The sequence below is a fragment of the Drosophila serrata genome, unplaced genomic scaffold (genome assembly GCF_035046125.1).
Source record: "Drosophila serrata isolate PLE 108 unplaced genomic scaffold, ASM3504612v1 contig_82, whole genome shotgun sequence".
NCBI classification, from domain to species: Eukaryota; Metazoa; Arthropoda; class Insecta; order Diptera; family Drosophilidae; genus Drosophila; species Drosophila serrata.
In genome coordinates, this window is record NW_028256980.1 from 518284 (window position 1) to 582403 (window position 64120).

At 40.4% G+C, this 64120-nt stretch overlaps 1 protein-coding gene, 1 long non-coding RNA gene and 1 pseudogene across 3 annotated transcripts; 2 read left to right on the forward strand and 1 right to left on the reverse strand.

Moving 5' to 3' along the window:
- The window catches only part of LOC147644861 (uncharacterized), a 3044-nt pseudogene extending 1997 nt beyond the window's left edge, over positions 1 to 1047 (forward strand).
- A 2604-nt stretch (positions 1048 to 3651) lies between these two features.
- Atf6 (bZIP_ATF6 domain-containing protein ATf6) lies at positions 3652 to 45401 on the reverse strand. Of its 2 annotated transcripts, XM_020944606.2 has the most exons (3): positions 45245 to 45401; positions 19200 to 20347; positions 3652 to 5182 (listed from the first exon to the last, which is right to left on the reverse strand). In XM_020944606.2, exons 1-3 carry the CDS (start codon positions 45267 to 45269, stop codon positions 3839 to 3841), a joined length of 2517 nt encoding a protein of 838 aa, XP_020800265.2. In that variant the 5' UTR covers positions 45270 to 45401; the 3' UTR covers positions 3652 to 3838. The 2 variants fall into 2 exon arrangements, with proteins under 2 accessions (XP_020800265.2, XP_086695944.1); XM_086839818.1 differs by lacking the exon at positions 19200 to 20347 and having other exon boundaries at positions 45245 to 45389.
- Positions 7565 to 13272, forward strand: LOC147644862 (uncharacterized). Its single transcript, XR_015273224.1, has 3 exons — positions 7565 to 7613; positions 7673 to 7736; positions 7964 to 13272. It is a non-coding gene; the product is annotated as an uncharacterized LOC147644862 (long non-coding RNA).
- Positions 45402 to 64120: the final 18719 nt, after the last annotated feature.

Here is a 64120-nt window from a genome sequence, read left to right on the forward strand (position 1 = left end):
GCTGCCTGGGGAGTGATCGGAGAAAATCGCGGGCCAGAGCGTGATCGGGATGCTGCAGCGCATGCCCTCGCCCGGCAAAATCAGGAAGAACGACTTCGACAGCAGGTGTAAAACACTGCGGATCACGCTGAATGGAGAGCGATCGGAGAAAATCGCGAGCAGGAGCGTGTTCGGGATGCTGCAGCGTATGCCCTTGCCAGCAAAATCCGGAAGAACGACGGCGACAGCAGGTGCAAAACACTGCGGATCACTATGCCTGGAGAGCGATCGGAGAAAATCGCGAGCAGAAGCGTATTCGGGATGCAGCAGCGCATGCCCTTGCCAGGCAAAATCTGAAAATCGCCAGGCCGAATCATCGAGGCAGTCACAGCGAAATATTGCTACTAGGGCACAACTTTCCACGGACGAAAGAGAGGATCAAAGGACACGCCAACGCCAGAGGAACCGATCCACTGCGAGGGAACAATATCAAAGAGAAATCGAGGACGGACCAACTGAATGCAGTGTATGCTGTGGAGGAATATGGTTTCCATCTCAAATAAGTGCCTTGAATAAAATGTTTACTTCTGCTCCGTTTCCCACTTTGAATGTAGACAACGCATTTTATCTTAGTAGGAAATTTCCGAGTCAGTCCGGAAAATATCAGTTTTGCAGCACATGTCGTCAGAGTGTTTCGAAGGGTCCGCTACCATCCCCTTGTCTCTTTAATGGGTTTGACTTTCCAGACATCCCTGAGTGTCTTAAAAATTTAACATGCCTTGAGGAGCGCCTAATTTCTCCGCGAATTCCTTTAAAAGAAAGTTTGAATATTCACACAATTTCATGACTGAAACTATTCGACCCGCTCGGGTCCTTGAAGCTGTCCGTTACTTAGTTAACACTGAACTCTACAGAAAGCATAATATATCCTTTAATAGAGGTTGGCTTACTCAAATGGGAGATCGAGAAGAAATCCCATTTATCGCAGATGAAGCTGACCGATAGGAAGTGGAACAGCTTTTACGCCAATTGCCCAGTAGAGAATCAAATCGACCAGAAGAAGGTTAAAACCCAGGTGGTCATGAAACCCTTTTAGAAAATAATATTGACCCTGCATTTCAACACACAGCTTTGGCCCCTGGAGAAGGCCGCCTCCCAACAAATTTAACCCTTGATGAAGATGCAGAACTGCCTTTCCCAACAATCTCTTGCGGTTCAATATATAAAGCAAAAACCACCTATGCAAAAAAAGCAAGGTCACCGATTCGCTGCCTACATTTTTTATAACTTTTTCCGCTGCTGATTCGAAATGGAATGAACTTTTGGTTATTCTTTCCCCGTCAATTGCATAATATAATTATTACCGAGGACGAAGCGGCAGATCGATTAATTAGATCTGACCCCGTAACATGCTCCCGATATTTTGACTTTAAGTTTCGACAATTAATAAAATTGTTCAAAAGCTTCGAATTTTTGGCGAGTATACCCTTGTGCATTATTTTTGGAGGATTGAGTTCCAGCACAGAGAATCGCCCCACTCTCATGGCATGTACTGGTTTTCTGGCGCTTCAAAGCTGGAAGGACCAGAAAATTCCGATCAAGTTGATCCTGAATTACAAGAGGCAATTCGTAATCAGCGCCATAAGCATTGTTCTTCATGCTTAAGAGAACTCCGTGGCCAGGAAATCTGCAAATTTCAAATGCCATACCCTCCAAAGCCTGAAACAATGGTTATATTTCCATTGGAAGACAACGAAGCCAATGTTGAACATTATAAAGAAATGCTTAAAAAAATTAAAATCCTTTTAAAATCCTGTTTCGATGAAGAAGCAATCCTTTTTTATAGTTTTGAAAATTTCCTTACCCATTTAGAAATAAGTTTTGAAGAATATAGGTTCGCCATCCGATCAAGCTTAAAAAAACCTCAGGTATTTCTCCGCCGCAAATTTTCCGATAGAGCAGCTTCCTGGGAATTCAACTGAAATTTTTTAGCAAAATTTACTTCATCGGTACGTGCAAAGGCGTGCTGACTTGGAATCGATATACCTTGCAGAATTTGCAGCTTGGTATAAAGTTCCCAAGATAAACACACGATCGGACCCATCCAACGAAGATTATGATGAAGCGATCGACGTTGAACTGGATGATGAAAATCCCATGGCTGTCCAAAGCTACCAACAGCTTGATGGGACTGGAAGTGTGAGAAGGCGTAAGCATTCCCTAATTCTTAGGTGGGTTCGATTCAGATTGAACTCTTCCCCATCGGACTATTTTAGAGAGCACGTAATGCTCTTCTTCCCATGGAGAAGTGAAGAGACAGAACTTATTTCGAATGACAATGAAATGACATTCAGAAATAATTATGCAATCATTAAGCGCAACAAAGAGAGAAGATAATGGGCCTCTTCCTAAAGAACCTGCCTCTCAATATTTAGATGAAGAATTCAGGGCCTGTGCAGTACCAAACGTCGGAAAAAACGTAAATATACTCCAAGATGACAATGCTTTACATAACCCAGAAGATGGCGAACTTCAGCTTATAAGACTTCCCCCGTTGGTATCTAATGACAACCTTTGCTCACTTTCCAGGTCGTTTAACTTCAAGCAACGCCAGTACTATGCCCATGTAATGCATAATATAGCAGTAAGAAAAACTTTTTATGAATATGTTGGCGGAAGAGCTGGAGTAAGCAAAAGCCGACTGATTTCAACAACATATCAGTCTATAACTTGGCGAGCTAATAAGCTACTGGGAGCAACCGATTCTGCAAAGGTCTTACTTTGTGCTCCTACTGGAAAGGCAGCTTTTGAAATTGGAGGACTTACTCTTCATTCCGTTTTTTCACTTCCAGTAAACCAAACATCAATTAATCCAATTAATTATTATAGAAGAAATCTCGATGGTCCGATCCAAAACGCTAGGATATTTGGATCAAAGGCTTCGACAGAATTTTAAAGGGAAATCGATATTTACCAGTTAAATGGTATTGGGAAAAACGGAATACTTGTATATGCCAAACAAAGTATTTTAACAGATGTGCAATTTCTTTTTGAAACAAAGAAATCGCCAAGCCCCAGAGCAACCTTTCAATCGATTGCATTTAAATATCTGAGCACGTCATTCTTAATTGTTTATAGAAGTCCCGGATATCCTATTACAAAATTTAGAAATGAAATTAAAGCTGACGTTGAAAAAGTACGCAGATAGATAATAATAAAGTTGTACTATTAGGAGATTTTAATATCTGCAGATCTTCAACGAGCGATGTTCTTGAGGAAAATTGGGATGGTTATAATCTTTTCTCCATTAATAATTCCGAAACAACAAAACATCGTACTCAAATTGATTGGATATTTTCTGACACTCAGATTCCAGAAGCGTTTGCCCTAGTATATCATACCCCTTATACCCAGTAGTATTTTTGTTAAATATAGAATGTAAGACAGTAAATAGAAATTAAATATAGCATGTAAGACAGTATTTAAGCTAAATAAGGATCTATTTTAAAAATTTTCAATGTATTTTATATATTTTTTGTTTGTATGTATTTTTTAACTTTAGTTCCCCTTCGTGGATTGAGACCTTGTCGTGGTGTAGGGGCTTAGTAAGTGAATTTTATACAAAGAATATTACTGAAACTAACTGCAATCCTTAAATAAAACATAAATAAATTATTTACTGCAAGCGTATTCGGCAAGCCGAAGTTAGCTTCCTTTCTTGTTTTATTTTACACTTAAGTTAAAATCTAGACATATATCATAAAAAGGTTTAATAATATCAATCGTTAGTACAGTTAACCATAAAGGAAATAACATGGAAATAGGAAAATTATTAGTTTATTGAAGAAAATAATTTTAATTAAGAGTGCAGAGATCCGCGTTGCCGTGTGTTCCATCTGGGGACCGGTATCCTTTTGCTTTTACTAATCACAGTTTGATTAAACTGAACCAAGCGTGTTTTTTCTTGTGATACATCTGCAGCAGCTTGGTTTTTTGGACCAATCATATAAAAAGAACGCACTTTCGGCTTATCGTTTATCATTATAGTGTCTTGTTCAGATATTGGATTAAATTCCACATCTTGATCCTTTTTTGTAATTGATTTCCACCTTGTATTGTTTGGCCGGAGCCCAACTGGGATCATAAAAGATTTCAGATCGAGCTCTTTAGTGTTAAAAACTTCACAGTCTACCTGCACAAACATAAAGTCGCCGTTATGTTCTTGTTTCCCTTTAGGAAATACCAGAGACATCTTTGGGCGAGCACTATTATTTTGTTTTGATGGTGGAAGGAATATATGATCCATGTTAAAGGATATTGCATAAAATGTATCATCTTTTCTTGTTAGGCCATTTATTAAGTTAATTTGTTCGCTTTTATTAAATACAATTTTGTTTAATTTTTTATCTATTTTTCTTTGTTTGCCCTGAATATCAGAAGAAAAATCATTAAGGTCCATAAACATTTTACGCTTTCCCTTATGCCTATTGTGTATTCCTGTTTTAAGATCAAGATACTCATTAGGTAATTTAAAGCCATCTGGGTTATCTTTCCCATTTGTAAATCGTGAAATCATACTAGCATTTCCATTAGCCAATTTATTTAAATTTTGGGCAAGTCTTAAATACTCCTCCTGAAGATTGAAGTTAGAAGTGTTACAGCAGCCAATGCATTTCGATGGATAAGCAAGTGGTGGAGGTTCATTGTAAACGTTATTTCGCAACTTGCTAGGATCTTCCTCTAAATAGTCTTCTTTGTTGGTACGCCTAGGAGAATTTAAAAAGTAAAGAGGAGGTACCTCCGTTTGATTTGATTTATGTAAATTTGACATGTGTGTTTCATTATATTCAGCATTTGATTCTCCCCAAAGTAACCGGCGACCAGTCAGGCTAGAATCTTTAAGGGCAGTTTCGAGGACATTTGTGCCTTCTTGAATATGTGACTTTTTGAAGTATGACTGAAAGTTTCCAGCGTTTAGAGTTACCATGAAAGCCATGGCAAATAACAGTGCAACGTTTTTTTTCACAGTTGCAGTACTGAGTTTTTGATTAGAGCATTTCGGTTTTGGGGCTATTCGTGTATTATGTTTTTCGGTCTTAGAGGTAGAAAACAACGACTGTAGCACAATTTCAGTAGAATTTCCGGTATTATGCTTGCTTTTTTCTTTAAGAGCAATAAGCTGATTACGAAGGTTTTTGTTATCCTGTGTAAATATAAGAAAAAAATAGTTATAGTTTTATTTTCTTTTATGTGTAAGTAAACAATTTATATTTTAAAACAAAGTAATATAGAAATTATAATCCCAATGTGCTCCCTCAGGAAAAACATTTATAGGTTCGTCTATGAAAATTGAATTAAGAACTAACATAATTCGGCTCCTGCCATTGCTTAAAAAAAAAATATTAGTCGCTTACTAAGGAATGTGACGAATAGAAACTGCAAACTTTTTTTTCTTAAAACTTTTTCGTATTTCACACCTTTTCCGCGGCGGAGGATATTTTGTATAACTTCGCCAAACTTCCCAGCCTGACCTCAACGGGCGGTTTCACCAACAAGGTAGAGGGCATGAATGCCACCAAACGGCAACACTACGAAAATGGTAAGATTACTGAGGCGCGGTGAAAGACTGTGCATGCGCGGTGGGAGGCTGTGCATGCGCGGCTCATGGAATCATTACTTACATGGATGGAGAAAAACCCTGAAGTGCCCATGCTCACATTTGATGGTACTGTGTGGCTAAATGGGGTCAGAATCCTGAAGTGGATGGATGACCCGACGAGAAAGTGGCTGACGCAAATGGTCTGCCAGCTGGAAGTGCTGTGAGAGGGGGTCAAGATATAGTATTGAACAGGGAGCTAATCCCATCCAATTCAAAGGCAAAGGTACTCCGAGCGCTGAAACTGAAGCTTCCAAACCAATCTGGACATTATGAGCCCATTACACAAAGACAGGGACCAATATGTAATCCTCCAGATAAACAAGGAGGCAGAAGACATCCTATATCCCAGATACGAGAAGTTGGCGTGAAGCATGGGTAGCGTACATCTGCGCCTCCCGGGGATAAGGATGCTCATATCCTGAAAGCAGGCGGGGTGGAGAAATACCTAATGGAAACCATCGTTAACGCCGCCCAGGAAATAAAGCTGGACGAGTCTTAAAAGGAGGAAGGCAGTAACCTGACGTTAGTACCCAGTCGGACTTTGCTTTATGTGGTGAGCGTTTCAGGACAGAAAACTATGTCGTGCAGGGATGGCCTTATACATGGTCCCCAGTTCAGCAAAGCGGCAAGCGCGGCATTCGGGTACCTGAATCGAACGCTTCTCGGTTCAACGTTAAGTTCGGTGTTGAGGTATTTCCCTTTCGGGATATTGTGATGATGCTAGAAAGTAAGAAAAAGCGCCTACTGGTAGCATCCTGCTACATGGCACACGACAGGCCAGGAATACCAAACCTCAGGAGTCTGGTAGTACCCAACCCGAAGGGTCATCAACTGCCCGTGGGTGCAGACGCCAACGCGGACCACAGAGTGTGGGGGAGCCACGATATAAACGACAGAGGTGAGTCACTTTTAGACTTTATACTTTCAACCAAACCAAGCAAACGTGAGGAAGGACACAACTTCGTAGGTCCCAACTCGTCAAACGTGCTGAATATATGGACTGATGTGCACGTATAAACATAAATATATCAACATATAAATGTAAAAATATATACAAGACATTCATGTCACCATGCAGGCCAAGTTCAAGTGCAAATGTAATATTATCACCCAGTCAGACTGTGATTGCCCAAACTGCATGGTCAGCGTTCCCATGCTGCACAAGTCTAGCACATGCAAGTGCATACTCATATTTCTCTTTCTCCCTAATAGCATAAGAATATGCATATAAGTGATATTCACAAGCGAACCGCTCCTCTGCCGACGGTAGCGTCAACTTCACGGGCTTATGCTGAAAATGAAATGGGTATACCTATGCAAATATTGCAAGAAATTTTCTTGCTCCAATAAATTTTTGTTTTGCACGCAAACTTTTGCATAGCTATTTCGACTGACGCAACCAAGATAGCGGTAAAAAAAAATGTATACAGACGACAGGCAACAATATTGCTGCAAAAAAATATTACAAGTTCTTTGTTTGCAGAAAAATGTTTTCACTCGTGTTTATACGTGCAAATTTGATGGCAGCAATCAACTTGCTGCAAATTGTTTGCATCGCGTGTTCCTAGCTTTAGACCAAAAGCTAAAAAACTGTTTAAGGGAATTTTCAATTAATAAAGAATGCTCGAGCTAAGTAGACCAATTTTGTGTTATGTTCTAAAAAGGACCATGGCTTAACTCTTTAAAAGTCCACGAATTACAATGTGTTCTATCCGCCATCGGTAAGCTAAAACAGAACCGTCGTACTTGTACGGAATGTAACTCCTAAAGAAACTTCTGTTTCAATATAGAGATAGCCCCAGAAGCGACTTAAAGTTGCTATCGAAGAAACCTACCATACAGAGTAGAGGTGGAGAAACATCGATGCGAACATCGATGACATCGATGTTTTCGAAACATCCGAAATATCGATGCTTGGCGGTGCAACATCGATGTTTTTCCATCTCTAAGGCACATAGAGGAAGACAGTCGAATTGTAAGTACATATCTCATTCAATCTCATTATAAATTATTAACAGAATATTGTTATTTTAGTTATACTTGTTGGTGGTGTTGGCGTGAGTGTGGTGGTACTTAAACATGAAGAGGGTTTTGAAAAGTAAGTACTAAATATGCGAATTTTTTTTACGAATGTTTGTATGTACATATGCATTTCTTCAGAAAAGCATTGTAGATGAATTTCTGCAAAAAAACCTTTTTATAAGCATTTCTGCCGAAAGGCACATGCAAATAACTGCTAATTTTTTTTTTATTTAAAACACCGATGTTTCATCATCATCGATGTTTTCGCCGAAAAACATCGATGTTTCTCCACCTCTATTACAGAGTCAGCTAAAATGCGACAACGGACAGTGGACTCAGGGCAGCGAGAAAGCCCTGACAAGACTAATGCAGCTCACTTCCCAGGACGCACAAAAGTCACCGGATGTCAAAACAAAAACATTAATGGGACCTGACGACTGGAAAACGGCTCCAAGATGGAAGGAGGAGTTAGAGCGGGCATACACTGTACATACCCTGAGATGAGGCTGTCGTATAAACTACAAAGCCAATGCAGCCTATTCATCAGTCCATCAGGAAGGCGGCAGAGATTCCACAGAGATTGTCCACGTGAGGCGGTCAACATGTTCATAGACAGTCAAGCGGCTATTAGACCAATGCAATCGTTAGCGGTCAGTTCCAAACAAGTTGTGGAAAACAGGGAGGCACTAGATGGGTTCCCATCCATCAAGGCATCGAGGGCAATGAGACCGCTGCCGTGCTTGCAAAGGAAGGCATCGGACGGACGAGCGGCAGAACGGAAAACGTTCCCGTCTCCCTTAGAACACATCAAAGTGAGTTAGCGAAATGCAGATGGAGAATAAATTCAAAAACCTGCAGAACATCTAAGATCATGTGCAAGGAGCGAAATGAAAACTCAGCCACTACGTGTTGCGTCTACCACGGCATGACTGTAGAATGCTAGTGGGAATTCTCACAGGACACTGCTTAGCTGCTGCACTTGCAGTCAAGCTAGGCATCACCGACAATAATAACTGTAGAAAATGCAATGAATCCGAGAAAACTGAAACTGCGCAAAAAAAAACCTTCCATACGAAGTACATCCCGACAACTAAGGGCCACATTGGCTTTTGCGTGGCCCCACGAGAGCCTTCCCAATAGAACACGTCATTCCAAACTTGTTTATGATTTTTTTTACACCATTAACGTTAACTTGGGACGTTTTGCCAAATATCTGTACCACACACCAGTATCAGAATCAGAGAGCGTATTTGTTTGCATCGCGGGCCACAGAATAGATCACCAAACTTAAGTCAGAACAAGAAAGGAAGCTAATATAATTATTTAATGAAAATCGGGAGACTATATCATATAGCTGCGTTAAATGTAGAGTAAATGTAGAGTAAAATGCCAAACTGTGAATTGTTCGGAGCAGACCGCTAGCGCCTAATCATGCGCGCATGGGTGTATGGCTGCATCTGCTGCGCTCTTAGCTTTTCTCTTTTCTTATCTACTTCTCTATCTCTTCTTCTTCTGTCGCCTTATCTTTTAAGCTTAGCTACATTGTAAGCGTTTTTATATATGTTAAAGTCATTCGATCGGTAGTTGCAGCTCCGACCAGAGAAGTGAAAACGAAAATATACACAGCATTTAATCGACCTATTCGTGCGTTCGTAGTTATTGCTCAAGGGCCGCAAGTTGGTTGTCTTCCCCATAAACATTTTGGTGACCCCGACGTGATTCTTTGGCTCGGAGCCTGCAACCCGCTGTTCGTTGTTTAATATCGTTTAAACAAATCACTTTGCTTCGCTGTCGCTTACTGGCATTCGGTCATAAGCACACAAGCAAACTCACACACATACCTTGTACATAACAAGCTGAGTGCATATAGCCGGCCGCTGATTTTCGGTTACATCGCGCTGTTAAACAAAATCTGTGTTGTGCCAAGCGTCGTAAATAGCGCCTATTGAACATATATATACCTATGCATATATAGCATAGACGCGCGTGTGCCAAAACTCCGCTGTTACAAGGCAGACAATATACAACAATAACATTGGTGCAAAACTAAACGGGTTCCTATATTCCGAAGCGGTCAGACATTTTCCCTTTATTGATTCTTTTAGCGTGAGAAAATAAAGATGTCTAACACGGAAAACTCGGTTCAGCATCAAAATGAGCCGCCAAGTGACGTGGACTTCTACCGAGTCAAGGCCCAATCTCTTTTGCGGCAATTAAGCTCGATGAATTATTATATAAACCCGGAGACTGTAGATCAGCTTAATGAAGCTGTTTTACTGGCGCGACTGGAGTGGATTAATTAATTAAATCTGGCCTTTGATTCCGCACAGACTTCGCTGGAAAAATTGGACTTTTCGGAGATAGCAAGCGACCATCGGATCGAATTCTCCACGGCGTTCATGGATGTGAAAGCGAAGATAAACCGAAGCGGCGCTTCGCAATTCGCAATTACCGGCTGCAACCGCTGCAAATTCAACATCCATCGACATTATTAATCATCCGGATCTTTCTTTCCGATCTAGGAACCCTCGGTTGCCAATTTTGGAGAGAGCTCGGTTCCATGGATCCTATTCTGATTGGCCGGATTTTATTGCGACGTTCAGCACGGTCATCGGAAATGATGAAGAGCTAAGTGATATTGAAAAATTACAATATCTAAGGTCAAGTTTAGGCGGCGTGGCTCTAGAGACCATACGTTCGATTGAGCCCTCGAATGCCATTTATAGAAAGGATTTGGATTTACTTACAAATCGATTCGATAATAAAGTTATACATTTTCAGGCACACGTACAGGCAATATTTGGGTTAAAAGGTGTCGAGAAGGGATCAGCCAAGGGTCTTCGGGAGTTAAGCGATTGCATGAATTCGCATCTGCGAGCAATCCGTACCCTGGCCACTACGCAACAAATCTTGGACGGATTGCTGATTCACATCGTCGCACGCTCGATCAGAGGACGCGGAAAAAATGGGAAGAGGAGTTGTCCATCAGCGATCTATCTACGTGGGATTCTATGGAGTCGTTCTTGTAAAGGAGGTGTAGGATTATGGAAAATTCGGATCAAGCCTTGGTAACGCAAACACCAAGCCAGCAGGTGGGAAAAGCCCTGCATAGGTATAGCTTCATTGCTTCAGTTGATAGCTCAAATCTTCCGCTATGTTCGTTTTGTGATTCAAGGGATCATTATTTGCCAAAATGCTCTCGATTTTTAAATTTGAGTCCGCATGTTCGATTTAGACAAGCAAAGAAGTTGCACCTGTGCCTCAACTGTTTGCGCAAGGGGCATAGTTTGCAGCAATGCAAGTCAACGCACTGCAAATATTGTCAATTAAAGCACCACTCATTGTTGCATTTTAATCAGGACCCATCTGTACCATCCACCACCTCATCTCTATCATCCGAACTCTCAGCCATCAACATAATTTTCATCAGCATTAGCATCATCACATTCATCAGCGCATTCGCTGGAGAATTTATGCCTTGCCGAGCAATCTTAGACTCGGCGTCCCAGCTAAATTTCATTACTTCTTGCCTAGCAAACCAGGTAAATTGGAATCATCGAAAGTCCCATACACTAGTCTCTGGGATTGGTGAAACTTCTCTGAATTGTGATAGGACAGTCGACATTGTTGCGCAATCCCGGGATGCAAGCTATCGTGCTTCATTCTCCGCGGTTGTAACGAACAGTATCACTGATTATCAGCCTCATTTCAACATGAATGCCACATCATTCCGCATAATATTTCGCTTCCTGATCCTTATTTTAATCGATCGGGACGAATAGATCTTCTAATTGGTGCTGGACTCTTCTTTGAAATAATGGCTACGGGACAAATTCATTTGGGTAGCGCGTTGCCAACCCTTCAGAACACAAAAACTTGGTTGGATCGTGTCTGGAGGGCTGCCGAATGCGTCAACTCCTCAGTCTGTATTAGCTGCCGTCGTCAAGGATCCTACTAATAATTCTGATGAGGGCTGCGGTAGCAAATCCAGCTGCCTTCTTGACTACATATTCGCATGCAGGATCACAAGCGCTGCTGACCGCATTTCGGAAAAGTTGTTAGCCAATTGGAGGCCACAAAATCGCCAAGCTAGCCGTTCTGCCCCACGTTGCCGATGAATTTGAAACAGTACCTCTTCCAGGAGGAGGAGTATGTTCTGAGCAGACCGCTAGCGTATGGCTGCACGTGCTGCGCTCTTAGCTTTTCTCTTTCGTTATCTATTTCTCTATCTCTTCTTCTTCTGTCGCTTTATCTTTATGCTAAGCTACATTGTAAGCGTTTTTATATATGTTAAAGTCATTCGATCGGTAGTTGCAGCTCCGACCAGAGAAGTGAAAACGAAAATATACACAGCATATAATCGACCTATTCGTTCGTATTTATTGCTCAAGGGTGGCAAATTGGTTGTCTTAACCATAAACAGTGAATGTAACATTTTAATTCTAAAACTGTAAATATAATAAACAAAAATAAAAATTCAGGAAACAATTTCGATTCCAAAAATATGTATGAAGCTTCGATTTTTTTACAATCCGATTTTTGTTTTTCAATTGTTACATTTAAGTTGTTAATTGAAGTAAATCATCTAGACTACTAGCAAACTTTTATAGAATTTTTTGCGACTGGGTATTGAACGTACGTCTTAAAGTTTTACAGTCCGACCGCTTACACATCGCGCGACGCAGACAACTAAAATTGCGTCGGCGATGTGTGCATATCGCGTGTGAGAGGGACAAAAACTTGCAACCCCTTTTAGGATATTTATTTTTTTGCTCGCTGGATATTTGTCTTTGCCGTTGCGAGGCGATCATGACTCGTGGCTCAGGGGTTAGAGAAATACCTCAGCACAAATTTCTACGTTGAACGGAGCTGCGTTCGCCATTGGTAAACAGACATAGAACGGCATTACTCGTTCAGAAGGCTCTTCACGCTTTCACCTTTCGTCTCATTGCAGCTCTGATTACCTGACTGTGGTGATGGTGGAAAGCAAAAAGAAGCGCCTTCTGGCAGTTTGACATGACAGGCCAGAAGGACCAGCAACTGCTCTTAGGGGTAGGTGCTAATGCGCTCCATAGCGTGAGGGAGCCCAGAAATAAACGACAGAGGTGAGTCTCTCTTAAACTTTATTCTAACATTTAGAAAGGTCCCACTTCATCAAACGTGCTATATATAACACTGGTAGCAGGATAAGGTTCTATTGTACCAGAATGGAGGGTCCTCGAGAGACCATCCTTCTCAGGCCACAAGTCCAATACGACTTCCTTAACAAACTGTCTTCAGAAAACCCTAGAAAACTAACTGCGGAAAGTTCATGAAGACAATCACAAGACTCACGACCTCCCCGGGTGAGATCTGCGGAAGACATTGAAAAGTCCCTAGAGACACTCTTCAAAGAATTACTAGACACGTACCACGTATCATGCCCGATTTGGAAAACTAGGAAGAGAAAAGTTACCAATGAATTGAATTTCGGAAGTTTCTATCGAATACACCATATAGACAACAACAGACAGTGGACTGAGGGCATCGAAGAGACCCTGGCAGCACTTATACAAACTCACTTCGCCGGGTTGCACAGAGGCCACCGATGCCAGCAAGCCAGGACCTAGCAACTAGAGAAGAGCAACTGACACCAGATATTATATTCTCAAGTAGAACACACTGGGACTGGATGGAATATTTCCAGCTATGCTCTAGGTGACCAAAGAAGTGATCTCCCCATGGCTCCAAGCAATATTAAAAGCTCGCTTAAGAACGGGCTACATTACTATCCAATAGTTAGGAAGATATATGTGAGTAAGCGTATAAGGTAGGAATCACTATCAACGGATAAGATGGACCCCATTCTCTTTTCCAAGAGATATAACGTGCCACTATGGATACCCCTAAAAGTTACCAGAACCACAACGACGACTCCAGCTACCGACGCTGTCTTCTAACAGATAGCACCAGGACGAAGGTTCGCGTAGTGTTCCAATATCAGTCTGATCTGACTTCTTCTGGCTTTTTCAAATATGTGTTTAAAGTTTAGATTCAAATATGTATTGGTAACATATTCGGAGCCAGCATCTTTTGGCAAGTGTCATCATCTTGGGTTTCATTTACGTCGACGATGTGCTCGTAGCAGGTACTCTAAGACCCCCGGCTGGAGAGATGGAGAGATGCGAGAAGAGAACTGGAAGATTTTAGTACGGCGAAAACTTTTGGGATCCGTTGGTAAGCTATATTCGATAGTTTTAAGTGGGTGACCTCCAATCAGCCTACACAAAACGAGAGGTTTTCTCTTTGATAGCCCAACTTCTCGATCCACCTCCTTTCGTAATTCGTGCAAATATTTTTCTTTCCGCAAATTTGACGACGGGAGTTGGGCTGGGATCAGCCGCTCGCCATTAATCTCCTAACCGAGTGGCAAGTGTTTCTAAAGGGTATCCAACCCTGAAGGACATTCGGATTCAGTCAAATTGCAGTACCATGCGTTTTAGGATAGCAAGTTCTGGAAGTCTCCGCAACACAATGTGAACTATTCCACTCAACGACTTTTTCCTTTTTTCACACTTTTATTAAATTCACTGCGAGTATCTGGTTGTCCTTCTTACTCTGCTGGTTGCGTCCGACTAAGAGACCTCAATTATTACAGACTTCACATTCTGCTAATTTGGTGTATTCGCACTGCGCCTGCGTCACACGCTACAAATTACATTATCTAGAAGTGTCTTGTTATTGTATTGCCAAATTCAATTCGAAACGCATATACTTTGGTAAAACTCATACGTTATAGTAGGATTATTTTTAACATATAAATGAATGGATCATTGATGTTTATTTTGATTAGTTCTAACAGCCAATATATATCTCAAAATTTAAAAATTTAAGGGCTATAAAGTTCAAGTAACTATAAAAATCATTAAAGCTAAAGAAATCGCAAAAGCTTAACAAATAAAATAATTTGAATTATGAATTTAACTTATATATTAATAGACATTTTGGTTTCGATTTGATTAAGATAAACAATAAAGAAAGGGTTTTAATTTGAAAAGGTTTACAAAACGTTCGTTATTTATTTCGTTTATTTATATTGTTGAATTGAGAAACTTGAGGTGTTTCCCGACGCATTTTGAGATCTTTAATATAACATCGAAAATAACGCCTGCCGTAAAAGCCGCAAATTAAATAAAGAAATTTTTACCAATATAAAGTATTTACAAGAAAGGAAGCTAAGTTCGGCATTTTCCTGTACATTTAACGATCGTTTCTATTTGGACGTTGATGCACTAAGGTCAGTACATTCAAAAGGCCCGTATGACACCAGGCACGTGCCTGTTTGGGTTAGGTGTTAGTAGGCGCGATGGAAAATATAGGACAGAATACGAGGAAAATTTACTACCGGCGTGCTGCCAGATTGTTAGCAACAAGTCAGCACTTTCCACATCACCATGTATAAGGTTAAAAATAAAGGTTATCCCTAGCATCGTTCTACGATTGGCTAAGGACGGCAAGTTTATTAATAGGAGTCTACTACAGTAGGAAGGTTATCTTTGGTTTGCATCCCAATTTAAACCGCATAGAGCGAAAAGTAAAAAGTTCTTTTGAACCGACTCAATGCGTTTACTATGGACGTCGTACTGAGGGCTCCAAACGCAGCATCCATATTCTAAGATAGGACGAACTAAAGAAGTATATAAGGATTTATAGGGGTCATTGAATTCCTTCGACCACCGTTTAATAAATCCAAGCACACCCCTGGCTCTATTCACCATAGACGAAATATGATCAATAAAGTCAAGTTTTGAGTCCAAGCGGACGCCAAATCATCAACAGAATTAAGTCTTTCCAAAGAGCAGCAGTTCAGCGTGTAAGTAGCAAGCTTAGGAACGACACGAGAGAATGTCATTAGCTTGCATTGCGAGCCATTTAAGTTTAAAAAGTTTACACGGCACCAAGTTTGAAAATTATTGTGATCTGTTTGTAAATCGGACTGGCAGGCAACGTCATTGTATTGCACTCCAAGCTCTGCAGTTGGTCAAGACTTTGGGCAGGTCATTTATAAATAATGTAAACAATAAGGGTCCCAAATGGCTTCCTTGCGGGACGCCAGATGTAACCCTTAGAACATTAGATAAATTATTCTTAAAGAGGACCTTTTGCGTCCTGCCATTCAGATAACTTGAGATCCAATTAAGAAGATCACTTGGAAAGTCCATTAAATCGAGTTTTCTAACGAGGAGAGAATGGTTAACAGAGTCAAATGCTTTACTGAAATCAGTATAGATTACATCTGTCTGACAATTAGTATGGAAGCCCTTTATAATATAGGAAGAGAGCTCCAAAAGATTCGTTGTTGTTGATCTTCGCTTAATAAAACCATGTTGACATGGAGAAATAACTGAACTACAATATAATGGCCAACAACTTAGAGATTCCTCTATAATTGCTGGCATCCAATTTACTACCTTTTTTGTGGAGAGGAATAATACACGATTCCTTCCAAATAATGGGAAAGTGGGGGGTTTCTAAGGACGAGGTAAACAATTTCAGAAGGGGATAGGGCGTCGGCATAATACCTGAGCACACAGCCAGGAATTCCGTCGGGACCTGGCGAATAAACTTGACCCGATGAAGATCTAAAAGGAGAGAGCTTTCGTTTAGGCTAGGACAGAAAATTAAGTTTGATTTGGGTATGTCGTAGGAATAGGTCTGGTGTAGATTCGAAGAGCTAGAATAGGTTGTTTGAAAAAACTGCGAAAATAGATCGGCTATTGCCTGATCATTATTTGCATTAGTATTTTCAAATGAAAGCGAGGAAGGGTCTGTTTTACGCTTACGTTTAGTGTTAACGAAATTATAAAACTGTTATGGGTCCTGTGAGAACTGGGCCCTACAACGAGTTAAATAGTTTTTATAACACTGCGCGTTCATCACGCTAAAGTTTGACCGAGCTGATAAATAAGATGAAAGGGCAGATTGAGAACCGGTGATTTTAAATTTAGCATACAGTCTAGATTTTTTATTTTTAAGTCGGCTCAACTCTTTAGTAAACCACGGCGGTTTATTCGAGCTTGGCGGATAATATAACGGAACACGTTCAGTAAAAAATGAATTCATGGCACTGTAAAAAATATCCAAGGCAACAGCCATGTCAGTGCACATGTATAGATCAGACCAATTGAACTCGTTTATAAAATTATTCAGCCGTTCAAAGTCCGTTTTGCGAAAACATAGGACTTTATTGGCGGGACGGTCAGAAATATTCTGTACGTCACACCCAATATCAAGAGTCACATCGAAAGTTGGATGATAAGGATCTTCGGGCTGCAGAGGCGCCACCCTTGCTAAACTGACTCTCGCAGGATCAGAGACGAAGCAAAGATCGAGCAAGCGCTGTAAGGAATTTCGAACATGGTTGACTTGAGACAGCGAAATGTCAAACAAGCCAGCGATAAAGTCATCTTGTGTAGGTGTATGGAGAGTATTGGTTGAATATATTTGAGCACCAAATAGCACCAGGGATATTAAAATCTCCTAGAACTACCAACTGGTCTCTAACCAAAAGTCTTTTTCTTTTTCTTCGCCTCAAACTCCTTAACAACGATGTACTCTATCTTAATTTTTTCGGCTCTGGTTTTGCCTTGTATAAAGGCGAGAACATCTTCCGATGTTTGGTCAGGGAAGAACCGCGAGACAAAAATATGTCTCGTTGGTAGAACAGCTATAAGGGCTTTTGGCAAGGCAGATTTGTTATCTGCCGTGCCATTGTCGGCCGGTATTCCGGGCCTAACACCCTGGGCAGATATATTTGTGTGCACGGGACTTTGAGGGGTCAATATTTGTGACCCCCCAGGGGATAAAAGAGAAATCACAGGCGGTACGGGCACTCCCGCTGCATATTCGGATACCGAATCTTTTCTAGCGCTCGATCTCAGCACTCTTGGAATTAATGCTGAGGTCGAGGGCTGTGCCGAGGGAGGCTGCTGCTGAGAGCCCGTTGCAGGTAGTTGGGGTCCGTCTACATGCTGCCCACCAGTAGCAGTTTTTTTGCGCCTAGGAGACTCATTTAGTAGCGTAAGGCTATTAAATTGGGTGTCCAGCGGCAAGAACATATCAAGAGTTTTACGAAAACTCGTTAAAATGCCCTTAAAACCGCTTTTGGTTTGCCGCATGAAAGACATCATCTTTCTACATCGCGACAGGCCTCACAACAGAAACGCAGGCCGATGTTTTTTTTTACATCGTCCACCGTCCGAGCTGCTACTCCAATACACTTGGCGTGCATGACGTTGTCGCACAGCCAGCAGCCGATTGTAAGGTCACCTAAAGCAATTGCCTTTTTGCAGGTTTTGACGAAACAGACAATATTTCCGGACATTATATGGACTTACCACTGTACTTGTACTTTGAAAAAATAACAACAGAGCTATTAAGAAAGAAGTGAAGAGTCTCAGCGAGAGCGAGAGAGCGGGAGAGCGAATGAGATTAGATGAAGAAGTGAAGAAGTGCAGCGGCACAGCTAAAGCGAGAGAGTGAGAGAGCGTGGGAGATAGATAGATAAAACGTTTAGCTGTTGCGACGGCGCAAACAAAAGCTTGACGAAAAAGGCACAAAAAGGAATGCAAAATATGCAAAAGCTAACACTAGCAGCACAACTAAATTGGAAAATAAAGTCAATTATGTACACAAATTAGAATAGCTGCATGCACACGCGAAGTGAACGGGAAGTTATAAACACAAATTAGAAAATTCAAGTTAACCCCGGTGGTTAGAATCAATCTTTTTTACAAAACGATAGCGCAAGAAAAAAACACGTCCGTTCACTTGGAAAGATGAAATATGAAATATGATAGCTATATGACATATCCGATTTTCATAAAGTTGAATTCCAAATTCTGAAATATTAAAAAAACGCAATTTCTCTGAGTACATGAAAATATAAAAAACATCAAAGCTTTAATTTGTATTTTTTTTGTAATATTTTATTGATTGTTCCCATTAAAAGCCATATGATATGGTAGTCCGATTTTTATAAAATTAAAAACGAAATTGTAGAAATCGAAAACTAGGCTTTTCTTCAGATAGCTTTGTAGAAGAAACGGATAGACGAACAAAGCTAGATGGACTCGACTTCACGCTGCTAAAAAATATATACACTTTATAGGGTCAAAAATATTCCTTAACTGCGCTGCAAACTTTTAACTAAAATAAATAAAAATGCAAGGGAAAAACAACGACGAGTTTTTGGGCTATATTTGTAGTTTTTGCGCTTTCAAACTCAATTGTACCTTGTTATCTTTGTTTCGTAGTAAGGGCTTAAATTTTTACTGGCAATTTGAAGAAGCTTAGAATGAAGCAGAGCTAAAATTTCGATGCCGTATGAGTACGTCAATATAAGAACACAATAAAAAATGGTTAAACTGGGAGTTTCCTTATAAGCAAAACTCTGACTTAGTGATAATCTAAGAAATGTTCCACTTTATTTTTAGCATCATAAGTATTAATTCTTATGATCTTATAATTATTTAATTAATAGAATAACGTCTATACTTACATCCTTTAGAAAGTAATTTTCTTGTTCAAGTTTATTTATTCTTGTTTCCAGTGCGACTACATATTCCTTTCTTTTTTTTCGGGATAAGTAAGCAGACTCACGGTTTTTAATTAATCGCTGCTGTTTTTTGTACATCTTTTCGTCAGCTGTAAGACTTTTTAAGAAGTCAAACTTGGGGCTACCATTTGTGTGTTTTAACATTTGACTCACAGAGTGTTCTGCCTTTTCTTGTTCTTTCTTTTTTAAGTTTGATTTAGGCTCAATTTTTAACCCCTCTATTTTAGTTTTCTGTGTAACGTTTTTTGGAATATTAACATTTATCTTAGAAAAAGCCTTAGCTCCACTTGGATGTATTTTTTGCATTAGCGATCTATAGTCCCGCGAAGACAAAACTATAGTCTTTGGCTTTAGTGGTGCACCAATATTTTTCGTTTGATCTGCCGATAGATTTGTGATTTCTGTACTAATGTATGTTTTATTATTCATTAAATTAAAACTGGGAGCAATTGGATTATTTTGTGTATTGTTAGAACTTAAAGAATTAAGTTCCGCCGAGGATTGTGGTTTTAAATATTCTATATCTGATAAATTTGAAAAATTACTGCCCAATTTTATATTAAATTGTTCATCTTGGGGTTTAATAAATTGTTTAACTTTAACTGACTCAACAATGACTTGGTCAAGCGGCCTATTTAATGAGGCATCAGATATATCACTCTGAACCCCACTTGTTGAGCTCCCACTAGAACTGCTGCAGCTTCCTGTAGGAGACGGTGTATTACGATCATGTGTATTTAATGTTTTGCCGTCACATCCCAATTGACTGATGTTAACGTAATTTAAGTAGCTGTTTAGATCGTCAACATTTTCATTTTCATCGACAAGGGACACGTACTTTGAACTTTCTTGGATTTGTTTAAAATAGGGAAGTTCAGACATTGATGATATTGAGTCCAAACAATAAGTTAGGTCATTAATTTGATCAATATGATATATTCCCGAAATGTCGTGCTCATTTTGAACATCCCGTAATAATTCATTTAAGTCCGGTGATGTGTCGATATGTGCTTCAGATGAATTCAATATATCGTCAAAAACATTATTTTTATACTCATTTTGTGTGGTTGTTACTAAGGGCGACAGATCGTCTGAAAATATAAATAAAATATATAATATATTGAAGCTGTTCTGGTAAGTGTTCCATAGGTAAGTAAAATTATATATATTTTTATTATGTTTATATGGCAGGTTATTCAATTTTGGGAATGTTTCGGATTCCGTCAAATTGCAGTACCATGCGTTTAAGGATGAGTCACAGGACGTTGGCTTTTTAATTTCCCCGAATGGAGAATGCAAGTTCTTCAAGTCTCCGCAACACAATGTGAACTGCCCCACTCAACGACCTTTTCCTTTTTTCACACTTTTATTAAATTCACTCCGAGTATCTGGTTGTCCTTCTTACTCTGCTGGTTGCGTCCGACTAAGAGACCTCAATTATTACAGACTTCACATTCTGCTAATTTGTGTATTCGCACTGCGCCTGCGTCACACGCTACAAATTACATTATCTAGAAGTGTCTTGTTATTGTTTTGCCAAATTCAATTCGAAACGCATATACTTTGGTAAAACTCATACGTTATAGTAGGACTATTTTTAACATATAAATGAATGGATCATTGATATTTATTTTGATGAGTTCTAACAGCCAATATATATCTCAAAATTTAAAAATTTAAGGGCTATAAAGTTCAAGTAACTATAAAAATCATTAAAGCTAAAGAAATCGCAAAAGCTTAACAAATAAAATAATTTGAATTATGAATTTAACTTATATATTAATAGACATTTTGGTTTCGAATTGATTAAGATAAACAATAAAGAAAGTGTTTTAATTTGAAAAGGTTTACAAAACGTTTCATATTTGTTTTTGGTTGGGTTGCGAAAATTTAGGTGTTTATCGACATTTTGAGATCTATAATAAAAAATTAAAAAAAATATTTTTACTATGTTTATATGGCAGGTTATTCAATTTTGAGAATGTATGCTTGTCTTTAAGATTAAACCAGTTAATTTTAATATAATTTTTTTCATAGTAGCAAGTTTTGGCATTTTGGAAATTGGGAAAAATTTACTTTGAAAATATTAAATATGTCGAATTATGTTCGTCTTCAATTAAAGCGAAGTGGGTTTCGAAGTTTACTCCAGTTTACTGCAGTACGCAGTTAACTGATCTGTCGTCCTCATCGCTTCTATGTCAATGCCTTCGAAACACATTCGGCGACAGCGACACAACGCTGTCGACTCGCTTCCCAAAACTACGCTACACAAACTCAGTACAATTATAAGCTGATGCAATATTACCATTCTTGTGAAATTAGTATTTCTGACGAAATACCCGAAAATGTGTATTCGTACACAACTACGCAGTTTCAATGCGCTGACACGGCCATCCTGACCCTAACACGACCTCGTGTAGAAAATAACAGCATTAGAATTTCTCTTTCCTTCTTTTATTTATTAGACTGAACATTAAATAGTTTCATAATAATATCCAATTTTGCAATCTTAATTCACAACAAATTATCATATTAACAATTTCACAAAACAGTATTGGCTTTCATAACCATCATTTTCATCAATTCAATTCAATTTATTCATTCTTCTTCATTATTCACTCTTATTGCCACAAAATCAAATGTCCCACACGCCATGATCAAAACAAACAATATGTATTGCACTTGTGATTGCATTCTATTTTATGGTTTCAGCACTCTGCCGTTTCCGTTGGCCAGCAGTTCAACTTCGTCACCCTTCTTGGTGTACTTCACTTTTTTCTTCCATACTCTTAATCTTCTCAGTACTTGCATTTTCACTCTCTTCACCTTCTGCAACGGCTATATTACCTTCAACAATATTATCATAATCATCACACACATTTACCTCTTCGGGCACTTGCCCCTATGGTAATTTTCTTAAATCCTCATGTGCATATTTATAATTTCTTTTATTGTTTAAGGACTTTAAAAAGTATCTGTCACCTTCAAGAACTTTTACTGTTTCAATAGGCCCCTTGAATTTCGGACTTAGCTTGGTCTGGTGTCTTTCTTCGCTTTTAAGTAACACAAAATGTCCTACTTTGTGATTTGTTACTTTTGCCTTCTATCAAATCGTTCTTTATCATAAGCTGCATTGGCTAACACATTCTTTGCAGCTTGCGCTCTTACGTTTGGCAAATCAATAACATTTTCTATGTCACTAGGTGGAAGTAATCCTAATGGGCGTGCTACCTTTCCCAGTAACATTTCTAAAGGACTTGCTTTCGTAGTGCGGTTTGTTGTACAATTGATTGCCAATTGCACCTCTCCTAACACATCCTGCCAAGACTGTGTTCCAGTTTAAACCGCCGTTAACATATTCATTAACGTGCTTATGGTTCACTCCACCTGACCATTAGCTCGACTTGCACCAGTGGCTATCAAATGCAAGTTTATTTTTTGATCTGAACAAAATTGACTGAACTTTGCGCCTGTAAAAAAACCTTCCCTGGTCAGCTAATATTCGGTTTGGTACTCCAAACAATGAAGCAGTAGTTTGGACGGCTTTTATGCAACTCTCACTGTCAAATTTAAGACTATGACTTAGATAGACATATTTGGTAAACGCGTCTACCTGAACAATAACACACTCCTTCTGGTCACTCTTGCCACTTAATTTTTCTGTTATATCGATGTGAATAGTGTGCCAAGGAATAGTGGCTTTTGGTATTGGGTGCAACACAGTCTGTATTTTTCCTAAAGTGAATTTTGATATTTTGCAAGTGATGCAGTTGTCGACAAATTTTTTTTACGTATTTTGACATATTGTCAAACCAGTAGAAATCGTAAGTTTAATGTAATGTCTTCTCAAAACCTAAATGCATTATTGACTCATGAACTTGATTTATGACAGACCATCTGAAACCTCGTGGCACCACTGGTGAACAACGCATTTGCCCATTTTTCTGTATTTTTCGATGAAGAACTTCTGCCCTTAGTTCATAGGTTTTCGCAATATCTCCAGGCAGAGAAGTTTTTAAAATGTTTAACTATTTCGATTATGTCCGAATCTCGACGTTGTTCAGCAATAACCCAGTGGCTTGAAATTTCAGCTAAATTTACTCTTTTCTCTTCGACCGTTTTTGCGGTTAAAGTAGGCTTTGGTGAAAGAGGATTTCTCGACAAAAAGTCAACATGTGCCATTCTATTCCCTTTTCTATACTGAAAATCAAATGTGAATGACTGCAAATAAGCCCACCAACGCTGTGCTCTGGGAGTTAAATCGTTTATTTCTCGACGCCTTTAGCGAGTTGCAGTCAGTATAAACGACGAAGTTCCTGCCCAACAAATAATGTCGAAAATATTTAATGGAGTTCACAACCGCTAAGGTTCCCAACTCGTTCGAGTGATATCTTGATTCTGCCGGTGAAGTTGTTTTCAACCGGGATATCAGCCCAAACAACGATGGAAGGCGTGACTGCTACCACCGGCGGGCACGGAGGGGAGAAATCCTCTCTCCATGTCGCCAGCAGTCACACCTCTGATTTGACGGGAGCAGGTCAAGTCAGTTGTAACGCTACTGCCAAAATAACTACACACAGCAGGCTAAGCAGCACGGGTGCCGTTGTGTATACAGACTCGGACCTGGAGAGCGTGCAGCTTTCGAAAGAGGAGGAAGAAAGCCTTCTTCACTCGCCAGAACCAGGCACCAGCTCCCCGCGTTCAAGCGAGTGGAATAATGCTAAGGCGCAGTACAAGCTGCCCTTCGAATCCAGAGCCGGCTCCTGACAAAAGCTGCCCTATCCGAAGAGGAGAAGGTAAAGCTTAACTGAGCCGACCAAAGGATCGAGGTGAGCAGCACTCTGCTAAGCTTCCCAACATGGCATCAACGACCGGTTTCGCCAACAATGTGGAGGAGATGCTTGCCACCAAGCGGGAACGCTCTGCCGAGAGTCCCATAAAAGACACTCCGGCGAGCAAGCGGCAACGCGTGCCCAAGGAAGCAGGCCCCCCCTTGAGGGCGAAAACCCAAAGAGAAAGGAAAATCGCGAAGGCCAGTGAGGTGAGCAAACGACATTTGATCGTGGCACTTATTGACAGGAGCGATGAGAAAGGCAAGATGACCGAGGCGCGGTACAAGACGGTGCATGCGCGGCTTGTTGAGTCATTAGTTACATGGAGGAAGACCCTGTAGCGGACATGCCCACATTCGAAGGTGCCGGTGGCTAAATGGAGTCAAAATCCTAAAGTGTATGGATGACCCTACGAGAAAGTGGCTGACGCAAACGGTCGGCCGGATCGAAGCGTTGTGGGACGGGGCCAAGGTGGAGGTGGTGGACAGGGAACTAATCTCATCTATCCCAAAAGCGAAGTTACTTCCCCAGGCGCTATCCAAGGGGACCGAGCGCTGAAGCTGCTGCAGCGTCAGAATCCCAATCTCCATAAGAGCAAGGTAGCGTCGGCGGAGCTCCTAAATGCCATGGAGCAAGGGTCCGCCGATGTAGCTCTAGTCCAAGAGCCATGAATTGCCTCAAGCAATACCATTGCAGGACTAAAGTCCTTAAATCCTAAAATCCTTTAGTCCTACACACCATTGTTAAGCAGATACAGAACCGCCGTAACGGTACGGAAGGGTCTTCAAGCTAACCTTATGTCTCATTACAGCTCGGACGACATGACTGTTGTGTTACTAGAAAGCAAGAAGAAGCGCCTAATGGTAGCTTCGTGCTACATGGCACACGATAGACCAGCTCCACGGGAAGAACTCAGGAGTCTGGAAGAACATGGCTCAAAAGACCAGCAACTGATCGTAGGTGCAGACGCCAATGCGCACCACAGCGTATGGGGAAGCCCCGACATAAACGACAGAATTGAGTCACTATTAGACTTTTTTCTCTCTAGCAATTTAGATATAGCAAACGTGGGGGAGGAACACACCTTTGTAGACCCCACCTCGTCCAACGTGCTCGATATAACACTCGTAGCAGGACAAAGTACAATGGTATCAGACTGGAAGGTCCTGGAGAGACCAACCTTTTAGGATCACAGGTACATACAGTTCCAATGCGGATTCGAGCACTCTCCAAAACCAACAGTCTTTAGAAACACGGAACACCGCAACACTAACTGGATAAAGTTTCAAGATATAATTTCTCTTAAACTCGTGACTAGTCCGGGCACAGTAAAATCCGATGAAGATATGGGTGCATATCACGCATCATGCCCGATTTCAAGAAGCAAGAAAAGGACCAGATCACCCTGGTGGAACAAGGGCCTCTCGCTTTAATGCGATAACCTCAGAGAATTCTTCAAACTCGCCAAGCAGGCGAAGGATGATACAATAAACGAGGAATACAAAATCCTGATCTGAATCTACAAGAAAAAAATACGCAGGGCACAAAGGAGCTCTTGGAGAATCTTCTGCTCCAACAAAAAAACGGCCTAAGAAACGGCTAGACTACGGAAGTTGCTTTCAAAGCGACCCACCATTCAGATACAGCTCAAACGCGACGACGGACAGTGGACTGAGGGCAGCGTAGAGGCCCTAACATCACTAACGCACGCGCACTTCCCAGGTTGCACAAAGATCACCGATGCTAACAAGCACCCAAATGAATTCATATCCTCTAGAAGAATTCACTGGGCTATAGACTCCTGCGCGGGGATAAAAGCGCCAGGACTAGATGGAATATTTCCAGCCATACTGCAGGCGACCAAAGAAGTCATCACTCCATGGCTATACGCAATATACACAGCTTGTCTTAGTACGGGCTATATCTTAATCCAATGGAGGACCTCGAGGATTGTCTTCCTGCCTAAAGCAGGAAAGAGCAGTCACGTCAGTCCTAAGGACTACAGGCCGATAAGTCTCACCTCCTTTCTACTCAAGACGCTAGAAAAGCTGCGGGACGTATACATCAGAAACGATGTGGGCAGATCACTGTCAACCAGCCAGCACGCATACACAAAAGGGAAATCAGTGGAGACGGCGCTGTATTCGCTAGTAGCCACCACTGAAGGAGCGCTGCACAACAAGGAGTATGCGCTCGGAGTCTTCGTAGACAAGGACAAGGTAGGACTCAGTATCAATGCGGATAAGACGGATGCAAGGTACCGCCATGGATCCCCCAGAAATAAATACAACCAGGCTGACCCTGAAAACACCAGTCAAATACCTGGGCACTGTACTGGACAGAAAGCTGGCATTGAAGCCCAATGCACTAGAGAGGGTAAAAAGGCCACCATTGCGCTATATGCATCCAAGATGATGCTGCGCAGATCATGGGGCCTCATACGCGCTCTGATGCACTGTGTCTACATATTGGTGGTGCGTCCGACTTAGCTATACGGGGTCTTAGTATGGTGGCAAGCCATGGAAAAGAGGACTTACAAAAAGCTTATGGAGAGAACCCAGCGGCAGGCACTGCTTATATATATCTGGGGCGCAGAGGTCAACCAAAAGCTGAAGAGACTATAATTGGAATTGATCCAACTGACCGCGGGGAAGGCTGCACAACGCCTTGTAGCGCTAGGAAGCATGTTGACAAAGGATACGAATACGGTTCAATTGGTCGAACCATGAGCAGTGTATCTGACTACATGACGCCTAGAACTTGCCCGGATGTGAAAACATGAACATTTATGGGACCTGAAGACTGGCAAACGGTTCAGGACCCTGCTCGATACCTCAATATTTACACTGACGGCTCAAGATGGAAGGAGGAGTTGGAGCGTTTATATACTGTACATACCCCGAGATGAGGCTGTCGTATAAGCTACCAAGCCATTGCAGCATATTTCAGGCGGAAGTCCTCGCCATCAGGAAGGCGGCAGAGCTTGTGCAGGAAATAGCCCGCACATGTGAGGCGGTAAACCTGTTCGTAGACAGTCAGGGGGCGATTAGATTCATGCAATCGTCAGCGGTCAGTTCCAAAAATGTGCTGGCAAGCAGGGACGTACTATAGCACGACAACGTCAGTGCGGATCTACTGTATTTCCAGCCACCAGGGCATAGAGGGAAACGAAATCGCAGACGAACTTGCAAAGGAAAGAGTCGGACTGGCTGAAACTTTGAAGCATCTCATCTGTAAATGCTCAGCCCTAACGCAGGCAAGACTAAAGCACCTAGGTGCCCCAGTACTGGTATCACTTGTAGATGCCTCCAAGAGGTCGACAGGTGAACTACTTGCCTTCGCAAAAACTACCGCGACCCTAAAGGACTTCAACACCGCGTAAGATTCTCCAGGACCATGTGAAAAACAACATCCGGATAAAGAAGGGCCATACTGGCCTATAATTGGCCCCCTCAGGAGGGCCGTCCGGTGCAACCTAGCCTAACCTATATAATATATATTGTATTGATTCTCAGTCATCGAAGTTCTATCTGCAAGGGTATATAAACTTTGGCGTACCGAAGTCAGCTTTCTTTCTTCTTTTATTTACCTTCGAGCCTTTGACCTGTCTCGATATTCCAAAAAGAACAGACGATGACTATTGTCTGTTTTTTTTTTTAATATCAGTATTAGCCGTCAGGTTATACTTTTTTCTTTAAACATTTTAATGAGGGTTTATGCTTTATAAATGAATTAGTCACAAAGTAACAAAAAGTTCTTTACAGAAATACTTGATTACAAATACTTATAAATTTATTATTTTCAACATTCTAAAACGTAGTATTTAGATTTCTTTTTTTTTTTGTAATAAACAATAAAACTAATGAAGTGCTTTAAATTAATTATTCAATTAAAAACAAGAAAGGAAACTAACTTCGGCACGCCGAAGTTTATATACCCTTGAACTTCGATCACTAGGAATTAATACAATTTAATTATATATACTTATGTGAAAAAAATAAATATGTAATGCTTGCTTTCATTTCATACTTATATATTATGTTTACAGTTTTACATTATCTAACGATCGTTTGTATGGCAGCTTTATGATATGGTCGTCCTATTTTCTTAAAATTAAAACCTAATTTTAGAATAATATAAAATCGCAAATTTGATAAAAATAATTTATAATTGTATTAATTTCTCGATCGTTCCTATGGGAGCTATGTATATGATATAGTAGTACGATTTTCTTAACAGTTTACACAAATTTGTAGAATAATATAAAACTGTGCGAGCAGTATTAACATACGGGGTCCTAGTATGGTGCCCAGCACTAACGACGGCAAATAGTATATCAAAACTTACAAGGATACAAGCAGTGTATGCGGAAGAACTTTGCTCATGAAATGCTGACCATAATGCCGATAGAATTGTTCGTAATGGACATTGCCACCCAAAGCGCAGTAACACAGAAGGCCAACAATTGCTGGAGGGCACGGCAAGTTACTTAAAGGCATCAATGTACAATCCAACGGAAGAATCGACAAACTGTCCGCGGAGATTACTTCGGTCAGGAAGAACAAAGGAAGACTGGAGCAGGGACAGGGTAATCGTAGTGGACGAGGTATCCTTCTACGGCGACGGTTTTTGGATGAACTACGCTAAGCATGAGGGATTGACTCGGCGGTCTTGCAGACCACCGCGCATTATACGTTTAATTCCGATTCAAAAAACAGCTCTCTAATCTGATAATCTTTAATTGTATTAATTTCTCGATCGTTCATATTACAGATACATACTTGATATATTCGTACGATTTTCAAACAAATCTAGCATAATACAAAATGACTATAGCTCAAGTTTTATGCAAGTCTGATGAGAACTGAAAAAGTTATTTCAGTTGTATTAATTTCTCGATCGATCCTATGGCAGCGATATGATATTTTTAACAAAATTCTAGAATATAATTATTTTGATGAGAATCTGTTGAAAAATGAAGCAACATTTTTTTCTAGAAATTTTCCGATTGCAGCTATCCGGCCGGTTCTAACATATATACGAGTGCGAGTATAGAAGACTAACTGCAAAGTTTCCTTAAGATAGCTTTAAAACTGAGTTTGCAAAGAAAAGGACAGATGACTCGGTTGTTGACACAATCTAGATAGCGGTAAAAATAATGTATTCAGACGACAACCAAATAATATTGCTGCAAAATATTTTGCAAATTTTTTGTTTGCAGTAAAATGGTTTTAATCGTGTTTATACGTGCAAATTGAATTGCTGAAAATTGTTTTCTTGGCGTGTACCTAGCTTAAAAGCTTAAGCTCTCACTTAAATCTAATCTCGCCGAAAATCAGCATATCTGCATAAGTATAAAAACATCACGCGATCTTCTTCTCTGAATGTCTGCGCGTTTTTATATCTTATGTACTTAGTTATAGTTGAACTTTACCCACAACTGCTGGCTTATCACACTCCTTAAAAAACGTAGTCTTAAACCGCTACCTAATTAATAAACTCAAAAAACATGAATGCAGTCTACTTGACCCACAAAAATAAAAATTGCCTTTGAGTTTGACTTTCTTGAATAATAAAAGACAAATTGAGCAGTTTTTTCATGATGAACCCAATAATGCATCGGACGATTCAAAAAACATTGCAACTAAAGCTTGATCGTTTGGTAGCTACTTTCAACCACTTTATGAAGTTCTCCGATGACTTAGTGGCATTCAACATGGAAGGATATGAAGACCCTGGCTGGGATATACCCAAATACTAAGCAAAGTTCCACCCCGCAAACGCTATATTTAAAAAAGCCATAAACGAAATGGAAAAGATCAGTCTAACTAACATTTTCTCAAGTATAGTGGAAGGTTTATTTGAGGAAAAAAACCAACTTTTGGAACAAATTAATTCTTCATTGGAAGCAGCAGCGGTTCCCACAAGACAAATTGAGCAGTTTTTTTCATGATGAACCCAATAATGCATCGACGATTTAAAAAACATTGCAACTAAAGCTTGATCGTTTGGTAGCTACTTTCAACCACTTTATGAAGTTCTCCGATGACTTAGTGGCATTCAAAATGGAAGGATATGAAAGCCCTGGCTGGGATATACCCAAATACTAAGCAAAGTTCTACCCCGCAACCGGTATATTTAGAAAAGCCATAAACAAAATGGGAGGTTAATATTATGGAAAAGACCAGTCTAACATTTTCTCAAGTATAGTGGAAGGTTTATTTGAGGAAAAAAACCAACTTTTGGAACAAATTAATTCCTCATTGGAAGCAGTAGCGATTCCCACATTTTCTGGAAAATACGAGACTTGGCCTGATTCGTGATCTGTTTTGAGTTCACTTGACAATAACGAAAAGCCACAAGTTTTTGTTTATGGGGAAGACAACCAATTTGCCACCCTTTAGCAATAACTACGAACGCAAGAATAGGTCGATTAAATGCTGTATATATATTTTCGTTTTCTGTTTCTTTTCTCTGGTCGGAGCTGCTACAACTGATCGCATCTCTTAGCTTTAACATATATATCAAAACGCTTACAATGTAGCTTAGCTTAAGCTAAGGCGACAGAAGAACAGAGAGAGAAATAGATAAGGAAAATAATAGAGAGCGCAGCAGGTGCAGCCATACACCCATGCGCGCACAATTAGGCGCTAGCGGTCTGCTCCGAACATACTCCCCCCGTTGGAAGAGGTACTGTTCCAACTTCGTCGGCATCGTGGGGCAGAACGGCTAGCTTGGCGACTTTGTGGCCTCCAATTGGCCAACAACTTTTCCGAAATGGGGTCAGAAACGTTTGTGATCCTCCATGCGAATGTTTTCTCTTATCGTAAGAGAGCTGATGAATTCCTCTTGTAGCCAAGAAGGCAGCTGGATTTACTACGGCAGCAAGTGTGCCATCATCAGAATGATGAGTAGGAACGTTGACGGCGGCAGCTAAGACAGACTGAGGAGTAGACGCACTCGGCAGCCCTCCAGACACGATCCAACCAAGTTTGGTGTTCTAAAGGGTTGGCAACGCGCTACCCAAATGAATTTGTCCCGTAGCCATTATTTCAAAGAAGAGTCCAGCACCAATTATGAGATCTATTCGATCTGATCGATTGAAGTGAGGATCAGCGAGCGATATATTTTCCGGAATTTTCCATGATACTGCGTTATATCGAAATGGGGCTGATACTCAGTGATACTATCAGTCACAACCGCGGAGAATAAGGCACGATAGCTTGCATCCAGGGATTGCGCTAGAATGTCGATAGTTGGTTTGCTAGGCAAGAAGTTATAAAGTTTAGCTGAGACGCCGCGTCTTAGATTGCTCGGAAAGGCATAAATTCTCCAGCCTTATTTCTCAAATATATAATAGCGGTTGGAAACAACACGTAATCAATGGGCAGAATATATGTAGGTTTTGGTGGAGGGTTTGAAGAATGCGATGATGAATGTGATGATGCTAATGCTAATGAATATGTTGATGGCTGAGAGTTGTGAAGTGGCTCGGATGATAGAGATGAGGTGGTGGATGGTACAGATGGGTCCTGATTAAAATGCAACAATGAGTGGTGCTTCAATTGACAATATCTGCAGTGCGTTGACTTGCATTGCTGCAAACTATGCCCCTTGCGCAAACAGTTGAGGCACAGGTGCAACTTCTTTGCTTGTCTAAATCGAACATGCGGACTCAAATTTAAAAATCGAGAGCATTTTGGCAAATAATGATCCCTTGCATCACAAAACGAACATAGCGGAAGATTTGAGCTATCAACTGAAGCAATGAAGCTATACATATGCAGGGCTTTTCCCACCTGCTGGCTTGGTGTTTGCGTTACCAAGGCTTGATCCGAATTTTCCATAATCCTACACCTCCTTTACAAGAACGACTCCATAGAATCCCACGTAGATAGATCGCTGATGGACAACTCCTCTTCCCATTTTTCCCGCGTCCTCTGATCGAGCGTGCGACGATGTGAATCAGCAATCCGTCCAAGATTGGTTGCGTAGTGGCCAGGGTACGGATTGCTCGCAGATGCGAATTCATGCAATCGCTTAACTCCCGAAGACCCTTGGCTGATCCCTTCTCGACACCCTTTGACCCAAATATTGCCTGTACGTGTGCCTGAAAATGTAAAACTTTATTATCGAATCGATTTTTGAATAAGTCCAAAGCCTTTCTATAATTGGCATTCGAGCGCTGAAGCGAACGTATGGTCTCTAGAGCCACGCCGCCTGACCTTAGATATTGTAATTTTTTAATATCACTTAGCTCTTCATCATTTCCGATGACCGTGCTGAACGTCGCAATAAAATCCGGCCAATCAGAATAGGATCCATGGAACCGAGCTATCTCCAAAATTGAAAACCGAGGCTTCCTAGATCGGAAAGAAAGATTCGGATGGTTAGTAATTTCTATGGATGTTGAATTTGCAGCGGTTGCAGCCGGCAATTGAGATTTGCGAAGCGCCGCTAAACCTCGATTTATCTTCGCCTTCACATCCATGAACGCCGTGGAGAATTCGATCCGATGGTCGCTTGCTATCTCCGAAAAGTCAGTGAAGTCTGTGCGGAATCAAAGGCCAGATTTAATTAATTAATCCACTCCAGTCGCGCCAGTAAAACAGCTTCATCAAGCTGATCTACAGTCTCCGGGTTTATATAATAATTCATCGAGCTTAATTGCCGCAAAAGAGATTGGGGCTTGGCTCGGTAGAAGTCCACGTCACTTGGCGGCTCATTTTGATGCTGAACCGAGTTTTCTGTGTTTGACATCTTTATTTTCTCACGCTAAAAGAATCAATAAAGAGAAAATGTCTGACCGCTTCGGTATATAGGAACCCGTTTGGTTTTCACCGCGCAAATTAAAGGTAAATCAGCGTCACCGAGATGCAACGGAACCTCGACAATGTTGTTATTGTAATTGTCGGCCTCGAAACAGCGGAGTTTTGGCACACGCGCGTCTATGCTATATATGCATAGGTATATATATGTTCAATAGGCGCTATTTACGACGCTTGGCACAACACAGATTTTGTTTAACAGCGCGATTTAACCGAAAATCAGCAACCGAAACTCAGCTTGGTATGTACAAGGTATGTGTGTGAGTTTGCTTGTGTGCTTATGACCGAATGCCAGTAAGCGACAGCGAAGCAAAGCGATTTGTTTAAACGATATTAAACAACGAACACCGGGTTGCAGGCTCCGAGCCAAAAGATCACGTTGGGGTCACCAAAATGTTTATGGGGAAGACAACGAATTTGCCACCCTTAAGCAATTATTATAACGCACTAATAGGTAATTATATGCTGTCTATATTTTTGTTTTCACTTCTCTGGTCGGAGCTGCAACTACCGACTTTAACATATATCAAAACGCTTACAATGTAGCTTAGCTTAAGCTAAGGCGACAGAAGAAGAGAGAGAGAAATAGATAAGGAAAATAATAGAAAAGCTAAGAGAGCAGCAGGGGCAGCCATAAACCCATGCGCGCACAATTAGGCGCTAGCGGTCTGCTCCTAACAGTTTTATTGCCTGAAATATTATTTGGATGGTGAAACACTCTCCCTAATTAAACATATTGCCGTTGGTTATGATAATTATCGAGACGGATGGGAGAAATTGTAAAATCGTTATAACAAAAAAACTCATATTGTTCGATCTTTTGTTTAGAATTTTCTGTCGTTATCTACCACAAACATTTTAAATATCGTGGAGTTACGTAAGGTAATTGACTCCGTCGACGAATGTAAACGTGGCCTACACGCGCTGAATTGTGAAAGCCAAAATGTGCGGTTAACTCTTATTTATCTTATCTTATCTCAAAGTTAGGTTCTGAAATCAAACAAGCTTGGGCCAACTGTAGTATATCGGCCAAGCAACCTTAAATGATTTATTTACTTTCCTCTTCGCTCATTGTGATACTTTAAAGTCTTGTCAGGATTTACACGTCATGCAAGCTTCAAAAGCAGCCCAGAGTAAACGCCGCCAAGTCGCCTATCATGCAAGTGGATAAAGTCTCACGAATACATATATTGTCAAGGACAGCACAATATATATGCATGTGCCAAATTCAAAGCCCTGGATGTACGAGAACGCCGCACTTTTGCAAGGGATGATAAGCTTTGCTTAAGTTGCCTAAGCCGATCGCATCAAGTCACGGCAACTCCTCGAACAGTTGCTGTCAGTGCAATGCTAAGGATTACACGTTAGTCCACCCGATTGAGTCAAGATCGGTTTCTTTGGCACCTACTCATCTGACTGCTGCTGAAGTAAAGACTGTTAATAAACTTCCTGATGATGCCGCTGGTAGTCATCACACTATGAAGAGGGCTAGAAATCAAGCCATGCTGCCATCTATTCTCGACAATGTTATTGACACATGGGGTAAAAAGACAACATGTCGGTTATTTCGAGTTGAGCTCAATATCTTTCATCTTTCCAAGTGAACGGACGTGTTTTTTTTCTTGCGCTCTCGTTTTGTGTTAAAGTTTGAATCAAACCACCGGGGTTAACTTAAATTTTCTAATTTGTGTATATAGCTTCCAGTTCACTTCGCGTGTGCATGCAGCTATTCTTATTTGTGTATATAATTGGTTTTATTTTCGAATTTAGTTATGCTACTAGGCTAGCTTTTGCATATTTTGCATTCCTTTTTGTCCCAACAGCTAAACGTTTTTGCTATCTACTTATCTCCCACGCTCTCCCACTCTCTCGCTTTAGCTGTGCCGCTGCACTTCTTATCTTATCTGATCTCATTCGCTCTCCCGCTCTCTCGCTCTCGCTGTGACTCTTCACTTCTTTCTTCATAGCTCTGTTGTTTTTTTCCCTTTTTTCTCAAGTAAAAGTACAGTGGTAAGTCCTTATAATGTCCGGAAATATTGTCTGTTTCGTCAAAACCTGCAAAAAGGCAATTGCTGCAGGTGACCTTACAATCGGCTGCTGGCTGTGCGACAACGTCATGCACGCCAAGTGTATTGGAGTAGCAGCTCGGACGGTGGACGATGTAAAAAAAAAAACATCGGCCTGCGTTACTGTTGTGAGGCCTGTCGCGATGTAGAAAGGAAGATGATGTCTTTCATGCGGCAAACCAAAAGCGGTTTTAAGGGAATTTTAACGAGTTTTCGTAAAACTCTTGATATGTTCTTGGCGCTGGACACCCAATTTAATAGCCTTACGCTATTAAATGAGTCTCCTAGGCGCAAAAAAACTGCTACTGGTGGGCAGCATGTAGACGGACCCCAACTACCTGCAACGGGCTCTCAGCAGCAGCCTCCCTCGGCACAGCCCTCGACCTCAGCATTAATTCCAAGAGTGCTGAGATCGAGCGCTAGAAAAGATTCGGTACCCGTATGTGCAGCGGGAGTGCCCGTACCGCCGGTGATTTCTGTTTTGTCCCCCGGGGGTCACAAATATTGACCCCTCAAAGTCCCGAGTTTAAAGATATATCTGCCCAGGGTGTCAGGCCCGGAATACCGGCCGACAATGGCACGGCAGATCTGCCTTGCCAAAAGCCCTTATAGCGGTTCCACCAACGAGACATATCGGAAGATGTTCTCGCCTTTATACAAGGCAAAACAAGAGCCGAAAAAATTAAGATGAAGGTGGAAAAGTTCAAATTTTCTTACGCAAGGGACATTTCTTCTTTCAAAATAAATGTCCCTAACGAGCTCTTTAACACTATTTGCTCTCCCAACTTCTGGCCAGAGTACATCGTTGTTAAGGAATTCGAGGCGAAGGAAAAGAAAAAGCGGCCTGTAGGAATAACTCTTCCCAGGCCTGATCATACCACTGTGCCTTCTACGTCTTCCAATCCCGACCCAAAAAACTAACCTACTCTTTAGGTATTTCCTATCAGAATGCAAGAGGCTTACGTAGTAAGCTTCCTTGTATTCTGATAGCCTTTCGTTTGTATCTCAGGTTATTGTACTCACAGAAACCTGATTAAAGCCAGAGATTCTGAGCTCCGAAGTTTTTCCAGCTGTGTTCACAGTATATCGGATAGATCGCCCTATCAGACGCGGGGGTGGAGTTCTTATAGCGGTGGACTCCTCACTCACGTCAGAATTATTAACCTTCGAGGAATGCAACGATGTTGAATTCCTCTGTGTGAAGCTATCTATCAAAGGTAGCTCCATTTTTATTACCTGTTCCTACATACCTCCACTGTCGGAACTTCCGATTTATTGGAATCACCTTTCCGCTATTCAGATGGTTTCCAGTAAACTTTTGGATAGAGACCAGTTGGTAGTCCTAGGAGATTTTAATATCCCTGGTGCTATTTGGTGCTAAAATAATTCCAACAATACTCTCCATACACCTACACAACATGACTTTATCGCTGGCTTGTTTGAGATTTCGCTGTCTCAAGTCAACCATGTGCGAAATTCCTTACAGCGCTTGCTTGATCTTTGCTTCGTCTCTGATCCTGCGATAGTCAGTTTAGCAAGAGTGGCGCCTCTGACGCAGCCCGAAGATCCTTATCATCCAACTTTCGATGTGACTCTTGATATTGGGTGTGACGTACAGAATGTTTTTGCAAAACGGACTTTGAACGGCTGAATAATTTTATAAACGAGTTCAATTGGTCTGATCTATACATGTGCACTGACATGGCTGTTGCCTTGGATATTTTTTACAGTGCCATGAATTCATTTTTTACTGAATGTGTTCCGTTATATTATCCGCCAAGCTCGAATAAACCGCCGTGGTTTACTAAAGAGTTGAGCCGACTTAAAAATAAAAAATCTAGACTGTATGCTAAATTTAAAATCACCGGTTCTCAATCTGCCCTTTCATCTTATTTATCAGCTAGGTCAAACTTTACCGTGATATAAAAACTATTTAACTCGTTGTAGGGCCCAGTTCTCACAGGACCCAAAACAGTTTTATAATTTCGTTAACACTAAACGTAAGCGTAAAACAGACCCTTCCTCGCTTTCATTTGAAAATACTAATGCAAATAATGATCAGGCAATAGCCGATCTATTTTCGCAGTTTTTTCAAACAACCTATTCTAGCTCTTCGTATCTACACCAGACCTATTCCTACGACATACCCAAATCAAACTTAATTTTCTGTCCTAGCCTAAACGAAAGCTCTCTCCTTTTAGATCTTCATCGGGTCAAGTTTATTCGCCAGGTCCCGACGGAATTCCTGGCTGTGTGCTCAGGTATTATGCCGACGCCCTATCCCCTTCTGAAATTGTTTACCTCGTCCTTAGAAACCTCCCACTTTCCCATTATTTGGAAGGAATCGTGTATTATTCCTCTCCACAAAAAAGGTAGTAAATTGGATGCCAGCAATTATAGAGAAATCTCTAAGTTGTTGGCCATTATATTGTAGATCAGTTATTTCTCCATGTCAACATGGTTTTATTAAGCGAAGATCAACAAAAACGAATCTTTTGGAGCTCTCTTCCTATATTATAAAGGGCTTCCATAATAATTTTTAGACAGATGTAATTTATACTGATTTCAGTAAAGCATTTGACTCTGTTAAGCATTCTTTCCTCGTTAGAAAACTCGATTTAATAGGTTTTCCAAGTGATCTTCTTAATTGAATCTCTAGTTATTTGAATGGCAGGACGCAAAAGGTCCTCTTTAAGAATAATTTATCTAATGTTCTAAGGGTTACATCCCGCAAGGAAGCCAATTGGGACCCTTATTGTTTACATTATTTATAAATGACCTGCCCAAAGTATTGACTAGCTCCAGAGTGCTTATGTACGCGGATGACATCAATCTTTGCGTGCAATACAATGACGTTGCCTGCCAGTCGGACTTACAAACAGATCTTAATCATTTTCAAACTTGGTGCCGTGTAAAATTATTAAACTTAAATGGCTCGAAATGCAAGCTAATGACATTCTCTCGTGTCGCTCCTAAGCTTGCTACTTACACGCTGAACGGCTGCTCTTTGGAAAGAATTAATACAGTTGACGATTTGGGCGTCCGCTTGGACCCAAAACTTGACTTTATTAATCATATTTCGTCTATGGTGAATAGAGCTAGGGGTGTGCTTGGATTTATTAAACGGTGGTCGAAGGAATTCAATGACCCCTATGTTACTAAATCCTTATATACTTCCTTAGTTCGTCCTATCTTAGAATATGGATGCGGCGTTTGGAGCCCTCAGTACGGCGTCCATAGTAAACGCATTGAGTCGGTTCAAAAGAACTTTTTACTTTTCGCTCTACGCGGTTTAAATTGGGATGCAAACCAAAGATTACCTTCCTACTCTAGTAGACTCCTATTAATAAACTTGCCGTCCTTAGCCAATTCCATGTACCATGTAGAACTACTAGATCCAATATCCCATTGGTGTTGCGCCACTGTAGAACCTCCTTTGAACTGCATGAACCTTTTAGAGTGTTATGTGCAAATTATAATGATTTGTACACACTAATCTCTAACGTAGATACCCTTCCCAAATTAAAATCATTAATACTAACACACTTAGTAAGCATGCAAGCTAACAATCTGGCAGCACGCCGGTAGTCAATTTCCTCGTATTCTGTCCTATATTTTCCATCGCACCTACTAACACCTAACCCAAACAGGCACGTGCCTGGTGTCATACGGGTCACTTGAATGTACATTAGTGACCTTAGTGCATCAACGTCCATTAGTTTATAAAAACGGTTGCGCTCTCTGAAAGCCCATGCCACAGGAGAATTGTAAGTATCCTGCTGACTCTTTAGAACAGGATTCTTTTCGATTTGTTAAAGTTTTGGGGAAATCTTGGGAACCAAAAACCGACTCTTCCTCAAGCTAGAAATTACCAGAATTACAAGAGCTCTAACCAAACGCACGTTGCTCTCGGAACTATCCGAGATGTACGACCCACTGGGTTTGCTTGCGCCCACAACTGTGATTCTAAAGATTCTCTTTAAAGATAGCTAGCTGAGATTTGTCGAATGGAATGAGGTATTAGTTCCCCAATTATGTACACGGTGGTAACAGTTCGTATTTCAAATGCATGTATGGGAAACTTATCGAAACTAATAATGGATATGCGGTCAAACTGATAACGCCAAATACTCGTGTTTCACCTATTAAGCCTATCTTCATTCCACGACTTGAGTGAAACGCAGCTCATTTACTATCGGTCCCTTTTCCCTGGTCAAGCAAGGACTAAATATTTATATTTCCAGAATAAATTGTTGGTCAGACTCTGAAATAGCCCTGAATTGGCTATCATCTTGCCGATTATCAAAATTGGTAGCTTAAACCAGCTTGGCTATCACAGTCACGCACAGCTTGGCCACCTGTTAAGGGTAAGTTTGTTTTGTCAACTGAAGAAAAAGCATGTTTAGAGGAAAGGCCGAACCCAAGGTTAATCTTGGAAATGTCAGATTTTCATGAAATTTGACACAAAATTTAAGACTAATATAAAATGCCTATGCCTAAAATTTGATGAAAATCAGTTGAAAACTGAAAAGGTTATAAATTTAATTGTATTAATTTCTCGATCGTTCCTATGGGAGCTATATGATATAGTAGTCCGATTTTCATAAAATTTTATGCAAAATTGTAGAGTATAGTAAAATGGCTATATCTCAAATTTGATCCAATTCTATTGAAAACTGAAAAAGTTAAAAATTTTTTTGTACAAATTTTCCGATCATTCCTATGGCAGCTATTAATATAGTCGTCAGATCCGGCCCGTTCCGACATATATACGAGTGAGAGTATATAGAAGGCTAACTACAAAGTTTCATTCAGATAGCTTCAAAACTGAGAGACTAGTTTGCGTAGAAACCGACAGACGGACAGACGGACATGGCTAGATCGACTCGGCTGTTGATCCTGATCAAGAATATATATACTTTATATAGTCGGAGGTGCCTCCTTCACTGCGTTGCAAACTTCTGACTGAAATTATAATACCCTGCAAGGGTATAAAAATAAGTTTGGCGGTGAAAATAATTGTGAATTTGTGTAAATACTTTTGACTACACCTGTATATGATATAGTCGTTAAATTTGACAGAAAATTGTAGAATAATATAACATGGCTGTATGTCAAATTTGATGACAATATGATAAACTGAAAGTTATAATTTTTAATTGTATTAATTTATCGTTCGTTCCTATGGGAGCTATATGATATAGTAGTCCGATTTTCATAAAATTGTAGAATAATATAATATACTAGCCGGCCCGTCCCTGCTTCGCACGGGAATTAAACATTACATTTAGATTAGTCAATTTTAACACATTCATAATAATAATAATAATATGACACATATTCATCCTTTTTTTTTCAATTATTGAGTTCATTACATTTATTTAGTTAGTGCTTCTCTGTAAACAATATTTGATGTTGTTTTATTTTGTGGCAGCAAAATAAATTGATTTTCAGGGGCTCCGACTCGCGATAGACCAACATACAGTTGACCATGAGTAAAACATTTATTTCGCAGATCGATCCCTACTAATTCGAAGGTTTGGCCTTGGGACTTGTTAATTGTTAATGCGAAAGATGTTTTTACCGGAAATTGAAGCCGTTTAAATGGGATTGGCAGATCAGTTGGGATCATCGGTATCCTCGGTATATGAGCTAGTTGACCACTTGCTGGGCCAGTGATAATATTTGCTACTATTAAATTGTCCTTTAACTCCTTAATAAGCAGCCTCGTCCCATTACACATGCTCGGAGGGTTTAAATTTCTTAAAAGCATGATTGGGATTCCGATTTTTAACGTCAATTCATGGGGTGGCAGTCCAGAAGGGTTCAACGAATTTAAAAATTCCTGTGGATAATGGACTGCATCTTCAATATTCGTTACAGTGTCGATCGATTTGTATGTTTTTGTTTGGCCGGGGACTTTTTGAACAATCAGATTATTTATTTCATTGACAGTATCATTCTTAGGTGATACTATAGCCCGAGAACACAGCCAATGGAAGTCTCTTTCGTGCAAATTCTCGATATCAGGGTATACAGAATCTATTAAATTTTCCATATTTTCCAAAAATCCAAATTTTTAGCAGTTGCTGTGGAAAATCGCTATCAGTGATTCCATGTAGATGAGCTCTCATATTTGTCCTTAATTTTAATGTTTCAAACGTAGTCCATATGGGAGACGATTTCAAACATGCCTTGATGATATCTGCTCGCGTGCCTCTGTTAATAACGGGGAGAGTCTGTTGAAAATCTCCAGCAAATACAAAAGTAATCCCGCCCATGACTGCAGAGGAGTTCCTTAGATCCTGTAAGGTTCTGTTCACGGCCTCTATATGTGCTCTATGGCTCATCGTGCATTCGTCCCACATAATCAATGAGGCGTCTTTTAGTAATTTACCAATAGGTCCATTTTTGTGTATTGAACATGTAGATTGTTGTTCATGATTGACGTATAGTGGAAGTTTAAAAGTAGTATGAGCAGTTTTGCCATCCTTCAAAAGAGTTGCTGCATTCATCACAGCATCCCGCAAATGGATATATTCCTCGGACCGAAGTTTCGTCTGATTCAATCTAAGAGGCCTGACAGTATATGCAGACCTGATGCATCCGGCCAATAACGACATTCGATTCGAGCTGTAATCAATAGTTGGATTATATCTGATCTTCTGCAAGCTGTAAACGCGCTTCAGCTACCCTTGCCCTGTCGCGTTCATTATTTTGAGAGTGAATCAAATCGATTGCTGCAGAACGCGACTGTCTAACTCTTAATCGTTTTCTCTCAAGCCTATCTGCTCGTCTTTCTGCTGATTCTTCCTTGTGCATCTGCATTGCTCTCAGCCGCTCAGTCTCTCGGATGGAGGCCCGTTCTTCGTCAGTTATATTCGTAATCTTACGTCTTTTTGCTTCTGTATTACGCTTACGACGACCCAAACTCTACTTCTTGGGTGGCAGGACTTCGTTTCTTACTGAACCTGAACAAAAAAATAAAATTTTTATCTCCAATTCCTTATTTCAATATGTTTTGAATGTTTGACAGGAAATGCTTTGGCTGCCTGTAGAGGGCGGTAGATGTAAGGTAGTTTTTTGTTTTTTTTTTTTAACACCTTGGATTACGTTATCTTAATTTTAGTAAGGATGCCTTTTTTTTTTAAAATGAAATATAGCCTATGACACTCAGGAATGATGTAGCTTTCCAACAGTGAAAGAATTTTTCAAATCTGCCAAGTACTTTCGGAGCCTATTCAATTCATACAAACAAACAAACAAACTTACATTACCTCTTTATATAATAGTATAGAAATATATCCTTAATTTGATTAAATTCTGTTGAAAACTGAAAACGGTATATTTTTTTTTTTGCAAAAAAACTTTCTATTATGATTATGGCAGCTATATGATATAGTCGTCCGACCTGACCCGTTCCGACATATATACGAGTGAGAGTATATTGAAGTTTAACTACAAAGTTTCATTCGGATAGCTTAATAACTGAGAGACGAGTTTGCGTAGAAACAGACAGACGGACATGGCTAGATCGACTCGGCTGTTGATGCTGATCATGTATATATATTTTATATGGTCGGAGGTGACTCCTTCACTGCGTTGCAAACTTATGACTGAAATCTGAATCTTGGGATCCAAAAACCGACTCTTCCTCAAGCTAGAAATTACCAGAATTACAAGAGCTCTAACCAAACGCACGTTGCTCTCGGAACTATCCGAGATGTACGACCCACTGGGTTTGCTTGCGCCCACAACTGTGATTCTAAAGATTCTCTTTAAAGATAGCTAGCTGAGATTTGTCGAATGGAATGAGGTATTAGTTCCCCAATTATGTACACGGTGGTAACAGTTCGTATTTCAAATGCATGTATGGGAAACTTATCGAAACTAATAATGGATATGCGGTCAAACTGATAACGCCAAATACTCGTGTTTCACCTATTAAGCCTATCTTCATTCCACGACTTGAGTGAAACGCAGCTCATTTACTATCGGTCCCTTTTCCCTGGTCAAGCAAGGACTAAATATTTATATTTCCAGAATAAATTGTTGGTCAGACTCTGAAATAGCCCTGACTTGGCTATCATCATGCCGATTATCAAAATTGGTAGCTTAAACCAGCTTGGCTATCACAGTCACGCACAGCTTGGCCACCTGTTAAGGGTAAGTTTGTTTTGTCAACTGAAGAAAAGGCATGTTTAGAGGAAAGGCCGAACCCAAGGTTAATCTTGGAAATGTCAGATTTTCATGAAATTTGACACAAAATTTAAAACTAATATAAAATGCCTATGCCTAAAATTTGATGAAAATCAGTTGAAAACTGAAAAGGTTATAAATTTAATTGTATTAATTTCTCGATCGTTCCTATGGGAGCTATATGATATAGTAGTCCGATTTTCATAAAATTTTATGCAAAATTGTAGAGTATAGTAAAATGGCTATATCTCAAATTTGATCCAATTCTATTGAAAACTGAAAAAGTTAAAAATTTTGTTGTACAAATTTTCCGATCATTCCTATGGCAGCTATTAATATAGTCGTCAGATCCGGCCCGTTCCGACATATATACGAGTGAGAGTATATAGAAGGCTAACTACAAAGTTTCATTCAGATAGCTTAAAAACTGAGAGACTAGTTTGCGTAGAAACCGACAGACGGACAGACGGACATGGCTAGATCGACTCGGCTGTTGATCCTGATCAAGAATATATATACTTTATATAGTCGGAGGTGCCTCCTTCACTGCGTTGCAAACTTCTGACTGAAATTATAATACCCTGCAAGGGTATAAAAATAGAAAACAAAAGAACTCTTCCAATGCTAGTTGTGGGGACACTTCCGCGACTCTTAGGAAAGCCACCTGCGAGTCCTTTAGAAGATCAGAAAGTTATTTCGCGGGCGATTAAATTAATCTTTTAGAAGAGTCCTCGCGATAGAAATGGTTTTCTGGGTTAAAACTAGTAAGGTGTTGCACAGCTATATATGTACATACATACAAAGGTAGTCAAAAGTATTTAGACATCGACCATTTTCATAGCCAAATTTCTTTTAGTTCTTATTCTTGATGTTATTAAAATTAAATAATATTTTTTTGTGACAATCTCATAAGTTACTTTAAGGGGGTAGACCACCCTGAACGCATGAAAATTGGAGTGTTTTTCAAAAATTCATTTTGATTAAGTTATTAGGAATAAAACTTTTTATTTATTAGTACATCAAAGTACATATGTTAAACTCAAAAATACTTATTGAAAGAAAAAAAATATTTACGAACCTCGGAGATATAGCTAGTCAAAAAACGATTTTTTTTTTAGGGAATGGTCGGATGGTGTACATGCTGCACACCACATTTGTTATCCGAAATTCAAAAACAAAAATTTTTTATAAGCTATATAAGTATGGCTATAGCATGACGTAGCCGTTTTTGGGGAAAAATTTTTTTGAGCAAATGGGAGCACTTTGAAAAAAAAAAATTTTTTTTTTTTACGAAATTTTTGTTTTAAAAATGTATAACTTTAAAACAAAAAATCATATCAAAAAAATTCTTCGTCATGGTATAGAGGGCATTATAGAGAAGCTGTGTAAGAAATTTGAGGAGAATCGGTCTAGCGGTTTTGGAGAAATCATGTACACCGTTTTAAAAAAACGTAGTTTTGAGAAAAACGCAAAAGAAGATAAAGAAAGTACTCTAAGGTATACCGACAGCGCTCACTTCTAATGGCTGTAGAGTCCACGAGTAATGAGATATTTTTAAGCCCGATATCTTAAAATGACCGTATGAATATCGGCATCAAGATTAAGTAAAAAAAAATTTCGATTTTTAAAAAATGTCAGGGTGGTCTACCCCTTTAATAATAGTTAAAAAAATGTGCTTATGTATTGATGAAGGCTTTCAATTGGTTGGAATTGAGTTTATTTAGCTATATCCAAAGTAATAGACATATTTTCTTTTGCTTTGAATATTGTTCTATGAACCGTTATCTTTTGTTTTCGTTTTCTGCTTGTTTCTGAATAGATCATTTTATGCAATAAAAAAATTTCATGGAAATCGGTCAACAAAAACAAGAATAACAAAAATAAGTTTGGCGGTGAAAATAATTGTGAATTTGTGTAAATATTTTTGACTACCCCTGTATATATTTTTGTATACGTTACCAGTTGTTAGCATAAGCCCCAATCGTTAGTAGAAACAATTTCTTTTTTACGACATATAAACAACATTAACACCAAAGATGCACAATCTAATGCAATAACCTTACCATTGGGGTAATCATAGAATTCCATATCTTATAAAATTAACTTGATCCAAACATTTCTAAATTGACGAACGCACAAAAATCATAAAGGGATGAAACAATTCGTAGTGACAATTAGAGCTGCAAAACAGTCGATGGCACTATCGATATATCGAATAGTTGCTTTGGCCGTTCACTATCAATGGTTCTTTTCAACCATCGATTGTTATGTCACTTACACACTCTTTTTTATTTGGCGCCACCATTAGATATAGAAACACATTTTTGACAAAATTTCATGTCCGTCAAAGTAGCGTCGAAATGGAACGGTGGGTAGTAGAACATGGGGGATCTCTAATAATTAATTTGTTTCGTAAGTAAAGCACTAATTCGAATAAAATAAAGTTTTTAAATGCTAAAAAATAAATTTACTATTGTTTTTTACTGGGTTTCAAGACATTTAACATTTGGATATATTAAAAAAAGCATTTGAAAAATCGGGTTTCCACGGATATCTTAATAACTCGGCTAATCAAATGCGTGCAGCAATACTCGATATACCAAAATGAAGGACATATATTGTAGTTTTACCCTACCAAGATTCAATTTCTTCAAGCAGTTTCAGTTTTTGAGCAAATCGCATAATAGTGATCCAACATCGGGGTCGGCTCCATACAAAATAGGGCATCAAATTTTTAAGGCATATAACTTCGATTTACGAACGCGTGCACATATGCACGGTATATATGCTTACTAGGAGAAAATTAGCGGATATTTGGTGAACATTTATATTATTTTAAACCGTCAGATTTCTAGAAAATCGAATAACAGTGGGTGGTGTATTTGGGCTAGGATATAGGTAGGATAGGTATTCCTAGTGGGGGTGATGCAAATGAGCGAACCGGGAAATTCGGATGAGGATTAAGAGCCTTTCTCTTGGCCGAGGCATTGAAGGAGATTAAGAAGTAATGGGCTGAAGGTACGGAACTGAGGGAACGAACCGAGGCTATGAAGGGACGTGCTGGAAGAATTTTTGCCTCGCCAGCACGCAGCCGATTTCCAGGCCGCCTATCCCGTTGGTGCAACTGGTGGGGAGCAATATAAAATTATTTTTAGTGTTATTTATTTATTGTTAGTGTTAGTGTCGTTTACCTTGTCCTCCGCTTGGCCGTATCCTGGGTCCGGGATTTGTGCAACACAAGCGCTGTGATCGAGGGGGAACGGAGCAGAAGCCAGGCCAGTTGTCTTAAATTTTTATCTCAAACACCCGAACCCTTCTAATTTCTCTTGGAGCTCCAGCAGGGATTAGGGACGAAAGAGGTAATCTTTTGGTGGCCAAATCGAGGCCAAATTATTGAGGCGCTTCTCCTCCAGGGGCCAAGATCTCGCCGGGAGTGAGGGGACGCCTAATACACATCACTTACCTGCCATTTTAAATATAAGAGCTACAATTTTGTTGAACAGCGATAAAATATAGAAATGAACATGCAGAAGAGTACTTTTTCTTGGGGGAGATGAGCCGGTCGCCTGGAATAGACTCCGGCCCGCCGGAAATGGGTGATGCCCCTTAAATGACCAGGAGGCATCACAGGATGGATGGGTGCGTCGTAGCGGAAACACCAATGCCACCAATTTGTCCCAGCAGTGTCGTCCGCCTATATTTATGTTTTTATTTACCTTTTTTGTAATTAGTGATGACAGTTTTGTTAGAGTTGAGTGATGTCAGAGACGTCCGACTAGTTCGATGTTTTATAGTGCGGACTGCGGGCATTGGGTCGAACCCATCCCTGGGCCTCATGAGCTAGCCCAGCCTTGCCCAAGGAAGGCAGTTCCGTAACAATATGGCTCCCAAATAAAAACAAATCAAAGAATAGCGGAATGGCGATGTCTCGTTAGGTCACGTCCCGGGGCATCCAGCCTCCGCAATCGGCCGCATGGCCTATATTGATGGCCTGCAATTGCACCTAGGACCGGGGACTGGCGGCCCAGGCGTAAGTATTGTTAATGTTTCCTTCTTTCTTTCCCACAAAGGACGGAAGGCTTGCTCCGCAGAAGGACTGACAATTGCTCCTGGGCACTGTTTGCAAGGGTTCTGCTGTGGCAAGGGGGTGGCATCCGGGCGTGGAAACGACGAATTTGCATACCTCGGCCCACAAATCCGTGCATGAAGCACGAGATGAAAACAATTGTGAGATAATTTAGGAGATAGGGATACATGTTGTTTATTTAATTAACGTAAAGATGTTTGTTTTCCATGTTAATGTCAATTTGTGCATATTCTTGAGTTTTCCCGGTGGATGGGGCTTTCTGGTAGCATTCTGTTGGTGAAGTCGTGACCCGCAGGTCTCACTGCGCGCAGCACGACCACCGTAATCAGAGCCTCGGAGTCCCAGCCATCAAGGAAAGTCCTACGGGATACTGCTGAAGGCCTATGTCCTTAACTGGCGACTTTCAGTCCAGCTGAAAGTTAGTCCAGTTGACGAATGGCCGGATTAGGGACGACACGGGACAATTGAAGATGCAAGCATCTGGCGCGGAGTCCACCGGCGGTTGCTCGGCCAGCTCCCCTGAAAATTTAGAAAAAAATAATTATTTATTGATATTGTAGAAATAATTCGTTTTCTTACCGACTTGTTATTTATTGTTATTATTTATTGCATTGCATGTTGATTTATATATTTAGCATAGAGATATTTATTTAGTGTGAATAAAGCCGTTAGCTGTTAGGAATTAAGGAAAATGGATTATGGCAGGGGATAAGGGATGTAACTATAAGCTTAGGTCGAAGGGTCATTTAGCCTAGGAGGAGGAGTTGTGGTCCGCGGATGCGGAGGATGCTGTTGGGTTCGCGCCGCCGCGGCCCTCAATGGGGTTGCAGAGGACACCCCCATCTCGGCGACAACACCAGTCACCGGAGGAGCATATCCATCCAAATGCGTTCGGGGCAGCAGCTGACCACCTGGTGTAGATGTATCCCGCTCAGAGTTCACTACATTTCCAGGATCCGCCCGTGGCTCAGGCAGCAGAAAAATACCGCAAGTCCCAAGAAGCTGGGATCCGCCAGAGCTTGCAGGACGAGATGCGGGCCGGGTTTCTGGAAATGGTGAAGTTAATGAACGAGGTGCTGAGACCCTCAACAAAGCCGCAACACGTTCCAGGAGGGAGCGCGGTTATTCAGCAGCAGCCGATGGCAGCAGGCTCTCAACAACGCTAACAGCAGCAGCCACCGTCGTTTGGACGATCTAGGGAAACGGCTGCTGGGCAAGCGACGCGGCCAACTCCACGAGTCCCACCCAGAGGGCACCGAGCCGAGAGCCAACAGCCCAAACGGTTCCACCGAGGCTGAGGAGACGCGTCGAGATGACTTCGCGGGCCGGAACTGGCGCGTGGAGGACCACTGAGCTGGCGATTTCCGTGACGTACGGATGTACGTCAACTGGGACGTGGGACACAGTTCCTATGGCACAAGGGTGGATAGGTGGAACGTCTCGTTCAGCAGTGAGGACGAGCGGAAACACATCGAGGGCTTCCTTTTCCGCTTAGAGTACCTCCGCGAAACGGATGGCTAGGCGATCCAAAAGCGGCAGGATCTCGCCCAGGGAGGAACACCGCCAAATAGAGGAGCCAGAAAGGAAGCAGAAATTAAATAAGAGATATAAAACTGATAGGCTAAGATATTTACCCGTTGAAGAGCGAATGCGACGGTATTTAGAAGTAAGAAACCGGATTTTCGAACAACACAGCGCAAGGTATCCCGATCCGTCATGAAGGCCCGGGATCGGTTTAAGAAACGCCAGGGGAAGCGAAGAGAAGTCGTTGCGGCCGTCAAGCGGGGAGACACCCACAATCCCAGACCCTTTGCCCAAATAAAGGTCTTAGGCCAGCAGCTGACTTGGCTGTTAGACACCAGATCGAATGTCAGTCTGCTCGGGCAAGGCAGAAGGCAGCTGGTGGACGCGTTGGGTGTCCCGGTGCAAAAGTATTTCTTGGTGGTGCTAACAGCTGCTGGCTCGGTCGATCATCGGTCGGATCAAGGTACCTGTAGAAAACAAAGGAAGGGTAGATAATATCCTATTTTATTTGTGCCCGTACCTGGAGCAGGCGGCATACCTCGGCATTGATTTTTGGCGGACGTTTGACCTGGCTCCGGCAGGCCATGAAGAAGGCCGAGAAAATTCACGCCAGGGAAATGGAGCACTACGCAGACCAGGAGGATAACGACGAGGAGAAAACGGACCTCAAATCCTGGACGCTATCCGGAGCTGAGTCCCGGGAGATGGAGGAAATCAAGCAGGGGTTTCTCAACTTCGAGAAGAACGGCTTGGGTACCACTGGCCTGGAAAAGTACACAATCGAGCTGGTGGAAACTGCGAAGATTTTCAAAGACCGGCCCTATCCGATGTCTCCGGCGAAGCTGAACATGGTCGAGGACGAGGTCGACAAAATGCTAGCCCTGGGATTCATCGAGGAGAGCAAGAGCCCTTGGAGCAACCGGACGACAATACTGTCGAAGCCTGGAAAGGACAGATTCTGCCTAGACGCCAAGAAACTGAACGACGTGACCGTCATGACCGTCGATGGAATCCTGTCCAAAATCGATCAAACGCACTTCATCTCCAGTGTAGATTTGAAATTCGCGTTCTGGCAGATCGAACTGGACGAGTCCTGTTCCAGTCCTGTTGCAGGCCGATTTTAAGCGGCACTTCTACATCCAGTGTGACGCATCGCATATCGGAGTTGGAACCGTTCTTTTCCAAAAGAACGAGGATAACCAGGAGCAGCCTTCTTCTTATTCTCGGCAAAGATGAACAGGTACCAGGTGAACTATACTGTCACCGAGAAAGAGTGTTTGCAGCTCAGTGAGCAAGCCCATTCAGACCCAAAGGCAGCTCACGGCGGGATGGGGAAGACAATGGAGATCCTTCGGTGGCAGTTTTACTGGCCCGGGATGGTACTGCAGGTGCGGGAATTTGTCTGAAGATGCCAGACTTTCGAATCACCGGATGATGGTCGGGATCGGCGAGCGGGTACAGACAGAGCGGCCATTCCAGAAGCTGTACATCGACTTCCCGTGGTGGACCACTTTTCCAAGTATACATTCCTGAAGACCATGAGGGAAACGACAGCCTCGAACGTTGTGGATTTCAACAAGGTCTTCTACAAGTTCGGGGTTCCAGAGATCGTACACTCGGACCATAAACAACAGTTTGCGTCGAAGATCTTCGATGAGGCCATGGAAAGCTTTGGGATCCACAGAGCAACGCAGCGGATCGGGTTAAGCATACTGGCGGCTATCCGAGGGTTCCTGGAGAACGACCTTAGGGAATGGGAACCTATCTTCCCGAGATCGAGGTGGCCCTCCGGAATGAAGTTCACTCGGCTACGGGAGAAGCGCCATTTTTCACGCTTTTCGGACACCACATCTTCCAGCATAGTTCCAGCTACCGACTAGCCAGGAAGCTGCAGTCGCTGTGCGACCACGAGATGGCCGGTATGCCGACTGCCGACAAGCTCCGAGTAGTGCAGGAGAAGGTGCGAAAGTGTTTGGAGTCCTCATACGATCGCAGTCGCCGACGTTACGACGAGACGGCCAGAGTGTTTGCTGCAAGGGTTCATTGAAGGAGATGAAGAAGTAACGGGCTGGAGGTACGGAACTGAGGGAACGAACCGAGGCCATAAAGGGAGGTGCTGGAAGAAAAAAACGGGAGTTCCAAAGATTGAGGCAAGACGTGCGCGGCGAGAAATACGGAATTGTGGACGTGAGCGCTGTTAAGTTTTGTAGATGACGTTTCCAGATAGCCGCCTTACCGTCGCCAGAGCCAGCTAAAGCTGCTTAAAATCATTATATTCAATTGGTAATCTCGCCTTAAGGGCAGATAGCAACGGAGAGAAGTTCTACCATCATATAGCTTACTCCGATCAACTCCAGAGTGCTGGCGAGACGGCAAGCACCGTGACCCCCTACATCCCCTGCGACTGCTGAGTGGGAACTTCCGGAGACACACACACTTAAAATATAATTTATACCCTGCAGTATCGCGTGTCATCAATAGCCATTGTCATCAACCGGCCGACTGCGACTTCTATAGAGTAGACGCTCTGCCGACTGCGACTTCTACCGAGTCGACGCTCTGCCGGCTGCGACTTCTATAAATTCGACGCTCTGCCGACTGCGACTTGTACGGAGCCTACGCTCTAATGTTGCCATGGTGACTGTCTCACTCACTCTTCAAACGAGCGAGATGAGCCAAAAGCAAATAAGTTAACAATTAAAATCGAACCAACTGTTTCGCACCCTAGAAATTTAGCATTTCTATTTGTATAATATATTATCATGAACAATTATAATGATAATTAGAAATAAATATTCTTTAAATATAAAACGAGAATGAAATAATAATTGCAAATCGAATAAATAGTTTGAGTTGCAATAACATTTTAAGTAACTTTTTGCCTAGTCGGATATATCCTTCATACCCTGTTTCCAATGGAAGCAGAACACTCGGACACAAGTTTGCCAAACGGGACTTTGTGAAACGAAACTAACAATAAGAGAAAAAAACGGACTTGAGGATCCGTTTTTCCGGATCGTTGTTCGTTTTGTTGTTGGAGGCACGGTCCTTTTTTTTCCTTTCCGTTTTTCGTGTTTTCACTTGCAGTTAAACAGTGAGCTAAATAAGAAGTGTGCGCAGGCCAAATTTGAAAAAAAAAATTATACATATACATATAAATATTCTGTTCAGTTTTCAATAATTGAAATTATATATCAGGTGAGTTTTTATTTAAAGATTTAAAAAAGTTTACTTTCGTATCAATTCTGTCTTCTATTTTGTGTACATCTTCCCCTTCTCACACTTCGTGTCTGCATGCAGCTATTGTACTTAGAGTACAACATCGATGGTGCGAAGTGTAAGAAAAGGCTTCGAGACCATAAGAAGTTCTACTCAGCACTCCTAGGTAATTATGTATTTGTTTTTAGATTTTGATTTCGATTTATTTTCCATATTTTCCTTTTTCAGATGCAATAAGTCAAGTTGATGCAACGGAGCCAGCTGCCAAACTGTTGACTAAAAGACTTCGTTGCGCAAAAAAGTTGGAGGCACAACACAAAAAAAGGAAAAGGGATGATGGCGTTTTAGAATGCGGTCCGAGCGTTTTCCAATACCTCAATACTTAATTTTTCATGTTTATTATTATTATTTGATTATTATTATTATTTTTAATTTATTTTGTATTATTATTATTAGAACTTTTTTTAATTTAATTATTTTTATTATTTAATGCATAATTTTAATTTTATTATGTTACTTTTTAATAGAATATGAAAAAAGTGAATAAATTGAAATATGAAATTATATATTTTTTTTATGAAATATAATTATGTTTTGTAATTGATTTATTGTTGATGATTCATTGATGAATTGTTGATGAATTGATGATGAATTGTTGATGAAACATCGATGAATTGATGATGAAACATCTATGTTTTATCGATGTGTCATCAACAAAACATCGATGAATTGATGATGAATTGTTGATGAAACATTGATGTTTCATCGATGTGTCATCAACAAAACATCGATGAATTGATGATGAATTGTTGATGAAACATCGATGAATTGTTGATGAAACATCGATGTTTCATCGATGTGTCATCAACAATACATCGATGAATTGATGATGAATCATCGATTTATTGTTGATGAATTTCTATTGATGACAGCCTAGGACATGCCCATGTTAAATTCATCAACAGTTTGTATGGCCTGTCATCGATGAATCATCAACAGCACCCCCTTCGCTGTTGATGAAACGTTGATGAATTACTGATGACAGGTACTGCAGGGTGTTTTGTTCGCAAGCGAAACGACGAAAAATGTAAATGTTATGTTTTGGGCTGCTGCCCGCTTGTTAGGTAGAGAGGGGGACGAGAACGGCAGCAGAAACAGCTGATGTGTACATGTGCATGCCCAGTCGTACTTTGCTTCATGCGGTGAGTGATTCTGGATAAAAAACTATGACGAGCAGGGATGGCCTTATGCACAGTCCCCAATTCAGCAAAGCGGCAAGCGTGGCATTCATGTACATAAATCGAACTCTGTTCCGTTGAATGTAGAATTCTGTGCTAATTTCTCAGGAAGGCATTTCCCTTTCGCGATATTTTTTTTAACACGAAGTGCGCCGATAAAAAAAAATCAGCAATTATTTTACGTTTTGCTTTTCAAACTACGTATAATTCCTCTAAATGAAAATCGAAAAATATCTAGGGAATAGAATCCTATTGATATGAATATAGTATTATATTTTCAGGAGCTTGTGTACTTTTTATGCAGTATAATTTTGTTATCTTATTTAACCAAGTTATTGATTTATTTTAATGTTGTTGGTCGATCTTTAACTGAAACAAAAATTGTTAAAAAAAATTCATTGATTTAACAAATTAAAAAATAAATTAAGAAAATGTTTGCCTCGTGCGGGATTTTAACTCGCGCTACCCTTTTAAGAAGGTGGATTTCCAACCCCAGAGCCACGCGTTACGCGTTGTCGCGACGACAAAGACAAATATCAAGCGAGCAATAAATTAAATGTCCTAATGGGGTTGCAAGTTTTTGTCCCTCGCACACGCGATATAGCGCGGACGCAATTTTAGTTATCTACGAGGCGCGATGTGTAAGCGGCCGGACTGTTTAATTTTAAGATGTAGGTTCGATCCCCAGTTGGTCGTATACTTTTCAAAAAAACTTTGTAAGTATGCATGAAAATGATTTAAAATGTAAATGTAAATTCAACAAATGTAAAAAAATCAGCTTGTAAAAAAGTCAAAGCTTTATACATTTTTTTTTCAATCAAAATTTTGTTTACCGCTCATAGTGAATTTGATCATCAGACGAGAAGCGACGGCGATACCACTGAGCGGTAAGGGTGCAATTGACCATGAGTAAAGCAGCGACGTCGGCATCATGAATTACCCTGCTCACAAATGAATAAAAGCGAATGAGAACTTTAATAAACGAAGTGTCCTTCCCACCGAACGGGCAAGCATTAAAGTTAGCATAATTTGGCTAAAAAGTCCGACTGGGATACCACCGACGTTTGCCCTGACGAAGCCATCCACCCCGCAGGCCCTCTTTGCCTGCACGGTCTGTGGCCCAGTATCGGCTGCTTCCAATCCTGTAGGGTTCGTTGAGTATGGGATCTTCGGGTTGCGTCAGAGGCGCCACCTTGGCTAAACTGACTCTTGCCGGATCAGAGACAAAACAAAGATCGAGCAAGCGCTATAAGGAATTCCGTACAGCGAAATGTCGAACAAGCCAGAGATAGGTCCATGTTGTGTTTGAGGACCAAATATCCCCAGGGATATTAAAATCTCATAGGACTTCCTAATGTTCCCTATCCGAAAGTTTATTGGAAATTTGCTGAATAGCGAAAAGGTGGCTTCAATAAATAGGAAGTACCGATAATGGAGGTATGTAGGAACAGGTAATAAAAATGGAGCTACCATTGATAGATCGCTTCACACAGTGGAATTCAACATTGTTGCATTCCTCGAAAGTTATAGACAGTTACCATTTTCCCAGTTTAGCGTTTTCCTCTAAATTTAATGATTTCTTCTATGACTGCTATATGATGAAGACGTCAAATTTTCACATATTTAAAATTAATTAAATTAAAATTTGATCAATATAAAATCAAAGACACGACTTTAGCCAAAAACAACAAAAATAACTTGTCAAAAGACAAATAGCAGCAGTGGTTACGATCGTTTCATTGGGGCTACCCAAATCATCAGACCACTTGCCAGCTATCACTAATTCTTTTGGTGCCTTACTCATAATCTCGACTATAACCCGGTGGGAATTATTATTGGATTTGTTTATCCTTTTGGTAAAAACAAAAAAGAAATGCTCTTATGAAGTTGGAAGAAATCTGTGCCATATATCAGATAATTTAGTTTGTTTGTGTACAAAAATAAATGTAAAGCAAATAAATTTTAAAATATTTACTTATTTTGGTTTTGACCACTGGGATACCACCGACGTTTGCCCTGACGAAGCCATCCACCCCGCAGGCCCTCTTTGCCTGCACGGTCTGTGGCCCAGTATCGGCTGCTTCCAATCCTGTAGGGTTCGTTGAGTATGGGATCTTCGGGTTTCGTCAGAGGCGCCACCTTGGCTAAACTGACTCTTGCCGGATCAGAGACAAAACAAAGATCGAGCAAGCGCTATAAGGAATTCCGTACAGCGAAATGTCGAACAAGCCAGAGATAGGTCCATGTTGTGTTTGAGGACCAAATATCCCCAGGGATATTAAAATCTCCTAGGACTTTCTAATGGTCCCTACCCGAAAGTTTATTGGAAATTTTCTGAATAGCGAAAAGGTGGCTTCAATAAATAGGAAGTACCGATAATGGAGGTATGTAGGAACAGGTAATAAAAATGGAGCTACCATTGATAGATCGCTTCATACAGTGGAATTCAACATTGTTGCATTCCTCGAAAGTTATAGACAGTTACCATTTTCCCAGTTTAGCGTTTTCCTCTAAATTTAATGATTTCTTCTATGACTGCTATATGATGAAGACGTCAAATTTTCACATATTTAAAATTAATTAAATTAAAATTTGATCAATATAAAATCAAAGACACGACTTTAGCCAAAAACAACAAAAATAACTTGTCAAAAGACAAATAGCAGCAGTGGTTACGATCGTTTCATTGGGGCTACCCAAATCATCAGACCACTTGCCAGCTATCACTAATTCTTTTGGTGCCTTACTCATAATCTCGACTATAACCCGGTGGGAATTATTATTGGATTTGTTTATTCTTTTGGTAAAAACAAAAGAGAAATGCTCTTATGAAGTTGGAAGAAATCTGTGCCATATATCAGATAATTTAGTTTGTTTGTGTACAAAAATAAATGTAAAGCAAATAAATTTTAAAATATTTACTTATTTTGGTTTTGACCACTGGGATACCACCGACGTTTGCCCTGACGAAGCCATCCACCCCGCAGGCCCTCTTTGCCTGAACGGTCTGTGGCCCAGTATCGGCTGCTTCCAATCCTGTAGGGTTCGTTGAGTATGGGATCTTCCGGTTGCGTCAGAGGCTCCACCTTTGCTAAACTGACACATTGCCGGATTAGAGACAAAACAAAGATCGAGCAAGCGCTATAAGGAATTCCGTACAGCGAAATGTCGAACAAGCCAGAGATAGGTCCATGTTGTGTTTGAGGACCAAATATCCCCAGGGATATTAAAACCTCCTAGGACTTCCTAATGGTCCCTATCCGAAAGTTTATTGGAAATTTGCTGAATAGCGAAAAGGTGGCTTCAATAAATAGGAAGTACCGACAATGGAGGTATGTAGGAACAGGTAATAAAAATGGAGCTACCATTGATAGATCGCTTCACACCGTGGAATTCAACATTGTTGCATTCCTCGAAAGACATAGACAGTTACCATTTTCCCATTAACGATTTTTTCTATGACTGCTATATGATGAAGACGTCAGATTTTCACATATTTAAAATTGATTAAATTAAAATTTGATCAATATAAAATCAAAGACACGACTTTAGCCAAAAACAACAAAAAGAACTTGTCAAAAGACAAGTAGCAGCAGTGGATACGATCGTTTCATTGGGGCTACCCAAATCATCAGACCACTTGCCAGCTATCACTAATTTTTTTGGTGCCCTACTCATAATCTCGACTATAACCCGGTGGGAATTATTATTGGATTTGTTTATCCTTTTGGTAAAAACAAAAAAGAAATGCTCTTATGAAGTTGGAAGAAATCTGTGCCATATATCAGATAATTTAGTTTGTTTGTGTACAAAAATAAATGTAAAGCAAATAAATTTTAAAATATTTACTTATTTTGGTTTTGACCACTGGGATACCACCGACGTTTGCGCTGACGAAGCCATCCACCCCGCAGGCCCTCTTTGCCTGAACGGTCTGTGGCCCAGTATCGGCTGCTTCCAATCCTGTAGGGTTCGTTGAGTATGGGATCTTCCGGTTGCGTCAGAGGCTCCACCTTGGCTAAACTGACACATTGCCGGATAAGAGACAAAACAAAGATCGAGCAAGCGCTATAAGGAATTCCGTACAGCGAAATGTCGAACAAGCCAGAGATAGGTCCATGTTGTGTTTGAGGACCAAATATATATATATATATAGATGTCAGATTTTCACATATTTAAAATTAATTAAATTAAAATTTGATCAATATAAAATCAAAGACACGACTTTAGCCAAAAACAACAAAAAGAACTTGTTAAAAGACAAGTAGCAGCAGTGGATACGATCGTTTCATTGGCGCTACCCAAATCATCAGACCACTTGCCAGCTATCAATAATTTTTTTGGTGCCCTACTCATAATCTCGACTATAACCCAGTGGGAATTATTATTGGATTTGTTTATCCTTTTGGTAAACACAAAAAAGAAATGATCTTATGAAGTTGGAAGAAATCTGTGCCATATATCAGATAATTTAGTTTGTTTGTGTACAAAAATAGATGTAAAGCAAATAAATTTTAAAATATTTACTTATTTTCGTTTTGACCACTGGGATACCACCGACGTTTGCCCTGACGAAGCCATCCACCCCGCAGGCCCTCTTTGCCTGAACGGTCTGTGGCCCAGTATCGGCTGCTTCCAATGCTATAGGGTTCATTGAGTATGGGATCTTCGGGTTTCGTCAGAGGCGCCGCCTTGGCTAAACTGACACATTGCCGGATTAGAGACAAAATAAAGATCGAGCAAGCGCTATAGGGAATTCTGTACAGCGAAATGTCGAACAAGCCAGAGATAGGTCCATGTTGTGTTTGAGGACCAAATATATATATATATATAGACGTCAGATTTTCACATATTTAAAATTGATTAAATTAAAATTTGATCAATATAAAATCAAAGACACGACTTTAGCCAAAAACAACAAAAAGAACTTGTCAAAAGACAAGTAGCAGCAGTGGATACGATCGTTTCATTGGCGCTACCCAAATCATCAGACCACTTGCCAGCTATCACTAATTTTTTTGGTGCCCTACTCATAATCTCGACTATAACCCGGTGGGAATTATTATTGGATTTGTTTATCCTTTTGGTAAAAACAAAAAAGAAATGCTCTTATGAAGTTGGAAGAAATCTGTGCCATATATCAGATAATTTAGTTTGTTTGTGTACAAAAATAGATGTAAAGCAAATAAATTTTCAAATATTTACTTATTTTCGTTTTGACCACTGGGATACCACCGACGTTTGCCCTGACGAAGCCATCCACCCCGCAGGCCCTCTTTGCCTGAACGGTCTGTGGCCCAGTATCGGCTGCTGTCAATGCTATAGGGTTTATTGAGTATGGGATCTTCGGGTTTCGTCAGAGGCGCCACCTTGGCTAAATTGACACATTGCCGGATTAGAGACAAAATAAAGATCGAGCAAGCGCCATAGGGAATTCTGTACAGCGAAATGTCGAACAAGCCAGAGATAGGTCCATGTTGTGTTTGAGGACCAAATATCCCCAGGGATATTAAAATCTCCTAGGACTTTCTAATGGTCCCTATCCGAAAGTTTATTGGAAATTTTCTGAATAGCGAAAAGGTGGCTTCAATAAATAGGAAGTACCGACAATGGAGGTATGTAGGAACAGGTAATAAAAATGGAGCTACCATTGATAGATCGCTTCACACAGAGGAATTCAACGTTGTTGGATTCCTCGAAAGAATTAGACAGTTACCATTTTCCTAGTTTAGCGTTTTCCTCTAAATTTAAAGATTTTTTCTATGACTGCTATATGATGAAGACGTCAGATTTTCACATGTTTAAAATTGATTAAATTAAAATTTGATCAATATAAAATCAAAGACACGACTTTAGCCAAAAACAACAAAAAGAACTTGTCAAAAGACAAGTAGCAGCAGTGGTTACGATCGTTTCATTGGCGCTACCCAAATCATCAGACCACTTGCCAGCTATCACTAATTCTTTTGGTGCCTTACTCATAATCTCGACTATAACCCGGTGGGAATTATTATTGGATTTGTTTATCCTTTTGGTAAAAACAAAAAAGAAATGCTCTTATGAAGTTGGAAGAAATCTGTGCCATATATCAGATAATTTAGTTTGTTTGTGTACAAAAATAAATGTAAAGCAAATAAATTTTAAAATATTTACTTATTTTGGTTTTGACCACTGGGATACCACCGACGTTTGCCCTGACGAAGCCATCCACCCCGCAGGCCCTCTTTGCCTGAACGGTCTGTGGCCCAGTATCGGCTGCTGTCAATGCTATAGGGTTCATTGAGTATGGGATCTTCGGGTTTCGTCAGAGGCGCCACCTTGGCTAAATTGACACATTGCCGGATTAGAGACAAAATAAAGATCGAGCAAGCGCCATAGGGAATTCTGTACAGCGAAATGTCGAACAAGCCAGAGATAGGTCCATGTTGTGTTTGAGGACCAAATATCCCCAGGGATATTAAAATCTCCTAGGACTTTCTAATGGTCCCTATCCGAAAGTTTATTGGAAATTTTCTGAATAGCGAAAAGGTGGCTTCAATAAATAGGAAGTACCGACAATGGAGGTATGTAGGAACAGGTAATAAAAATGGAGCTACCATTGATAGATCGCTTCACACAGAGGAATTCAACGTTGTTGGATTCCTCGAAAGAATTAGACAGTTACCATTTTCCTAGTTTAGCGTTTTCCTCTAAATTTAATGATTTCTTCTATGACTGCTATATGATGAAGACGTCAAATTTTCACATATTTAAAATTAATTAAATTAAAATTTGATCAATATAAAATTAAAGACACGACTTTAGCCAAAAACAACAAAAATAACTTGTCAAAAGACAAATAGCAGCAGTGGTTACGATCGTTTCATTGGGGCTACCCAAATCATCAGACCACTTGCCAGCTATCACTAATTCTTTTGGTGCCTTACTCATAATCTCGACTATAACCCGGTGGGAATTATTATTGGATTTGTTTATCCTTTTGGTAAAAACAAAAAAGAAATGCTCTTATGAAGTTGGAAGAAATCTGTGCCATATATCAGATAATTTAGTTTGTTTGTGTACAAAAATAAATGTAAAGCAAATAAATTTTAAAATATTTACTTATTTTGGTTTTGACCACTGGGATACCACCGACGTTTGCCCTGACGAAGCCATCCACCCCGCAGGCCCTCTTTGCCTGAACGGTCTGTGGCCCAGTATCGGCTGCTGTCAATGCTATAGGGTTCATTGAGTATGGGATCTTCGGGTTTCGTCAGAGGCGCCACCTTGGCTAAATTGACACATTGCCGGATTAGAGACAAAATAAAGATCGAGCAAGCGCCATAGGGAATTCTGTACAGCGAAATGTCGAACAAGCCAGAGATAGGTCCATGTTGTGTTTGAGGACCAAATATCCCCAGGGATATTAAAATCTCCTAGGACTTTCTAATGGTCCCTATCCGAAAGTTTATTGGAAATTTTCTGAATAGCGAAAAGGTGGCTTCAATAAATAGGAAGTACCGACAATGGAGGTATGTAGGAACAGGTAATAAAAATGGAGCTACCATTGATAGATCGCTTCACACAGAGGAATTCAACGTTGTTGGATTCCTCGAAAGAATTAGACAGTTACCATTTTCCTAGTTTAGCGTTTTCCTCTAAATTTAAAGATTTTTTCTATGACTGCTATATGATGAAGACGTCAGATTTTCACATGTTTAAAATTGATTAAATTAAAATTTGATCAATATAAAATCAAAGACACGACTTTAGCCAAAAACAACAAAAAGAACTTGTCAAAAGACAAGTAGCAGCAGTGGTTACGATCGTTTCATTGGCGCTACCCAAATCATCAGACCACTTGCCAGCTATCACTAATTCTTTTGGTGCCTTACTCATAATCTCGACTATAACCCGGTGGGAATTATTATTGGATTTGTTTATCCTTTTGGTAAAAACAAAAAAGAAATGCTCTTTTGAAGTTGGAAGAAATCTGTGCCATATATCAGATAATTTAGTTTGTTTGTGTACAAAAATAAATGTAAAGCAAATAAATTTTAAAATATTTACTTATTTTGGTTTTGACCACTGGGATACCACCGACGTTTGCCCTGACGAAGCCATCCACCCCGCAGGCCCTCTTTGCCTGAACGGTCTGTGGCCCAGTATCGGCTGCTTCCAATCCTGTAGGGTTCGTTGAGTATGGGATCTTCCGGTTGCGTCAGAGGCTCCACCTTGGCTAAATTGACACATTGCCGGATAAGAGACAAAACAAAGATCGAGCAAGCGCTATAAGGAATTCCGTACAGCGAAATGTCGAACAACCCAGAGATAGGTCCATGTTGTGTTTGAGGACCAAATATATATATATATATAGACGTCAGATTTTCACATATTTAAAATTGATTAAATTAAAATTTGATCAATATAAAATCAAAGACACGACTTTAGCCAAAAACAACAAAAAGAACTTGTCAAAAGACAAGTAGCAGCAGTGGATACGATCGTTTCATTGGCGCTACCCAAATCATCAGACCACTTGCCAGCTATCACTAATTTTTTTGGTGCCCTACTCATAATCTCGACTATAACCCGGTGGGAATTATTATTGGATTTGTTTATCCTTTTGGTAAAAACAAAAAAGAAATGATCTTATGAAGTTGGAAGAAATCTGTGCCATATATCAGATAATTTAGTTTGTTTGTGTACAAAAATAAATGTAAAGCAAATAAATTTTAAAATATTTACTTATTTTGGTTTTGACCACTGGGATACCACCGACGTTTGCCCTGACGAAGCCATCCACCCCGCAGGCCCTCTTTGCCTGAACGGTCTGTGGCCCAGTATCGGCTGCTGTCAATGCTATAGGGTTCATTGAGTATGGGATCTTCGGGTTTCGTCAGAGGCGCCACCTTGGCTAAATTGACACATTGCCGGATTAGAGACAAAATAAAGATCGAGCCAGCGCCATAGGGAATTCTGTACAGCGAAATGTCGAACAAGCCAGAGATAGGTCCATGTTGTGTTTGAGGACCAAATATCCCCAGGGATATTAAAATCTCCTAGGACTTTCTAATGGTCCCTATCCGAAAGTTTATTGGAAATTTTCTGAATAGCGAAAAGGTGGCTTCAATAAATAGGAAGTACCGACAATGGAGGTATGTAGGAACAGGTAATAAAAATGGAGCTACCATTGATAGATCGCTTCACACAGAGGAATTCAACGTTGTTGGATTCCTCGAAAGAATTAGACAGTTACCATTTTCCTAGTTTAGCGTTTTCCTCTAAATTTAAAGATTTCTTCTATGACTGCTATATGATGAAGACGTCAAATTTTCACATATTTAAAATTAATTAAATTAAAATTTGATCAATATAAAATCAAAGACACGACTTTAGCCAAAAACAACAAAAAGAACTTGTTAAAAGACAAGTAGCAGCAGTGGATACGATCGTTTCATTGGCGCTACCCAAATCATCAGACCACTTGCCAGCTATCAATAATTTTTTTGGGGCCCTACTCATAATCTCGACTATAACCCAGTGGGAATTATTATTGGATTTGTTTATCCTTTTGGTAAACACAAAAAAGAAATGATTTTATGAAGTTGGAAGAAATCTGTGCCATATATCAGATAATTTAGTTTGTTTGTGTACAAAAATAGATGTAAAGCAAATAAATTTTAAAATATTTACTTATTTTCGTTTTGACCACTGGGATACCACCGACGTTTGCCCTGACGAAGCCATCCACCCCGCAGGCCCTCTTTGCCTGAACGGTCTGTGGCCCAGTATCGGCTGCTTCCAATGCTATAGGGTTCATTGAGTATGGGATCTTCGGGTTTCGTCAGAGGCGCCGCCTTGGCTAAACTGACACATTGCCGGATTAGAGACAAAATAAAGATCGAGCAAGCGCTATAGGGAATTCTGTACAGCGAAATGTCGAACAAGCCAGAGATAGGTCCATGTTGTGTTTGAGGACCAAATATATATATATATATAGACGTCAGATTTTCACATATTTAAAATTGATTAAATTAAAATTTGATCAATATAAAATCAAAGACACGACTTTAGCCAAAAACAACAAAAAGAACTTGTCAAAAGACAAGTAGCAGCAGTGGATACGATCGTTTCATTGGCGCTACCCAAATCATCAGACCACTTGCCAGCTATCACTAATTTTTTTGGTGCCCTACTCATAATCTCGACTATAACCCGGTGGGAATTATTATTGGATTTGTTTATCCTTTTGGTAAAAACAAAAAAGAAATGCTCTTATGAAGTTGGAAGAAATCTGTGCCATATATCAGATAATTTAGTTTGTTTGTGTACAAAAATAGATGTAAAGCAAATAAATTTTCAAATATTTACTTATTTTCGTTTTGACCACTGGGATACCACCGACGTTTGCCCTGACGAAGCCATCCACCCCGCAGGCCCTCTTTGCCTGAACGGTCTGTGGCCCAGTATCGGCTGCTGTCAATGCTATAGGGTTTATTGAGTATGGGATCTTCGGGTTTCGTCAGAGGCGCCACTTTGGCTAAATTGACACATTGCCGGATTAGAGACAAAATAAAGATCGAGCAAGCGCCATAGGGAATTCTGTACAGCGAAATGTCGAACAAGCCAGAGATAGGTCCATGTTGTGTTTGAGGACCAAATATCCCCAGGGATATTAAAATCTCATAGGACTTTCTAATGGTCCCTATCCGAAAGTTTATTGGAAATTTTCTGAATAGCGAAAAGGTGGCTTCAATAAATAGGAAGTACCGACAATGGAGGTATGTAGGAACAGGTAATAAAAATGGAGCTACCATTGATAGATCGCTTCACACAGAGGAATTCAACGTTGTTGGATTCCTCGAAAGAATTAGACAGTTACCATTTTC

What these genes read in the sequence shown, in the direction of transcription:
- Atf6 (XM_020944606.2), bottom strand. Translation starts at nt 45,269, where the DNA reads ATGGAATTCTATGATTACCCCAATG. An exon ending in ATTCTATGATTACCCCAATG is followed by an intron (nt 20,348 to 45,244) that starts GTAAGGTTATTG and finishes TTATATTTTCAG; the next exon opens with ACGATCTGTCGCCCTTAGTA. An exon ending in AAAATTACTTTCTAAAGGAT is followed by an intron (nt 5,183 to 19,199) that starts GTAAGTATAGAC and finishes ATATTTACACAG; the next exon opens with GATAACAAAAACCTTCGTAA.